Below are 71,416 nucleotides of genomic sequence, written 5' to 3' on the forward strand. Positions count from 1 at the left end.
ACTGTGTCTGTGATTCTGTGTTTATTTCTTCTGGGCATGTTCTTAACCTTGGCAAAATAAACTACTACATTGATTGAGACCTGGCTCGGATACTCTTTGGTTTTAGAATTGCTATGGTCTTAATGTATCCCTCAAAATGTATCCGTTAGAACTCTAATCCCTAAGACCGCACTGTTGGGAGCTGCAGCCTAATGGAGGTGTTTAGGTAAAAAAGCTACGTATTATTTGGAAAACTGATAAAGGAGAGAATAAATTATTTATCTATTCTGCATTTCCCATATGTGGATGGTATCTACTATCCTCTAGTAGGTGAGGGGGATGTTACTTTTTATATACATACAAAATAGTTACATCTTATATAAGTATAAAAAGAGCTTGAAGGATTCAGTTTCCTTTTTGTCACTCTTCTGTCATGTGAGCACATCACATCCATCCTCTCTCCCTTTCACCTGCCTCCATGTGAGGATGTAGTAGGAATGCCCTCTCCAGAGGCCTCTTGATTTTGGACTTCCCAGCCTGCAGAACTGTGAGAGAATAAATTTCTGTTCTTTATGAGTTACCTAGGTTCAGGAACTCAGTTATAGCAACAGAACACTCCCAACTGGAGTTCTTCAGCACACCCCAGTCCATCCCCTCACTAACCGCCCACCTGTCCAGTCTTATCTGCCTTTATATCAAAAGCCCACAGCTAACCCAGAGGGCTTCAGCCCTGCCCTGCCTGACTTCCTAGGAAGCCCCCCTCTCCACCCAGAACACTGTCTGATCAGAACACTGTCTGAAGGTTCTCTCTCACCATTTTAAAAAGAAATTTGTCTGACAGAGAGGTTCTGGTGAGGAGGCCAGCTCCCACATCAGAGGGAGATCGCAGTTTGGGCTGGACCAGGATAAAACCTTGCTGTCCCGGGGCTGGCCATCTGATAAGGGGCTCCAGAAAGTGCAGTGATGGACCCCTGGGAGGCTTTCTGCTCTCCTGTCTGCAGGTTCCTGGTGAAAGGACCTATTGGCCACTAGGGTGTCTGCATATGTGTTTGTATGTGTGTGTGTGTGTCTTTGTGTGTGTGTGTCAGAGTGATGTGTGTGTTCTTGGCTTGATTGCTTTCAGCATGAAGCCCACTTTTTTGCTGAATGTATCTCATTGTTTCCTGAAACTCAGTGCCGTCAGCTAGTTCAAGGGTCCTGGGGCCTCACCATGTCATATTTGCACAAGCCTAGTGTCTGTGCAGACTGTATGCTGGAGTTCAGTTGTAAGACCCTTTTGATCCCTTATCCTGATCCTGTAATAGAAAAGCCATTTCATTCAATGGAACAGAAACCCAGATCTAATGGAGAGATGGTCTAATCTGCCATACATTGGAGCACTATCCAGTGATTTGGACTTTGTGGCATTGATGGAAATTTCCAGGTTCTCTAGGTGGTGGGCAGAGACCTCACTTTTTTAAGAAACTCCCCCACACCACCCCTGCCAATGAGGGCACTGCTTGAGGACATTCCTGTTAATGTTAAGTAGAAGAGATGGTTTCTTTTCTTTTCTTTCTTTTTTTTTTTTTTTTTTGGAGAAGGAATTTTGTTTGGTCTTGTTACCTAGGCTAGAGAGCAATGGCCCGGTCTTGGCTCACTGCAACCTCTGCCTCCCAGTTTCAAGTGATTCTCCTGCCTCAGCCTCCCAAGTAGCTGGGATTACAGGGGCACACTCCCACGCCCAGCTACTTTTTTAATTTTTAGTAGAGACAAGGTTTCACCATGTTGGTCAGGCTGGTCTCGAATTCCTGACCTCAGGCAATCCACCTGCCTCAGCCTCCCAAAGTGCTGGGATTATAGGCATGAGCCACCATGCCTGGCCAAGAAATCGTTCCTTGATGTTGAATTTCAGGTAAGGAAGCCAGCTCCTGCATATCAGGGTGGCGGTGCTTGGGCTGAGACGGGTCTAGACAGCACTGTCTGAAAACGGGCTCAAGGAAGTACCTGTGGAAGGCCCCTGGGATGTTTTCTGCTCCCCTCTCTGCAAATGTCCTGGAGGGACATCCTGTCACTTTGGGGTGTGTGTGTGTGTGTGTGTGTGTGTGTGTGTGTGTGTGTGTGTTCATCACTTGGTTTTGTTTGTTTTTGCTTTTCTTCATGAAATCTGCAGAGTTGCCCAAAGTACCTTGTTGTTTTCTGAAAGCAGAGCCAATGACCACACTCCAGGGACTGAGTCCTCAAATCTGTGGTATTTGCTAAGGATGGGTGTATACCTGCAGACAGTGTGATGGGGTTCAGGGCTAAAGAACACTAGTTTCTGTGCCCTGTTTCTATGTTAAAAAGACATTTCATTCAACTGGATAACAGGGCAATCTGGTGGAGAAAAGGTCTACTCTGCCATAGGATGGGGCAGCAGCCTGCAGTTCAGAACGCTGGTGTGTGTCTGGAAATTTCCAGAGCCTCCAGTTGCTGGTAGAGGCCCAGAAGGTAGGGGGCATTTGTCTGCAGATCAAAGGTGAGGGTTCTGCTCACCCCATTATCTGGGCCATGTAAACTTGAGTTTACAAGGTTGGATGTCCTGACTGACTGTGCCATAGGAGGGTATGAGACTGAGGGTGACAAAGCTATAGGCTGTGGGGATGACGTACATAGGGAGCTTCCCTGCTGCCTGTGGCAAGACTAAAGAGTGAAATGCTTGGGGCTGGGAAGAGACAACAAAAGTCTACAGAATCTATTGTCCCCAGATCATCTCCCATCGTAGTCCAATCATGGCCTAACCTCCTTAGCTACCAATTGCAGAGGAGACTCTGTGCATTTGTGTTCATGTGGCCTTGGATGTTGGCAAATTCAGATTGGTGCCCCAGGCATCTGTGCCTGTAACTGCAGTTTCAACAGGCTCAGGACTAGGCTAAAGGGCCTCCAAGCTTCCTCCAGTTTCCTGGTGCCTGCATGTGCAATATACTCCCCTGGCCTGGGTCTTTTCTGCCTCTTCTTGCCAGTTGGGTCAGAGCTAGCTTATTAACCAGTGTTTTCTGAGATTTAATAGAACTGGCTCAGAGCAGTTGGAGACTTGAAAAGGGCTACGTGATAGTAATAGATTTTTAAAGATACATTATTATTTTAGAGTAGATTTGAGTGTACAGCAAAATGGAGTGCAGAGTCCAGAGTTCCCATATGCCCTCGATTCCTGTACACTCTTGGGTCACTCCACCAACAACCTCCTACACCAGAGTAGAATATTTATTATAGTCAGTGAACTTACATTGACACATCATCATCACCCAGAGCAATACTCTTGGTGGCACACATTCTAAGGGCTTGGAGAAATGTATAATGAGAATGAAATGTATAATGAATGTATCATTATAGCTGTTATGATATCCTGCAGTGTATTTTCATTGCTGTAATAATCTTGTGCTCTATTTATTTATCCTTTCTTTTCCTAACCATTGGAAACCACCAATCTTTTCACTCTCCATAGTTTTGCATTTTTCTGAATGTTATATACTTGGAATCATAGAGTAGATAACTTTCCAGATTGGCTTCTTTCAGTTAGTAATATGCATTTAGTGTGTAATACACAGTTAGTAATAGCTCATTTCTTTTCAGAGGTGATTAATATTTCATTTTCTAAATATATCACATTTGTATTTATCATTAAGCTACTTAAGGACATCTTGGTTCCTCCTAACTTTTGGCAGCTATTTTAATAGCTGCTATAAACATCTGTGTGCAGGTTTTCATGTGGACATAAGCTTTCTGGTCATTTGGATAAAGACGTAGGGAGTGCAACTGCTGGATCACATAGTAAGATTGTGTATAGTTTTGTAAGAAACTGCCCATATTAGGAGAGTCTTTATGATGGTAGAAGAGAACGTGTTCACATACTGAGAATCAGTCCCATGAAGGAGGTAGAACTTGAAAATCCAGAAACAATGACATAACCATGAGAGCTGTTAAAAGATACAATTAGGCTCTTTGGAACATTAGGAAGTATATTTGAGCATTCAGAAATGTATAAACCAGGCAGCCCGAGACTGCAAACATCCCAGAGCTCCAACAGAGAGGCTTAGGGAGGGTGGGGGAAGGCTTTTATATGGTGAATATGGAAGAAAAAGAAAATACTTGATTGGGTAAAGTGCAACAGTGGCCTCATTTGGAACATTACAGTGGAAAGTCTCTGGTTAGATGGTAGTTAGTGGTTTCTGATTGGGTAAGCTTAAGTTTCCTTTTATTATTTAATTGAGTCAAGTTTTGGTTTGTTGAAGGAGGAACTGAGCGTACTGGAACCACCTCAGCCTCATAGCCATCTGTTTATTTGATCATTTTTAACAGAGAAGATCCTTTTAAAAATATGTGTTGCCCCACCTGGAGTGCAGTGGTGTGATCACGGCTCACTACAGCCTCAACCTTCCAGGCTCAGGTGATCCTCCCACCTCAGTGCTCCCCACCCTGAGTGGCTGGGACTACAGGCATGTGCCACCGCACCACCACGCTCAGCTACTTATTTGTTTGTATTTGTTTTAGAGATGGGTTTCCCTAAGGTGCTTAGGCTTGTTTCAAAATCGTAGGCTGAAGTAGTCTGCCTGCATTGGTCTCCCCAGGTGCTGGAATTACAGGCCATGTAAATCTTTTATCTCAGATTTGCCTTGTGAGAAAAGGAGAGGTACTTTTTCTGACATGATGAGGCAGAGAAAGATGAGGTGGGTGCATCCTGTGCATATTATTTTCTTAGGTGATGGGAGGATGATCGGCTCTTGCCTAATGGGATATATTTTCTCCTTGAATGATATGGCAAGATATTCAGGTGAAAGAAGTAGAATAAAAGTTAGAGGAACATAGAAAAGATTGGTTATACATGTTGGGTTTCTGAAGAAATGATGTCATTGGAGAAACAAAAGTTTTATTGATTTTTGGAAATATTTAGGGCCGATTTGTTGTGTAAGTAATTTGAATTTATGATGACACTCTGACCACTTTTTGATATTTTTCTGGTTCAGCTGAGTGGTGTCATTGAGCCAACACAAAGTGGTGCTCATCCAGGGATGAGATTTTGCCAGAGAAAAGACAAGCATTGAGTCAGGGAGCTTAAAGTAATTATGACAAAGTGACTATCTAAAATTGCTTAGGTAGGAAAGAGATTGGATTTTTGTGTATTTGGTATTTGGGAGAAGAGGGATGTGGGTATGTACATGAGATGTGTTGTTTATTCTCTTAAGAGAGAAAATGAGGGGATTAATGGACTGTAGTTCTGGACAAGGTGGAAAACTCTTAAAGTGGAAGTATTGATGCAAGTGCTGTGACAGGCTGGAATGGTGCAGTCAGTCCCTTCATCCATAAATCAGTAGAATGTTAGCAGTTCAGACTCAAACCTTGTAAAAAATAGGTGGAGAAAAGGAAGTCCCTCGCAGTAACTGGCACCATAATCAAGACAGAATGTTTCTAGAATAAATGGAGTCATCTGCTTTCAGCCCCAGGTTGTAGCTATTGTCTGCCCTGATGACATGTGATAATAATTTGTGATCCCAATGTCTTAAAATGGGGTCACTCATCTCCAGTAGAATTCAGTCCACAATGAAGTTGTCCCCTCATCCCCAAAGAGATAAACATATATGATTGGACTGAGATGATAACAACTACTGCTCCCTGGGATCATGAGAGACCTAAAACGAACTGATAGGAAGTGAAAGGTGGTTGAGAAAATGAGAATGGACCCATCTGCAGAGGATCATGAAACCAGCAAAGACAAGGTCTTGTCCAAGATGCCTTCAGAAGCTTTGTCCATGAGAACTCTAAGGACTTCTCCATACCTGGTGGCTGCTGCTGTGATCTCTGCCCAAAAGGAGCCTCTGACCAGTATCTGAAGGGCTTCTGGACCCACTGGACTCTTCTGGAGCTACATTGGTCTCCCGAGTCATTGTTGTGGTTTTTTATTCCCTTTACTACTGCCTGTGTGTAGAATGATATTGCCTAATGGATTATGTGAATAACTCTTGATACATGGTACATCTGAGCATATGTAATTGGCTGCCATGTCATTGTGAAACCTCACAGCTTCAGTCAGTGTCAGCACAGCTAGGCAGCTTGCACCTAACACAAATATCAGTGGGCATAGTCCACAGGCACCTAATGACTCAGGAACTTTAACAGTCACTAAGAGTGTATCTGCAAGGAATAGTCCAACAACACATGGCTGGCCTGACCCAAGGTAACTATATGTCCAATCCAGGGTCATACTGAGTGGACATCTGCCAAACACAGGTCATTCCCCCTGCCTGCCATTGAGCGTTCAAAAGTGACTGGTGTAAGCAGACATGAGTGAGCTTATTCAACTCAGTATTTGCTTCTTCCGACGGGATCATACTCAGGATCTAGGTCATTGTGCCTTATTGGAGTCCTATACATTTCACTTGTAAATGATATTGGAAAATTAAATTACCATGTTGCTAGTCGTTCACAAAACATTTTTAAAAATTACATTCTAGAACCCGTATTAACATCCTGTGACCTGTAGAAAACAATAGAGAAATGTATTAGGCAAAAAGTTCTGGCAAAGACCAGCCTGATACTGGCCTGATTACTCAACCTCAGGCATTGGTCACATTAACTCACAGAGCTAACAAAAATAAAAAGTACTAGTCTTGTTACTCAAGACATTAGGAACTATCGATTTAGATAGATAAAAGATTTTACCTAACAAAATATTATAATGTCATCCTGAAGAATATGTCCATCTTCCAGAGAACCTAGGAGGTTATCATCACATCTGGAAAGCCTGACCAGGAATAACAGTGAAAGTTACATAGCTGCCTGAGTGCAGAAATATAATCTCTACTGAAAATAAGTTTTATACTAGGCACAAATTTCAAGACATCCATAGAATTTTTGCTCACAAAGTCAAATCACATGTACAAATTCCATATGGTTTAGAAGTTAATGGTGGTAAATTCATTATGCTTAAGGGAAGCGAAGTAGGACAAATGATTGGAACAGCAAATAACTCCAGGATTCATGATGAATTAATTGATAGAGCGCAAAATATCCAAGACCTTCATGACTTATGCTGTGGATGGGTAACAGAAGTTGGATGAGACAATACCCAAAAGTGATTCCCAGGTTTACCTAAACTAAACAATGGAAGACTGTAGAAGTTGCCATTAAGATATCTCATGAATATGGAAGATTATTATTCACTTCTGATGGGACAGGACGTTATAGGGCACCTGAAAAAATTCTCATAAAAAACGACTTTTACAAAATGTCAAGTTATGATATCCAAGATGAAACCAACGAGTCACAACATTCACATAATATACTGTACAACCCTGATCTCTTGACTGTCATAAAATCTTTCTTACCTCTAAACCAAAGTTTCATTTAATAATTTAATTTTTCTCATTTGTTCTGTCCTCTCAGCTTAAGAAAATATCATTACAACCTTTTTTTGTATGTTTTCATATATGCTTGCAAAGGATTGTAAAATTTTATTGTGATTATTCTTGCTTTAAGCCAAAACTTCCCTAATCTTTCTTTAGAGATTGTGGAATGGCATGCTAGTTTCCTTTCCATATCCAATAGTTTCTTCTGTATTCATTACCCTAGCTATACGGTCATGTCTTTTGAACCTCCCCTACAGCTAGGTATGGTCTTGTGACTAAGTTTTAAGCCAATAATTTGTAAGCACTGTGCTATAAGTACCTTCTAAAAAACCTTCCTTCTTCTTTACTCCCTCTACCCTGTTGTCTGGAATGAAGATCCAATAGCTGGAGATCAGTAGTCATCCTAGGTAAAGCAGGCAACATGGTCTGTTAACTCCCTTACTGGAAGATAAGTTTTACAAGAATAAGAACCTTGTTTATGTTGGTCCAAGCAATAGCCCCAGAACTTACATACAGTGTGCGGCATGTTTGCTAAGGGCTCAGGTACTAAATAGGTATTGAATGAATGGATGAATTAGTTTACTTTGGAGCCATAAAGAAACAAGGTCTCAGCTTATTTCACAGAATCAAGCTCCTGATTAATTCAAATCACAGCACTCTAACTTATTTCTCTTTGCTCTCTCAGACTTGCCAATGTCATGGTAGGATAGGATTTTTCTTAATGTACTTCAATATTATCTTCAACCAAAATGTTTTAAAATCTATTTTCATAACAATGCTTCCCAATATTTTCCTGTTTAGAGAGTTTAAAATTCTTCCATTTTTAAAGTCATGGATATCTGTGGGCTGGGTGCGGTGGCTCACGCCTGAAATCCCAGTACTTTGGGAGGTCGAGGCGGGCAGATCACGAGGTCAGGAGTTCAAGACCAGCCTGACCAACATGGTGAAACCCCGTCTCTACGAAAAATACAAAGATTAGCTGGACTTGGTGATGTGCACCTGTAATCCCAGCTACTCAGGAGGCTGAGGGCAGGAGAATCGCTTGAACCCAGGAGGCAGAGGTTGCAGTGAGCCGAGATTGTGCCACTGCACTCCAGCCTAGGGGACAGAGTGAGACTGTCTCAAAAAAATAAAAAGTAAAAGTAAAGTCATGCATACCTGTTTTTGAGTGTGTCTGTTGTTAAGTGCAGGCACTATTTTGTAACTTTGAATAGACATCATCTCAAGTCTACAAAAATTATCCAAAATGGTATCTAATGATATTTCTAGGTCTTCAGATGCTATTAATGCAGATTGTAGCCACTAGGTCCTGAGGGTTTTACTAGATATTGGTTACTGAAACTGAACTTTCTTGAATTCTTTTTTTTTCCCACTGTGTTTTCCCACATTTCAACATATCACCTATTTTTGTCCTCGAACTTAAATATTTTCAACAAAATTAAATTACATATGAATCATCCCTTCTTCCCTGATTTTTAAAATTACCCATTGCTTCCTATGATGATGATTCTTCTGGTCCTTTTTGTAGTGAACTTATGTTAGAGTTTGTAAATACTCACACATTTTGGAATTGCATATAATTTTCTTCTTCTTTTTTCCTCTTCCCCGAAAGTTGTCGTTACTATTTTTAACTCTTTGTGGGAAAAATTAAATCCATGTTTCACTTTTTTGATATACTTATTGGTAATTGAACTCCTTGGTTTACGCTCAAATTGCTTTTTCAGTTATCCACTTTTAGGGAAGACATTATTTGGGTTTTGTTTAGTATATCGAGCTTTTTTGTTGTTGTTGTTAGATGTATCAGGAACTGTAGACTTTTCTATACATAGTATCCTTTTTCCCACAGTAGTTTTTTGAAGTCTATTAAAATAAAGGTCATCAAAAGATCTCTTCCTAAACCTTTCCTCTACCAGAAATACCTCTGGAATGACGTGGTCCTTTCTCCTATCTTGCTTTTGTAGAAGTTCAAAGCTAATCTGCCCTGATCCGGATTGCATGCACTTGTGCCTTTTGGGGGCCCTTCTGCATTCGTTCTTCCTTCTCTTCTAAACTCAAAAATGTATTTTCTCGGTTGGCTCTTTCCGTTTAACATAGAAGTATACTCATCCTTTTTGTTGAATCTTGGAATAAAAGGCTTTCTTTACCATATTTACCCTTTAACTACTACCTACATCTCTCTTCTCAGCCAAATACTTGGAAAGAGAAGCCCTCAGTTTGTGTCATTGTTTTCTCACCTCCAGTTCAATACTTTACCCATTACCTGACATCCAGCTCACTCACACACACACAAGCCCAATAACTAAGTTACCATAGCCAATTTGTAGCTTTCCTGCCCTCCTGGCAACATTTGACTCTGTGCATTGAGATAATATATGTTGAGTACCATTGACCAGGCACTGTGTTAGGTGCTGCTGTTACAGAAATGAAAAGCAGACATCATCTCCTTTCTAATGACTTACAGAGGCAGCCATTCCTGATTTATATGCAAGTCTCTTGACTGCCAGTGCTCACTTTGCCAAGCTTCACTTAATGCCGTGGAAATCACCCTATTCTCCAGGGTTTTTTTTCCTCCCAATTCTTCTTACTGTACACAACTTCTCAAGGTAATCACTTCCATGCCCACGGCTTCAGTTGCATTCTCTATTCTCTGAGGACAATAGAATTTTAAATGTTTTGTTTCATGTAGTAGCTTTATTTTATACAAGGTGCCTCATTTGCTATAGCCATAGATTCAGAATTGCTCCATGAAAGTAATAAATGAAAAATGGTGATATTATTAGCGTGCAAATTTTAGAAAATTTCCCCAGTTATTCTTAATGGTTTGATTTAGTATGTGTGTTATTTTTGAAAACATATGTTGGGATGTCACAAATGGACTTAGCCTACAGAGATTTATATTCAACTTTTGACCATAGAATTCCATTTTATGTGACACTGAGAGTAAAAAACTATCTTTTCCTCCTTACCTATTTCACTTCCTACATTCTCTGCCAGGAGGAAGGCACTGCTACATACCCAGTCTTCCCCAGCAGAGCCTGAGCAGCTCTGTTTTCCCTCTACTTCCCCTCTTCTTTCACATCTCTTGACCACGCACTTCCTATTCCATCTCTGAAATGATCGGAAAACTTTTTCCTCCACTTTTGTCACTGCCACTGCCTTTATCATTATTCTTCTTTTAGAGAAAGTCTCTTAATTGGTCTTGTTACTTCCTTCAGTCTTTCCTTATTATACAGACCACTATACACACATCTGACAGAGACTCTTCACCTTTGTATGGTTCAATGACTCAAATTTTTGGAATAAAATTAAAGCCATCCCAGCATCAAATTTGGGGTCAAATAGAGGTGGGTCTGTATCCCAGGTTTATACCCTGTCCAGTAGTGTGGTCTCAGAAAACTGAACTCCTTAAGCCTTTATTTCTGTATCTGCCTATGAGCATTAAGGGTTAGGACTGTTTTGGCCTGCCATGGTGGCTCACGCCTGTAATCCCAGCACTTTGGGAGGCTGAGGCAGGCGGATCACGAGGTCAGGAGATCGAGACCCTCCTGGCTAACACGGTGAAACCCCATCTCTACTAAAAATAGAAAAAATAACCCGGTGTGGTGGCGGGCACCTGTAGTCCCGGCTACTCGGGAGGCTGAGAAAGGAGAATGGCGTGAACCTGGGAGGCGGAGCTTGCAGTGAGCCTAGATCGCGCCACTGCACTCCAGCCTGGGTGACAGAGCAAGACTCCGTCTAAAAAAAAAAATAAATAAAAGTGAAAGGACTGTTTCACACATACAGTTACTGGCATGTAGAAGGGACTTAATCAATGTTGAATGAAGCGGAGGCATTTTAAAATCCACATCAAAAAAATGTTTTTCTTTTAAAAATGTGCTAATCTACTATGTCACTTTCCCTCCAAGCTTGACTTCTACCTTTACTTTCTGATATTGTTTGGGCATGTCCCCACCCGAATCTCATCTTGAATTGTAATCCCATAATACCCACTTGTTGAGGGAGGGACCCAGTGGGAGATGACTGGATCATGGGGACAGTTTTCCCCACGCTGTTCTCATGATAGTGAGTGAGTTCTCATGAGATCTGATGGTTTTATACGTGTTTGACAGTTGCTCCTTCACACGCTCACGCTGTCTGGCCTGCCACCATGTAAGAAGTGCCTGCTTCCTTTTCCACTGTGATTGTAGGTTTCCTGAGGCCTCCCCAGCCATGTAGAACATGAGTAAATTAAGCCTCTTTCCTTTATAAATTACTCAACCTTAGGTATTTCTTTATAGCAGTGTGAAAATGGACCAATACACTTTCTGACAATCACGCTTGAGTAATTGGGGAATTCATACTACCTGGGATCAAATCGTGGCCCCAGCCTGCGCAGTCGTGTGACCTTGGGGAGATAACTTACCTCTCCATTTCAATGTCGTCTGTAAAACCTGTAAAATGAGATTGTTCTGAGGGTTAAATGAGCATAGCATAGTTAGAACACTGTCAGGCACATACCGATTGCCAGATGTTGAATATTCATCTTTACTGAATTAGGACTGTGGTACCCCACTTTACGGCTCCCTATTTTGTATGACAAAATCATGCTTAATGCTTTGTTAGTAAAAGAGAGAAAATCTGAAAGTCCTTGCCATGGAAGGAAGAAACAGAGGGGAGAAAAGGGAGTTGGTAAGTCTCAGCATTTCAGAACTTGGAGGGACAAGTTAGGTTTCTATTTTATGGAGAAGGAGGTGGAGGCAGGATGGGTCCTAAGGTGTGATTCAAGACACACAGCCATAACTCTTTATTGAGAGTAGAGCTAGGGCCCCAGGGACTGCTATGGTCAAGCTGCAGACAAAAACTCCACTCACTGGAAGACAGGAGAGGAGTATTTAGTTACAAAAGCAGTCAACAATTCAGGTGTATCTACATTGAGTCAGCAAATAAAAGTTGTTCAACTTGGTTGCTAATGGGACCCACTCTACTAACCGAGGGTTTGTATAGAACTCATAGAGGAAGATGGCTTCAAGTAAGGAAACACCTTATGCTTTTCTTAGGACTAAAAAGCTCAGGAAGCTGGTGATGAATGAAAATCTTAGTCCCACTGGCACTGCACGAGGGGCCAGGAGAGCAGCAGCAGCATAAGTCACAGGGTGGGGCAGGCCAGGCAGGGGCATTCTGAGCTGTAGGGGAGCGGTGGCAGCCAGAGTGGGGCATTGTGAGCTGTCAGGGAGGGCATTGTGAAGTGTAGGGCAGGGCATTGTGAGCCACAAGCCTGGGCTCCCACCTGGGCCAGTGGGCTTCAGTCTGTAGGTGACTACAGAAGGAGGAGGAGCTCCATCTGTTCTCTCTTCAGGCAGTTGTTGTGTCTCTCAGCGCTTGTTGGGTTCACAACCTATTAAATAAGCTCGCTGGTCTTCACCCTCCCAGACAAGTCAACTCAGGGGAGGCGGCAGGGCACGGGCCTTGGCCTGCAGCCCCAGCCGGGGCTGGGGCTGGGCTGTGAGGTGGGCAGGCGAGCAGCGGGCAAGACCATCTCTGCATGTGCAGCATAGCCTCGGCCTAGGGCAGCGGGAGTGTGTGGCCAAAGCTGTGAGCAGAGGCACAGGTGGTGACAGGAGTAGAGGCACCCCATGGGAAACATACTGACCTGTTGTGTGTGTCCCAAGGCCAGCCCCGAGTTGCACCAGCACGAGGGGTCGGTGTGTCACTGTGAGTCTGAGACCTATGAGGCAGCAGCTGGGGACCTGATAGCAGGAGTGCCTGTGGCTGCGGCTGTAGAGCCTGGTGAGGTGACTTTTGAAGCTGGTGAGGGCCTCCACATGTACCACATCTGTGAACGGGAGATGCCTGAAGGTAAGGAGGTGACAGGTGCCTTCTGCCCTCGGCACACTTCTGGCTGCTGCTATCCCCAGGGTCCTCTGGGAGGCATCCCCCACCTCAGGCTCCCTTCTGCCTGTAGCCAGCTATCCTAGGGCTCTCCAGGAACAAAACCTGGCTTGCCTTGCATTCCCACCCCTTAGTCTTTCCCCACAGAGTCCAGTTAGTTTATTGTTTCCTTCTCTCCAAAACTCCCAGTTCTTGCTCCCTCATCTCATTCTCCCCTTCTGTCATGGGACCATTTATTTATGGCTGTTCTTGTCTGTAGCTCTGTTTAGTATCCTTTGGGACTCTGTTGAGGCTTCTTTGGAATATTCTCTTCCTTTTCTCAATAAAAACTCAAATATCCCAACTTTCCAGTACCCATCCCATTCTCTTTATACCTATCCAGATGGCACCTAAGTGAAGGAACCAGGTAAGTGCCTAATTGTTTCCTTTGTTAAAGTAGCCATATCTCAGGACAATTCATACTGAAATATTTGGGGATTTCTTATTTAAAATCAGAATGCAGGTTGCCATAGGAGAGACTATATGGGTTGCTTTAAGTCACCTTGATAGAAGCTGCTTAGTTTCTTCTAACTAATTTGAACACAGAAGGAAAGAAAATGCAGGGTGCTTAAAATAATTGGGAAAGGTGTGAAATGTCATGGCCAGGGCTGCAGAAAAATGGGTGTGGGGGGGGTTGCCCCAAAGGAGTTTACCTATGAGGCTCTGATTACTTTAAAATTCTTACTTTAACACAAAATGTGTCTCCAGATTTATTCTGGCTTCTTAACAGACATTATTTACCTCTTCGTTCTAAAAGAGAGGTGGGGATGATTTGTGGTCAAAACTTTCGAAAGACATAAAACGTAAATGTAGACTTTGAATGTGTAATATAAAGATTGAAGGTTAAAATGTCAGACCTTGCCTGTGTAAGAGTGTTTGTTGCCATGGCTTCCCCTTTGTCATTCCCCCTCCTGACAGTAGCATCTTGTTCAAAGATAAGAAATTTAGGGTTTTTCAGTCTCTACACTACTGCGAGAGGCGGGGTATGGGAGGGGGTAGAAAAGAGAAAACAGTTGATTTGCCTCTAAAATTTTGCAAAGAGATGAATCTAAGTAAAAAGAATTCTGGGTAACAATATGGTTCTTGAATAAAAACTAAATTTTTCCAAATAGAAAACATTGTATCATAAAGATATGAAATCCACTGGCTCTTTGGTTTCATTTAAATGTCAGAGATTTATTACTGTAGAGGAAATGTCTTATAGCTCTTCTATTTAAACTTTGATTGGGCTTCGTATAGCCAAGACAATCCTAAGCAAAAAGAACAATGAGAACACATGGACACAGGGAAAAGAACATCACACACTGGGGCCCATCAGGGAGTGGGGGAAAAAGGGAGGGAGAGCATTAGGACAAATACCTCATGCATGTGAGGCTTAAAACCTCGATTTTGGGTTAATAGCTGCAGCAAACCACCATGGGACATGTATACTTATGTAACAAACCTGCATGTTCTGCACATGTATCCCAGAACTTAAAGTGAAAAAAAAAAAAAAAAAACACTTTGGTTGGGCTTTTATTTTTTTCAGAGGTAGAATAATTAAGACTCATGATGAGTGTGACTTTGTAACTTGGAGTATTATACTCACTTTCCAAGATATTTAAGAATTTAGAATAAACAAATATGTGAATTAATTCATTATACCTTTATACCCAAAGCATGTAAGTACTTGTGTAAACATACTCCGCTTGGTGGTGTAAGGAAAGCCTCTGAGTGATTTTACACACCAGTTAATAGATGGGTAGTGTTGGATGAGAGCTCAAAAAAGGCTCTTTATTGTCATTCTTTAGGATTACAGCACAGTTTATGTATGTCTCATTTGGTTCTTTGCAATACAAATAAGGCCTATATATGTTCTCCCTACATTTTGCTAATGAAGAAATGAAGACTTAGAGATCTCATGTGACTATGGAAGACAGCTACTCAACAGAACTAAGGTTCTGTGTCCTCAGAATGACATAGAAGAGACAGATATGCTGAATTTACTTTTTTAAAATTTTAAAAACTCCAGATTACATCTTATATTTTGCCTATAAAATAGACCTGTCTTTTAAAACATACTGCCATCTTGTTTTATTCTATGCAGTTGATTTTACACAACTTAAAGGCAAATTTACCTTTTTTTAAAAAAAAAAATAAAGGAGAGTCTCACCATGTTACTCATGCTGGCCTCAAATTCCTGACCGGGGCTCAAGTGATTTTCCCATCTCAGCCTCCTGAGTAGCTGGGACTACAGGCATGTACCATCTTGCCTGGCTCTATCTTCTGTCTATACATTCATTTCAATGGATAAGAATAAAAGTAGAGGTAGTGAAACAGCCTAAATGCAGCAGTCAAATAAATGACTTGATAAATTTTTATAAATGATCACATCTTTTTTTCTTCTCTCCCTCCATAGATATACCTTTGGAGCCCAACCCTTCTGACCATCCAAAGGCAAGCACAATATTCCTGAGAAAATCTCAAACAGATGGTGAGACAACATTGTTTTTTCTGCCAAGAAAAAGATTGAAAACTCTTGTTGTTTGATCAGATGTATTATAGAAAGTATTTACAAAAACTCATATTGGTTTAATCTTTTCAACTTTTCACATATTCACTTGTCTTATTTTAATACGTGATATACTTTTTTTAGTTGTTACTGTGTTAGTGAAATCATGTAAATTTTTTAGTTATACATTTTTCCATCTTTTTATCAACACAATTTGTCGTGTGATGGAGGAGTCATAGATTTATCTTTATTTATAATTCTTTGCCCCTTTTCCCTTGCTCCTAAGAGTACATTTTAAAGATAGAACTTAGGCTTCAGCTTGGTTTCCATTTAAACAAAAAAAAAACATAGTTGTTCATCAACAGAGATTGAATCTGTGATTTTGGCCTCCTCTTGCACAGTCCTCTGATCACATGCATTTATCACATCCAAGTTTATGCTTCTTGAAACTTTTAAGTTATTAACCTTTTCATCTGATGTAAATTTAAACATGCCCTACTTCTGCTTATTTTCCTTGTTTGTTTGCTAAAAAGCCATACACGGCCAAGTTTTCCAGTTGATTTAAGCAGCAAGAATACAAGTGAGGATCTATAATAATATGGGAAGTAATGCAGCACAGTAAAATATGAGAGTTTGTAACCTTTCTTTTTGTAGTTTTGAGTAGACTTTGCCTGTCTTGAGTAAGTTTGCCTGTCTTGAGTAAGTTAGAATTTGTGTTCATTTTTGCGTTACTGTAGAGAGGTACCTAAGGCTGGGTAATTTATAACAATAAGAGGTTTAATTGGCTCATAGATCTTCAGGCTGTACAAACATGGCTTCAACATCTGCTTCTGGTGAGAGCCTCAGCAAGCTTACAATCATGATGGAAGGCAAAGGGGAAGCAGGTGGTTCCACACAGTGAGAAGGGAGGGAGAGGGAGGTAGAGGGAAGGTGTCACACTCTTTTAAACTACCAGAATGAGAATTTGCTTCTTACCATGGGGATGGCACCAAGCTATTCATAAGGAATCCACCACCATTACCCAAACACCTCCCACTAGGCCCTGTCTCCAACATTAAGGGTCATATTTTAACATGAGATTTGGAGGGAGGAAAATATCCAAACCATGTCAGTGTTGTTTTTCCCAGTTCCTTCCAGAGCTATGGGCTTCTCACACATAGAGAGCATGGAAGAGGTAAAACAAAAGCTATTCCATGTCCCTCACTCTTCAGTGGTAGGAATGTTTGCCTGCAAGGTCCTTCCAGCATCAAAAGTGGAGGCGGTGTAGGAAACAAAGCATGGCCTAAGTCCTCTTGGAGCTTTTATTATGCTGGCCTTTTTTTTTTTTTTAAGAAAAAAATGATTTTTTGTGCTGCAGACACCATGTCCAAGCAGGTTTGTATAGTCATTTTAAAATTTAAATTGAAGATAAGTTACTTTCCAGTTGTTTTGTTTTTAGTGATGTATTAGTAGATGATCACTAAGTATGGTTCGAGAAGCTTACAGGGATTCTGGTGCATCCAGAGATAGGTGCCTGGCCAGAAAGTAGTTCTTAGAGCTGTTAACTCTTAGATTCTGGCAAATAAAGTAAGCTATGTGTAAATGCAGAATGAGAAAATACTCACAGCTCATATATGCAACAGTTAAAGTTTTTTATTAGCTAACTTTTTCATCTGTCCTCATTTTTTTTTTTTTGCCCTTTTGTGCACAAGGATTCTTTCATTCGTATGTAAAAGAAACAAAAAGTAAACTAGGTCAAAAAGTAAAACTAAGTTATTAGATTTTACTTTATGAGATTTACCATGCCAGATAATTTAAATATAAATTGTTGAAAGTAATTTTTTTAAATGGAATTTTTTCCCATTTAGGAGTAATTAGTAAGACATTAACTACTACTCTTATTTTATGGTATTTGTATCAGAAGTGACCATTTTCTTTTTCATTCTTAGTACAAGAAAAAAGAAAAAGCAACTATACAAAGCATGTACGTAAACAGTCAAAAAGTTAAGAAATTGATAGTTTGATATAAAAATATGTCTCTCTTGATTCCTTTAGATTATAACGGGGACCCAGTGGTGATAACATGGACCTCTTTTTGTATTTTCCTAAGTATAAAATTTATTCAGAGAAGTCTTCAGCTTAGAAATTTTAAGAATTTCTGACATTTAAGTTAAATTTCAATATTCTGGTTGTGGTATAAAGATCTGCCTTAAATATTTAATCATATTCTTAATCAAATAACAAAAACAAAATAGCTAAGAATTAACAAATAACAAAATAACAAATACAGAATAACAAATAACAAAAATAGAATAGCTATCAGCACTGTCTATTGACTTTGTCGTAGCAGGTGAAAGCATACCTTCCTCACTACACCATGACCTTATTTTTCTCCCTCTGTTTCTTCCAATTGTAGCACACTTTTAATTAAATCAGTAATATTTACATGATTATGACTATGCAAATTCTATTCACTGCTAAGTCATATGATGTTTTCACTGTACCTCTGCATTATATGTCCTTCATTCTTTCTCTGAAACAGTTCTGAAATCTGAGCATTTCTGCACTTTTTCTGGATCATCTCTTTTTCCCTAGCCTATGTTACTTTACCCAGCCAAATGCAATAAGTAGCCCCTGGCTGGTCTGTTTGCTTTCACATCCATTTTTTTTTTCAGCCTGAAGCTAATTTTCTGACTATATTCATTTGCCTGTTTTCTAACAGCTGTTTTCCCCTAAGTGCTGCAGCATTTATCACATGCCTTTCAAAGATACTTTCCATCTGCTAAAACACATATGTTCCTTTTTTTTTTTTTTTTGCCTGGGGTGGGGGTTAACTTTCTTTGGCATTTTGTCATCCTAGTTCAATACAGAGTGGCTTTCCCTAGATATGCTCGATGTCTGCTTTTCTGTGCTAGCTCCTTGAAGTCTTTTGGGATCTCACATAACTGCCATCTTGTGTGGGATCACCTGAGTCCTAGATTCTGTTTCCTTCTGTCCTGTTATCCTCACTAGTTGTACTTGAGCACATTTTCCTGGGCAGAGATGTTTAGGGATCTGGCCAGTCTTAAAATCCCTCCTTTTAGATACAGAGTAAACTTCTAGGTTGAATCTAAACTTTATGGTTCTAAAGATATTTCGCAATTGTGCTCTCATTACAGTGTTGTTCTTGACTCTATTGCCATTGTGAGATACATTATTTATAACCAGGTTTTATGTCTCTGTGGAAGCTTTTTAGAAGCTTCTCTCTCACTGAGATTCTGAAATTTCATAACAGCTTGGTGGGAATCTTTTCATTTTATTGAGGCTACTAAGTCTGAAGACTATCTCTTCTTGAGAATTTTTTTATTTTCTCTGTTCCTTTTTTTCTGATAGTCTTGTTATTCAGACACTCAGCTGCTTAGACCAGTATACCTGCATTGGTTTTTAATTTTTCCCCTTCGATTTTTCAGTTTCTGTGACTTTTTACTCTAATATTTCTATTGAATTTTATATCTTTTTCAGAGTGTTTTCAGATTTTTTTTTTAAGTTTTGCTCCTGATTTTGACTAGTCCCATGAATCCCTTTTTTCAATTGTTTTGATGTCTCTTGTTGGAGGCTTCCCTCCAATGTGTGGTGGTCCCTGGCTTTATTTGGAAGCAGGACTTCTGTTAACTGGTGGCACTCAGTGTGAGGTGTTGGAAGCCAAACTAGCTGTTCATTTGTGGGACTTCAGTATATTATCTGGGGATCCTTATTCGAGCCAGTTCAGTTTCTTCTGAGAAAGGATCTCCCAATTTTCTGCCTGGGAAGTAAAAGAATGGCTACTTGCTTTCCAAAAGCAGAATTAGGGAAGCAAGTTGGAGTTCTATTTTTGGTGTACAGTTTTCTTTATATCTCAGGTTTAAGCCGTGGTATTTCTGAACCTAGAAATTCTCAGGTTTGGTATATCCAGAGAACACACATCTAAGTTTCTTATCAGATGGGTGGACAGGTGGACTTGGGGCTCTAACCACAGATTTTCTGACCTTGCTGGCTTTTGTTTTACATTTTACCCTACTTTCCAAACTTCCATTTGCCTGTAAGTTCACAGCCTGCCTTTAGTTCTACAAGACAAACTGGCTTGCTTCTCTTCCAGTCACTCTCCGTAGGGACCAAAGTTGTGCTTCTGTGTTATTTACCACTCCTTTATCTACATTTTATGTCCCAGCATTTATTAAAAATCATCTCTGTCAACCTTCTCTCTTGATCCTGTGTGTAACCTGTATTTTATGTATGACTAATGAGACTTCCAGAGGCAGAGGAAATAAATTTGTGTTCTATCTATTATATTTAATCCAAATTTAGGACCTATATTTACATGTGAATCAAAGTTTAATTTCAATATAATTAGTGGTATTAACCTAGACAATTTTTTTAGTGATGTATCTATAATAAGCATATTATACTTTTCTAAGGCCTTGTTTAATATTTTTATTCAAACTTTCACTGCTGTGTTATCCTATTACCTCACAACATAGATGGAGCTGTTTTCATGAATGCCCAAAGTGTTAGAAATATTTAAGTTAATTAAAATTTGTTTATTTTTAGCCTGGTCAACATAGCAAGAGCTCATCTCTACAAAAACATGTACCCTAAAACTTAAAGTATAATATTAATAAAATTAAAAAAAAAAAACGTTAAGGAACAAATTAGCCAGGCTTGGTAGCATGTGCCTTTAGTTTTACCTACTCACAAGGCTGAGGCAGAGGATCGCTTGAGCTCAGGAGTTTGAGGCTGCAGTTAAGTATAATTGCACCACTGCACTCCAGCCTAGGCAACAAGGGGAGACCCTGTCTCAGAAAAAGAAAAAAGTTATTATTTAAAAACATTTCTAAAATTTGTCCTGCCGAAAAGGAGAGAGGAAAACGTAAACTTGGGTTTTCATTTTATTTTATATTTGCTGGGAAGAATGCCGTAGTTTATTTATTTATATATTTTTATTTCCATAGGTTTTGGGGGAAACAGGTGGTATTTGGTTACATGAGTAAATTCTTTAGTGGTGATTTGTGAGATTTTGGTGTACCTGTCACTTGAGCAGTGTCCAGTGAACCCAATTTGTAGTTTTTTATCCCTCACCCCCGTCCCACCCTTTTCCTTGTGTCCCCAAAGTCCATTGTATCATTCTATGCATTTGCATCCTTATAGCTTAGCTCCCCCATATGAATGAAAACATATGATCTTTAGTTTTTCATTCCTGAGTTACTTCACTTAGAATAGTAGTCTCCAATTCCATCTAGGTTGCTGGGAATGCCATTAATTTATTCCTTATTATGGCTGAATGGTATTTCTTAATCCATTTGTTGATTGATGGGCATTTGGGCTGATTCCATATTTTTATAATTGCAAATTGTGCTGCTGCAAACATACATGTGCAACTATCTTTTTTGTATAAATATTTCTTTTCCTCTGGGTAGATACCCAGTAGTGGGATTGCTGGATTGAATGGTGGGTCTACTTTTAGTTTTCTAAGGAATCTCCACACTGCTTTCCATAGTGGTTGTACTAGTTTCCATTTTTACCAGCATTGTAGAGAAGTGTTTTAACCACATCCACACCAACATCTATTATTTTTTGATTTTTTGATTATGGCCATTCTTGCAGGAGTAAGGTGGTATGGCATTGTGGTTTTGATTTTCATTTTCCTGATCATTAGTGATGTTGAGCATTTTTTCATATGTTTGTTGCCCAGTGATGTATCTTCTTTTGAGAATTTTGTATTTATCTCCTTAGCCCACTTTTTGATGGGATTGTTTGTTTTTTCTCTTGCCCATTTGTTTGAGTTCCTTGTAGATTCTGTATATTAGTCCTTTGTCAGATGTATAGATTTTGAAGATTTTCTCCCATTCTGTGGGTTGTCTGTTTACTCTGCTGATTGTTCCTTTTCCTGTGCAGAAGCTCTTTAGTTAAGTCTCAACTGTTTATCTTTGTTTTCATTGCATTTGCTTTTGGATTCTTGGTTATGAAGTCTTTGCCTAAGTCAATGTGTAGAAGGTTTTTCTGATATTATCTTCTACAGTTTTTTTGGTTTCAGGTTGTAGATTTATGTCCTTGATCCATCTTGAGTTGATTTTTGTATAAGGTGAGAGTTGAGGATCCAGTTTCATTCTCCTGCACATGGCTTTGCCAATTATCCTGGCACCATTTGTTGAATAGGGTTTACCTTCTTCACTTTATGTTTTAGTTGGCTTTGTTGAAGATAAGTTGGCTGTAGGTATTTGGGTTTATTTCTGGGTTTTCTATTCTGTTCCATTGGTGTATGTGCCTATTTTTATACCAGTACCATGCTGTTTTGGTGACAGTGCCTTATTGTATAGTTCGAAGTCAGATAATGTGATGGCTCCAGTTTTGTTGTTTTTGCTTAGTTTTGTTTTGGCTATGGGGGGTCTTGTTTGGTACCATATTTTAGAATTGCTTTTTCTAGTTCTGTGAAAACTGATGATGGTATTTTGATAGGAATTGCATTGAATTTGTAGATTGCTTTTGGCAGTATGATCATTTTCACAATATTGATTCTACCCATTCATGAGCATGGGATATCTTTCCATTTGTTTGTGTCATCCATACTTTCATTCAGCAATGTTTTGTAGTTCCCAATGGCATATCAAAAAGAGAATCTGCCGTGATCAAGTGGGTTTCATACCAGGGGCAGGGATTGTTTAACATAAGCAAGTCAATAAATGTGATACATCACAGAAACAGAATTCAAAACAAAAATCACATGATCATCTCAATAGATGCAGAAAAAGCATTTGACAAAATCCAGCATCCTTTTATGATTAAAACCCTCAGCAAAATTAGCATACAAGGGACATACCTCAATGTAATAAAAGCCATCCATTTCAAACCCACAGCCAACATAATATTGAATGGCAAAAGTTGAAAGCATTCCCCCTGAGAACTGGAACAAGACAAGGATGCCCACTCTCACCACTCCTATTCAGTATAGTACTGGAAGACCTAGCCAGCCAGAGCAATCACACAAGAGAAAGAAATAAAGGGCATCCAGATCAGTAAATAGGAAGTCAAACTGTCGCTGTTTGCTGATGATATGATCGTATACCTAGAAAACCCCAAAGACTCCTCCAAAAAACTCCTAGAACTGATAAATGAATACAGAAAAGTTTCAGGATATAAAATTAATGTACACAAATCAGTAGCTCTGTTATACCCCAACAGCGACAAAGCTGAGAATCAAACCAAGAACTCAACCCCTTTACAACAGCTGCAAAAAAAAAAAAAAAAAAAAGCTTAGGAATATAACTAAGCAAGGAGGTGAAAGACCTCTACAAGGAAAACAGCTTTAGTGTTTTTAATGGATTAAAATTAGAGGCAGCAGGTACAGTGGAAGAAGTCAGTGGTTGGGCATCGGCGTCCAACGGGTACTGGACCTTTGATGGTAAGGCTTTGGTTTTGACTTACTAAAATATGAGGTATGATTATTGTCTAGTTTTTGTCATTAAACCTTAAAACCACTAAGTAAACCCTTCCATTTCTTGTTAAAGATTGTAAAATTTCATACTCTGTGATTTATGCTGACTGAAGTTAGATTTGTTTCTATTTTGTGACTACCTTAAATAATACCTATAAACAGTAAACGGTTAGTAGTATTTTTGCTGTAATTAAATGTAGTAAGACTTACCTTCCAAATTATAACTGAATTAATTTGTCAAACACTTGAACTTTTTGATTTATTCAAAATTTTATGCTGAGCAGCTGGAGGTAGGAACAGTTAGGGCTCTCCCTTACTCTTATGGAGAGGCGTACTTTCTCATGAGGTGAATACTCTGCTAGAATTAGTATCTTGTAATCAGTTAGTGTACAAAAAATCATGTTTTGGTGAGGCTACTGGCAAAGAGATCCAAGAGGGTAGATGGAGTCAAGCTTGTTGAAACAAGGAAGGAGAAAAGCATTATTCCAGACAGAGAATGGGGTAGAGCAGGAAAATGCCTAGGTGCGGGTCAAATGATTTATAGAATAAAATTAATCAAGTTTTGAAATGAATGGAAAGTATTCTATGAGGGTCTCATTTGAGTCATGTCATGGCAATCTCATTTAAACATGAAGTGAAAGTTAAATTTTTTAAGTTGTCATCTGTTTTCAGGGTGTGAGAGAATATTTAGGTGATACTCTTTTTATCCTCCACATAAGAAAACAGGACTAGAGAAACCTATGTCTTCCTCACTTGTTGGTGGCCTAGCAGCCTTGGTACATGAGCCTCTGAATCTGAAACACTTGTTTTGTCACAATATCGCCTGAAATAATACATTTAGGATTAGTAACTTAGTAAATGCGTTAGTCTTAGTCTTGTATTCATTGCAGTAAAATGGTCTTATACCAATATTATTCAATACATTACATTTTACTGTAGTAAATAAATAACAGAAATAGAAATTCTCAGCTGTTTTATGTCACTATAAAAAATGAAATCTTATTTTAAACTTTTCTCATTATTTATAAAGGAAATTCATAAAATCCTTGTTAGTTTTGATGATAGGTACCACATTAAGGGCAGCCTTTTATAACCCGTATCTCAAACATCCTCTGTGGAAGTTAAGAGCCTCCAATGGGTTTTCTATAGAGTGCACATGATACCACACTCAGGTAGTTCATGGAGTGTAAGAAATATCCTAGTGCTTTGAAAAATTTGACATTTTAATCAATGAAAAAATATACTTTGATAAGTTTATCTTATACTTCACTTCCCTTTCAGGTATCTACTGAGCATTTTACTCAACAATACAGTTCATGTTCGACAATATTCCTTGATGACAGCACAGTCAGCCAGCCTCATCTTACAATGACACTAAAATCGTGAGTACAACTGTAATGCCAAGGGATAGACTCCCTTATTCAAAAATTATTTCAGCCATTTGGTTGTCCTCTTCAGCAATCATTTTAAGAAATTGGAGTCAAGTATATATTGATATCCAGATTCTAAATATTAAGTATCAATTTCTCTTTTAATCTTAGACGTCATGGTGGAAGGAAAAATCAGCACATAAGCAATCCCAGAAAAAGTGCAGCTATTTATTTGATGCCTTTATGCCTTAAGACAATGTTGAATGCAATGAGAAGGATAGGTTCCTTTTATTGAATGATTTTTGTGAAATATTAGTTTTTCAGTGCATTGCGGGCCTAAATCAATGTGTACTACTTTGGACATTAGTCTTGGAAGAAGAAAAAGCTTTTTCTCTTCTGGCACCACAGTGTATCTGCATTTGATTTTCTCCCATTGTGCATGAGAACCTCATGGGTCACAAAGATGCGCTTTGAGAGCACCCTGAGATGAAGTTTATTTTAAAAGGAAAAACAACCAACACCACCACAAGCTCCACTGGGTTTGTCCAGTGTACATCATTATCACCTCCTTGGATTATGAGTATTGATTTTTAGAACACAGTTTGGAAAGTGCTAATTTAGAATATTAATGTCTTCTGACAAAGGCCTAATAGCCAGAGTCTACAAGGAACTTAAACAAATTTACAAGAAAAAAACAAACCCATCAAAAAGTGGGTGAAGGATATGAGCAGACACTTCTCAAAAGAAGACATTTATGTGGCCAACAAACATATGAAAAAAAGCTCATTATCACTGGTCATTAGAGAAATGCAAATCAAAACCACAATGAGATACCATCTCATGCCAGTTAGAATGGCGAGCATTAAAAAGTCAGGAAACAACAGATGCTGGAGAGGATGTGGAGAAATAGAAATGCTTTTACACTGCTGGTGGGAATGTAAATTAGTTCAACCATTGTGGAGACAGTGTGGCGATTCCTCAAGGATCTAGAACCAGAAATACCATTTGACCCGGCAATCCCATTACTGGCTATATACCCAAAGGATTTTAAGTCATTCTGCTATAAAGGTGCATGCACATGTATGTTTTTTGTTGCACTATTTACAATAGCAAAGACTTGGAACCAACCCAAATGCCCATCAATGATAGACTGGATAAAGAAAATGTGCCACATATACACAATGGAATACTATGCAGCCATAAGAAAGAATGAGTTCATGTCCTTTACAGGGACATGGATGAAGCTGGAAACCATCACTCTCAGCAAACTAACACAGGAACAGAAAACCAAACACCGCATGTTCTCGCTCATATGTGGGTGTTGAACAATGAGAGCACATGGACACAGGAAGGGGAATATCAAACCCCAGGGCCTGTCGGGGAGTGGGAGGCAAGGGGAGGGATAGCATTAGGAGAAATACCGGGTTGATGGGTGCAGCAAACCACCAGGGCACATGTATACATGTATAACAAACCTTCACGTTCTGCACATGTATCCCAGAACTTAAAGTATAATTTAAAAAAACATGGCAGCCAGGCATGGTGGCTCATGCCTGTAATCCCAGCACTTCGGGAGGCCAAGGCAGGCCAATCACCTGAGATCAGGAGTTCGAGACCAGCCTGGCTAACACGGCAAAACCCTGTCTCTACTAAAAATACAAAAATTAGCTGGGCGTGATGGCAGGCATCTGTAATTCCAGCTACTTGGGAGGCTGAGGCAGGAGAATGGCTTGAACCCAGGAGGCAGAGGTTGCAGTGAGCCAAGATTATGCCATTGCACTCCAGCCTGGGCAACGAGAGCAAAACTCCATTTCTAAAACCAATAACTACAACAACAAAGAGGCAAGTTTACACTTATAATAATGTCACTTCCTCTCTCCTTTATCACAGTAGTAGAGATGAAATTGTGTTTCAGTGAAAACTGGATTCAAACTCTGTCTCAAGTCCTGAGCTTTGGGACCTATTGAGTAATCACTAAATGTCTGTATTCAGCCAAGCCTCTAAATCCTTGAGGAAAAAAAAAAAAAAAAAAAAAAAATCACTCTGGTATGTATCCCTGGCTTCTTGAATTCAAAAGTTTTGATGTGTTAGCATACAATTTAAAAGTAGTTTTAAACATTAATCTTGCTCAAACAAATTTCACGCTTTTTTCCTCATTATTCTAATTTTTAGAAGTCTACTTTTGAAAGTAAAGTAAGTTTTAATTTCCCATCAACAAGTTTGAGAAATTATCATTTGGTATATTCACTATTAGTGAAATAAAGGTTTATTGAGCAAATTAATAGGGCAAATTGACTTCAAGAAAAGATTTTGAAAAATGTTTATTATGGGTTAATAGTGCACTGTTGTCAATGGAGTAGATGGAACTCATTGGGATCACTTTTGCAAGGTTTTTTTTTCAAAATACATGTCTGCAAACATTTGTATCTTCTCACCTCAACCTTCCCTCTGTCTCTAGGCACTGAGAAGCCCTTTAGGAAAATAGGAGTGGATGTGAGGCATCTTCTTGTGAAGAAAAGCATCCCAGAAGATTCTGATTTTCACCCCAACTCAATCACTCCAAACTTTGCTGCACTTTGAAGTCACCAGGGAAATTTTTAACAACAACCCTAATGCCTAAAGTCCTACCCAATGCTAATTAATTAAATTAAAAAGTCTCATGTTGAAAATGAGGCAGTTATTAAAGCTCCTCAGTTGATTTTAATGTACAGCAAAGTTTGAGAGCACTGCTTAATTTGAGTTTAGGACGAGAAACTGCTCCTATTTGGTGGGACCTTGGGCAAGTCAGTTTTAAGGTTTGTTTCCCTGATCTGTAAAATGAGTGTTGGATTAAATGTCATGTAAGGTCATTGGTCCTTTCCAGCATGTAACTTCAAATTCTGTGATTTTAAAATGATTTTAGAGATGAAAACTACTTGAAGCACTATAGACATATCCATCTTAAGTGCTAATGTTATAGGCTTTTTAAAAAGTGCTAATATTGTATAGACCTATTATTAAAATTCGGATTTTCCTTCCCTCAGTTATTTTGAGTCTCATTCTAGATGCTGAGGGCAAATGGAAGCACATAACTTATGTAAGAGAACCTCTTGTTTTGTGATACACAGCATCTGTGAGTAACTTAGGAATATAGTTACATGTATCTGAAGAGGTGTATCTGTTCATAAATATTTCAGTTAAACTAATTGAAGGTAACTGCCATTCATATTACACTGTGTCATGGTATACTGCCTTGTCAGCACTGCATATTTTAGGATCACTGCACCTATCATTGATTTCCTGTGTGGTTATGTTTACTAATATATTTTTTAATAATTATACAAAAGTGATTTCAAATAATTTTGTTATAAAGCACTTTCATTATGTATTTTTAGGGAAATAATTAAAAATGGGTGGTAGGAGATAGTGAACTAAACTAAAATGCATGGCCTAACATCTTAAAAAGAAAACACTACTGTATGGCTTAAACATATGGACACATAGATGGAAACTGCATGAAGCTGTGTGTGGTGGCTCATGCCTGTAATCCCAGCACTTTGGGAGTTCTGAGGCAGGGGGATCACTTGAGGCCAGGAGTTTGAGACCAACCTGGCCATCATGGTGAGACCCTGTCCCTGCTAAAAATAGAAAAATTAGCTGGACATAGTGGTGCAAACCTGTAGTTCCAGCTACTTGGGAGGCTGAGGCATGAGGATCCCTTGTACCTGGGAAGTGGAAGTTTTGGTGAGCCAAGATCGCACCACTGCACTCCAGTCTGGGCGACAGAGTGAGACTCTGGGTCAAAAAATAGATAAATGCATAAAATAAATTGCATGGCATGAAAGGTTTTGTGGGTAGAAGAGCATATAACAGGGAAATATGTTGTTATTTATATATTATAATCATCAACAGAAACATGTCTTCTAAAAGCATACTGCCTTGCATTTTGGTTCTCATATTTTTGCTAAAAGCCAAGAAATGAAAATAAGAAAGTGCCCTTATGGTACTGTTCTGAACTATAAGATTTGAATTTCAGAGCCGCTAGGAGAGTTTCCTCTGCCCCCCTCTTAAAAGATGTCTTCAAGCCTAACAAATGATAACATTTATTCTTATGAATATTTTTTCCTTCCACAGTGTGACCTTGGCGATATATTATCATATCAAGAAAAGGTGAGCTTTTTTAGTCTTGTTATTCTGGCTAATTACTTTGCATGATATTAAGCTCAGCGTTAGATCACAGCTCTAGACATCATAAGCTGTATTGTGCCTACTAAAATATTGAAGCAAATTATTTGTGTTTTCTTTGGTCCTTGAGACTTTTTAAATTCTTAAATGATTGAGTATCCCAATGAGTATGATTTTATATTGATTATATTGATATTTACTCTGATAGAAATATAAACGAGATTTTTTTCAAAATCTATTTTTAGTTTAGATTTCACAGTCTTAACACTATTGATATTATGAGCTAGATAATGCTTTGTTGTGAAGACTGTCCTGTGCATTACGGAAAATTTAGCAACATTCATGGCCTTTACCAACTAGATGTCGGTAGTAACCCATGACCCAGGTTGTGACAATAGAAAATATTCCTTGAGAACAATATTGTTAACATAAAATTTTAAATGAAAATATAACTTTTCTATGATAAAATGTTGAGTAAAAAGTGTGTCATGTATTTATATTATTGATAGTCTGTAGTGTTGAGCTTAATAGAAGACAACTGGATTCTCTAGCTCTTTCTTTGCAATTTGCTTTAAAGAAGCAATAAGATGACCTAGCCTCATGCAAATACGTAGTTGGTAAAAGGTGTATTTTTCAAGCTTTAAGACAGTTGTGGGTATTCTTTAATACTAAATCAAAACTTCACAAGTGCTAGTTTCTTAAATTAGTTACAGTGGCATTTTACATATTAGCAAATGTATTCTCAGTACTCACCGATCTTTCTTGAACAATAAGTGGTTCTTTCCCCACATACTTGCATTTATAATATTATGCATTAGTTATTTGGAAAATATTGGTTTATGTTTTATTGTATCAAAAATCCCTTTTTTAATTTAACCACCAGTCTTATTTTAAAACGTCCTTAAGTATTGAGAAGCGGTCAAGCTTACAGTGGAAGGAACAAGTTTTTCAAAGTCCTTGGGAAAGCTTCAATTCTATCATTGGAAACAAATACTTATTTTCCTTGTGACATGAGTGACACATTTCCTTGTGAATGAGTGACAGCTTCGTTTATTTTTGAGAATGATAGTTGTACCTTTTTTTTAGACCGAGTTTCACTCTGTCACTTGGCTAGAGTCCATTGGCATGATTTCAGCTCAAGCAATCCTCTCACCTCAGGCTCCTGAGTAGCTGGGACCACAGATGTGTGTCAGCATGCCTGGATAATTTTTTTGTATTTTTGGTAGAGACAGGGTTTTGTCATGTTGCCCAGGCTGGTCTCGAACTCCTAAAGGAGCTCAAGTGATCTGCCTGTTTTGGCCTCCCAAAGTGCTGGGATTTTACAGGTGTGAGCCACTGCACTGGCCCAGTTGTATTTTTAAATGAAACTGATGGTTCTCTTTAGTTCTCTGTAGTATATTCTCATGATGTATTTATTATTTTTAGTAGTTTAAATTAAAGGAAGCTAGAAAATCTGAATCACATTTACATTTATTAAAGTTCTAAAGAGAGTATTGCCCACCACTACTGCTTTGTAAAACGTTCTTGTGTTTTACTGTGTGGTTAGAGGAGTGAAAATGTGTTTGGTTTATTGCCATTGCCTGTTAGGGAGAGTCAATACTTACAGGCAGTTCTGACTGGTTATGGTATAAAAGACTTCACAGTACAGGACATGCTATGCTGAGGAAGAAGAGGTCAGGAAACCCTCCGCAAGTCAGTATCAAGGAGAATTTGTAAAAACTGTTTGTTTTGGTGAAGTAAACACCAAAGCACATAGGCACATAGGAGGCATTATTTTACTAAGCAGATATTATACTAAGATATTAACAGTTTTTGAAGTAATACACATTCTTATTTTATAGAGATGCAGATAGATCTTTGGGCATATTTGATGAACGGTTACACCCACTTACAGTAAGTGTCACTTTTTTTTTTTTTTTTTGAGATGCAGTTTCACTCTTGTTGCCCAGGCTGGAGTGCAATGGTGCCATCTTGGCTCACTGGAAACTCTGCTTCCGAAGTTGAAGCGATTCTCCTGCCTCAGCCTCCCAGGTAGCTGGGATTACAGGTGCCCACCACCACGCCCGGCTGATTTTGTATTTTTAGTAGAGATGGGGTTTCACCATGTTAGCCACACTGGTTTTGAATTCCTGACCTCGGCCTCCCAAAGTGCTGGGATTACAGGCGTGAGCCACCACACCCAGCCCAGTAAGTGTCACTTTTATTGAGTTTGTATTTTCTTTCTTTTTTTTTTTTTTGAGACGGAGTCTCACTCTGTTGCCCAGGCTGGAGTGCAGTGGCGTGATCTCGGCTCACTGCAAGCTCTGCCTCTTGGGTTCATGCCATTCTCCTGCCTCAGCCTCCTGAGTTACTGGGACTACAGGTGCCTGCCACAACGCCCAGCTAATTTTTTGTATTTTTAGTAGAGACAGGGTTTCACCATGTTAGCCAGGATGGTCTCAATCTCCTGACTTCATGATCCGCCCACCTTGGCCTCCCAAAATGCTGAGATTACAGGGGTGAGCCACCACGCCCAGCCTGAGTCTGTATTTTCATCATAGATTTGTATCTGTTTCATGCCCGCAGTCAAAGGCATCTTTCTTTAAGTCTTGTTCCCCATTTCATGTGGCATCTAGTCATCTTATTTTAAAAGTGTTGTAAAAAGAACATGCTGGAATAAGAACTGATCTGCAGGTATGTTTAATTAGTGAGCTAATGTGAGTAAATATACTATCCAAATAACAGAAAACGTATCTTTTTAAAAGATAATTGTTAATAGTATCAAGCAATATAAGTATATGTAAATACTTTTAACAAAGAAGCATGATTTTTATGAAGAGGGTTAAAAATAATTTAAGTTCGCTGGTTGTGGTGGCTCACAACTTTGTAATCACAGCACTTTGGGAGGCTGAGGTGGGCGGATCACCGGAGGTCAGGAGTTTGAGACCAGCCTGACCAATATGATGAAACCCTGTCTCTACTAAAAATATAAAAATTAGCTGGGTATGGTGGCATGTGCCTGTAATCCCAGCTACTCGGGAGGCTGAGATAGAAGAATCGCCTGAACCCAGGAGGCGGAAGTTGCAGTGCGGCAAGATCACATCATTGCATTCCAGCCTGGGCAACAAGAGTGAAAATCTGTCTCAAAAAATCAAACAAACAAACAAAAAAAAAGAATTTAAGTTTATATCAACTTACATGGTGTAAAAATTTAAAAATGTACTTCCTTAGGTACATAATAGCCACATGTGGCTAGTGACTATTGTATTTATCAGCACAAGCTTAGAGCCTCATGGTTACAGGAAACTATATTTTTTCAAAGTTTATTGCAGAGAAGAATGACATACAGTCAGTAAGACATTAAAGCCTACTAGTAGCTTACATTTGGATGGAATTATGTGAGGGAAAGGGTAAAAAAGAATATAAACATTTTCTGAGCTTAAGCTCATATAATTTTTAAGTGAATGTGGATGAGTATTAAATCATTATGGTATTTCAGGATCCTACTGTTCATATTGTAAAAAACTAAAAGACATCTCACCAATCAAAATTATCGTAAGTGACACATGGGCACAAATGTGAACACTGCTGTCTTAAGAGCACCTCAGGTTTTTTCTTCAATGGATACTTACATTGCATCCTTTCTTCTTTCAGCGAAAAGAGGTTTTGGAGGAATATTTTAAGTATGATCCTGAACACAAATTGATTTTCAGATTTGTTCATACTCTGTTTAAAGCCATGAGGCTAACAGCTGAATTTGCAATCGTAAGTTTGGTAAGATATTTTCTATTTATAAAGCAGCTTTAGAAATTCTTCTTGTAAACAGGGTGGTATTGTCCTGTTTTTTAATACAGTAGGTTTCTGAAGTTATCTCAGAATTTTAAGAGAAACTTTTGAAAGCAAATACATTTTAGTTGAATCATCATTATGGCTTAAAATGTCACAATTGCTTTTCTCATCACAGAACAATTGCTATTAAAGGCAGCAGGAGGGATTTCTGATTTCTCCCCCAACACATCAGTAAACACATGCACACACAGTGCACACACATCCAGGGCATGTGGAGGGCTTGGAATGGGGAGCAGTAACAGAACCATCTGGCTGATGGGCAGGAAAGGATGCCAGTGTAGGTCTAAGCTGAGTCCCAGGGTATATCCCCAGGCAATTCTGATGCATGTTGTCATTGACAGCTGCTGCCCTCAATTCTTTGTTCCTTCGATGATGTGTGTTTATCTATCCCTGCTGATCACCTGTGCCTGCTCATGAAGTTGCCCAGGAATGTGGTTCCAGTTGGTCTACCAAACCATAGCTGTGTCATTACATTTACATTATTCCTACAAATTCCTTTTGTAAACCTATCATTTTAAATAATAAATTCTGTTCAAATTGTTGAAAATAATCTTACTCCTCCCCACAACAAACCTATAGAGGAAAGTCAACTGCATGGCCAGGAATGAAAAAATACTTAGGTCAATACTTCTTTAGCAACCAGTTAGAGTCTAGGGGAGAAGGCTCCTGCTGTGCACTTGAATCAAAGCCCTCAAAGGGCACTGGACCAGATACAGGCCTTCTCGAGGAGCTGCAAGTCATTTGGAACTCTTAAGCTCATGCTAGAGGGAAGCAGGAGTGGTGCTTCCAGATGTAGAGACAGGTGATGCAGGAGGGAAAGCTGGATTGGAAAAGGGAGAGTTTTGTACATAGGCTAAGCTTGGTGTGCCTTTGAGAGAGCAGAGTAGCAGAGTCTAGTCGTCATTTGGATATACAGGACTAGAGCATGAATCTGATGTAGAGCTACAGAATGAAGAGAAACAGCAGCTGTTTAAATACCAAGAAAGTGTGTAGAATGAAATTGGACAAGCCAGGCATGGTGGTTTCATGCCTTTAGTCGTAGGTACTTGGGAGGCTGAGGTGGGGGAATTACTTGAGCCCAGCAGTTTAAGTCCAGCCTGGGCCAGATGATGAGACCCTGTATTTTTTTTTTTTTTTTTTGAGAGGGACCCTCGCTCTGTCACCCAGGCTGGAGTGTGCAGTGGCGCAATCTCGGCTCACTGCAAGCTCCACCTCCCAGATTTACGCCATTCTCCTGCCTCAGCCTCCCAAGTAGCTGGGACTAGAGGCACCCGCCACAACACCTGGCTAATTTTTTGTATTTTTAGTAGAGACAGGGTTTCATCATGTTAGCCAGGATGGTCTCGATCTCCTAACCTCGTGATCCACCCACCTCAGCCTCCCAAAGTGCTGGGATTACAGGTGTAAGCCACCGCACCCAGCCGAGACCCTGCATCTTAAGAAAACAAAAAGTAAGGCCAGGTACGGTTTCTCATGCCTGTAATGCCAGCACTTTGGGAGGCCAAGTTGAGAGGATTGCTCAAGTGTAGGAGTTCAAGACCAGACTGGTCAATAAAGTGAGACCCATTTCTACTAAAAAAAAAAAAAAATAAGAAATTAGCTGGACATGATGGCACATGCCTGTGGCACCAGGCACACGGCAGGCTGAGGCAGGAAGATCACTTGAGCCCAGGAGGTGGAGGCTGCACTCTAGCCTGAGCAACTGAGTGAGACCCTGTCTCAAAAACAGATAAAATGGACAGAAAATAGGTCGATAAAGACTATTATCATTTAAGGGACAAGCCCCCAGAGGAGTGGCTACTAGAGTGGGAAGAGGAAAAGCAGAAGAGGATAATAAAAGAAGAAAGAGTTCAAGATAAGAGAAGCTGTAGTCACAGTGCTGAATGCTGCCAAGCAGTGACTGATTTGTGAACACTCACTGGATGCTGACCCTGTGCCGCTCTTCTAAGTGCTGGGGTAGAGGAGAGGACAGGTGGAACACAGTTCTTGGTTTTATGAGCTTATTATATTCTAGGAAGATGGAACTTAAGTGTATGAAACAGCAGGAAGAGGAAGCAGGATAAAGGGATACAGAGTGATTGGGGGCTATTTTAGGTAGACAGATGAGGAAGAGCCTCTCTAGAGAGCTGACATTAGAACAGTGACCTGACTGAAGGAGTGACGGGAAAGAGTGCTGACATTACAGGCAGCAGGATGATTGCCAGGACAGACAGAAATGTGTTTCACGTGTGTTTGAGGAACAAACAGCAAGGTGACGAGCATAGTCAGAGTGAAGAATGAGGGGAACGGTGGAGATGAGGCCCCTCAGGCAGTACCATAGCTCACAGGGCCTTTTGGCTTGTAGGCCGTAGGAAGAAGTTGAGGTTTTACTCCAGTTTGATGGGAAGCTCGTGGGGAGATCTTGAGCAGAGGAGTGCCATGTTCTAAATGAAGAGGTTATGCTGGCTGCTTTGCGGACAGTAATCCATAGTTGGGAGGCAGAGTGGAGGCAGCGAAGAGGGTTAAGAAGCAACTAGGGTAATGCAGGTGAGCAGTGATAGACTGTGGGTCACCATCAAACCATGCAGACCACCAGTGAAGGTAGATGTAAGAGGCATTGCACACAGATTGGAGCAGGGGAACTGAAATGTAGCTATTTGGCCCCAACACCTAGGCAAATGGCAAATGGCAGAGCTTTAGTTTGTCAGCGTGAAGACACAAGAGACAAGTGCCTGTTGGCAAGAGGAGCCTCAACAGGGGCAGGCAGTGTAGCTGAAGGAGAGATGGAAGATGAGGAGCTGGTATGAGGGTATGGTGCGGTGAGCACCAGTGAGAGGACACAGTTGGAGAGGAGTGGGGAGTGGGATGGGGACAAAGGAAACACAATTTGGAGGAAATTTCTGGTAGAGAGGAAGAAAATCTTCAGAAAGAGGTGATTGTGGGAACAGTGTGCTGCAAAAGTGAGATGGGATCAACTGCACTGAGGGAAGAGTTGGCATCGGTGGGAATAAAGAATTCTCAAAGTCACCCAGAAGGGCACGTGGCATGGATGAGTGTCAGCAGGTCAGCAGCTTAGCAGGAAAGGGGACAGGAAGTAGAGGGCTTGCCATGTTGTTTCAAAGGTCTCTGATTCCTACGCAGTTGAACCCTGGGAGGGAGTTTCACTCTTGAAATACTTGAGAGTGCAGAGTTTGGGAGAAAGGGAGTGGAATCTGTAAAATGTCATGTTCAATAGCCATTTGTTTTTGAAAACATACTTGAGTTTGGCAGTGTTCAGATCAGTATCAGATCTGGCAGTGTTCTGCAATCTGATACCCTCCAGACAAGAAATAAACTTGCTTATTTATATAAAGTTTTTTCCTTTTGTTTCGATGTAAACAGTTCAAGTAGCTCACAGACATACTGTTCTGCAGAGCACCCTCTGAAGTCACAACACCTCACAGCTCACCTTTAATCTTTACTCAGCTATTCACTTTGCCCAATTCTTTGTAGGACAGATGTTTGATAGATGTAAAGTAATTCATAGGATTGTCTCACCAACTGCCTGGCAGGTGTAGAGGAATCCCAGGGATACAGAGACTGGCAGCTGTTTCCACCTTAAAACCAACAGAATTGTCTAAGTTGCAGATGGTGTAAGACAGAATAAATTTTTATGAAGGGATCATGAAGACGTGCAAAATAGGGGCTGTGAGAAGGACCATCCTTTATACACATGTGTTTCTTACCAAGTGGGCAACTGAATATGGGGAATGTTTTACAACCCCACAGACCCGCTCCTGCCATGCTGCTCTACACAGCAGCTGCTGGGAGGCTCTCTTGACCAGCAGTTTTTAAAGCTAGTGCCACAGAAGGGTGAGTTTTTGTGAAAAGGAGGTTAACATTTGCTCACTATTACATGGGTTTTACATATTCAAGCTTGACGTACTTGTAAAATTCCCATCTACCTACCAGCTCTGTGTGAGACATTACATATGTAGGCACTTAAGGATTTATTGAATGACTTTAATCCACACTGGGCTTGTATGTCTGCTATCTTTTATGAGTGTGAAGGTGACAACACTGCCTGTCTTCGTGATGCCCTTGGCTGAGATATACGGTCATTCTTGTAACCAAAATTGGGCTGTGAACTTCTATGGGCAGAGTAGGTAGCAGAAGTATCTGACCTACAATTGTGATATGGCCCCTTGTTTGGCCTGATCAAGCAAATCTCTGTAGAACATAAACACTTACTTTCTGGTCAAAACCAGAAGAAATCTGTCATTCATAAGAATTCTTATCACAGCACTTAAACTGAGCTAAATCAAAGGCCAGTGCTCTGTTTTGCAGATTTATATAGAAAGACTTGTAAGTTATGCTAATATCGACATTTGTCCAACTAACTGGAAGAGGATTGTCTTGGGAGCCATTCTTCTTGCCTCCAAGGTTTGGAGTGACATGGCTGTGTGGAATGAGGACTACTGCAAGCTCTTTGAGAACACTACAGTTGAAGAAATGTGAGTTTGTATGGTTTTTGTGAACTTTCTAACCATTTTTTCAGTACTTTATGTGCTCCCATAAACTTAAACACTCTAAGAAATATTTTTAAAGGTTACGTTGTGCAGATAATGAAAATGGACATAAACACCACATACTTTTTCCATCCAGCTTTAGAACGATAGTTCATATTTTTCATTGTTTGCTGGTAGGTCTTGGTAAATTGATGTTTTAATAATCTGCTCATAAATTGAAAAGTATTTTTCTGGTGAATATTTTTGGCATTATCTTACCAGTGTACTACCAGAACATAATAGTACAGTAAATATCTTCATGGCTTTTTCAAAGCTGTGTGCAAGTTCAGTCTCTTTGTAAGGAGCACATATGTGGCCTTTGAAATAATTATTTGGCCAGTGACAGGTCTAAGGCCTCTGGACTGTGAAAACTGTGTAGTTTCACCCTGAGTTACACATTGTGAATTTGCCTTTGCTGGTGTTCCCCCTGCTTTTATCTGAAGTTCTGTTTTATAGAAACCTTGAGATACAGAATATCCACAGATCCCTGTGCCCCTGTCCCATCCCAGTGGAGTGTTACATATGTTTGGAAATTGGGCTGATGAGTTAGAAGTTCCAGTGTTCCCCTCAGGCAGTCTGAGAAACATTGCTGGAGCATCACCCAGTGCTCACCACACTCAAGAGGTTCCCTGGGCACTCATAAAACCACAGCAGCACTTTGGGGGCCCCGAGTTACCTGTGAGAGTGCAATAAATCTTGCTGAGTCATGGGGTTGCTCACAGATGGCACCAACATGATGCTGAAACAGAAGCTTCATGGGGTCTTTCTTCCAGTCTGGCCTCATGATTGTTGTAAAGGGAAGGGCCTTGGAGCTGGTAGGCAAAGTGAGCCAGGGAGACATTTCCAGCAGAGGCTGTCACAGTGTCCACTAGACAGCGAAAATGGCTTTGTGGGTGACATTTAGGGAAATCTGAAGGAATACCTCTTGATGACATTGAGCACCATATGAAGATCAAGATCATGACAGGCAGTGGCAAGAGGTTTTGGGTTTTTGTTTTTCTTTTTTTTTTTTTTTTTTTACATTTGCCTGTTATTCCAGTTAAGACTGTCTTTCAGAATGTATGCCGTCACAGAGGTGGAGCCTGATGGCTGAATAGCAGTCTCTGCCAATTGTGCTCCCCACAGGAATAACAAATTTAGGAACTATCTAAATAAAAAAAGCACCTGCATAGGAACTAAAAATCAGGTAAGCATTCATAGTACCTGGTTTTAACTTCATATCACTGAAGGAAGCACTGAATAGTGTAGAAAAGACAGTCTTGAATTGCTGATGCCATTCCTCCCCCATGTCCCAGCAGTGGACCTGTGGTGAGAAGAGGGGCTACATGCTTGGGGGAGGGAGAGCACAGCAACTGTGGGACTTTGCGCTAAATTCAGCACTGCCTTGTCATAGCAGAAAGCAAAACAAGGCTGCACTCATCCAATGCCCACCCATGGAGGAAACATTTAGACTAGCCCTAGCCAGGGAGGAATTGTTCATGCCAGTGTTTGGAACTTGAGTTATGAAAGGCTACTGGCTACTGTGGGATAAAATACTCTGGGGTCCTTAATAAACCTGAAAGTCTGTCTAGGCCACAAGGACTGCTGTGCTGCCCTTGAAGCCAGTGTATTTAGGGGCATGTGACCTACAGAGACAGCAGCTGGGGCAGCTAGGGAGTGCTTGCCCACCCCGCCTCCAGCCCTAGACAGTGCAGCTCACAGGTCTGACAGAGACCTCTTTCTTCTGCTTGAGGGGAGGAAAGAGGACTTTGTCTTGCAACTTGGATACTAGCTCAGCCACAGTAGGAGAGGGCACTGGTCAGAGTCATGAGACCCCCATTTCAGGTCCCAGCTTCAGGATAACATCTCTAGACAAACCTTGGGCCAGAAGGGAACTTGCTGCCTTAAAGGGACTCAGTAATGGCAGGATTCATCACTTTCTGATGAAAGAGCCCTTGGGCCCTGAAGAATCATCAGTGGTGACCAGATAGTATATACCATGGGCCTCGAGTGAGACTCAGAGATGTGCTGGCTGCAGGTGTGACCCAGCACATTCCCAGCTGTGGTGGCTGTGAGGAGAGACTCTCTCTGCTTGAGAAAAGCTGAGGGAAGAGTTAAGAGGATTTTTCTTGAGCTTAGATACCAGCTCAGCTACAGTGGAGAAGAGCACCAAGTGGACTGTTGGAGTCCCCGATTCAGGCCTTGGCTCTTGGATGGCATCTCTGGACACACCCTGGGCCAGAGGGGAGCCCACTTCCCTGAAGAGTGAGTTTCAGGCCAGGCAGCATTCACCACAAGTTGACTGAGAGCACTTGGGCATTGAGTGAGAATCAGTGGTGACCTGACAGTAATCCCCATGGGACTGTGTTGACGATATACGTGGGGACAGACTACTCTGCCTGGGGAAAGGGGAGGGAACAGTGGGAATGGATTTGCCTGGTGGATTCAGTGCCAGCTCAGCCATGGTAGAGCAGAACACCAGGTAGATGTCTAAGGTTTATGACTCCAGCCCTGGCTCCCAGACAGCACCTCTGAACCCATCCAGGGACCAGGAGAACTTACTGCACTTAAGGGAAGGACAGAAGCCTGGCTGGCTTCACTACCTGCTAATTGTAGAGCCCCAGGGCCTTGAGTGAAATAGGTGGCAGCAGGTAGGTGTTACAGTGGGCCTTGGCCTGCCACAGTGCTGTGCCAGCTTCAGACCTACTGCTGTCCCAGTGGTGGTGGCCACAGGGGTACTTGCATTGCTCCTCTCTGAGCCCCAGGCAGCCTAGCACAGAGAGAGAGAGACTTCATTTGTGGGAAAGTAAGAGAAGAAGTGAGTCCCTGTCTGCTAACCCAGAGAATTCCTTCAGGTCTGATCTCAGACCACCAATGTGGTACCTCCACAAGTCTGCAAAAAAAAAAAAAAAAAAAAAAAAAAAAATGACATTCTTTACGGAAATAGAAATAAAAAATGAATTCTAAAATTTATATGTAACTACAAAAGACTCAGAGTATCCGAAGCTACCCTGAGCAAAAAACAAACAAAACTGGAGGAATCACATTATCTGATTTCAAATTATACTCTATAGCTATAGTAACCAAAACAGCATGACACTGGCATAAAAACAGACACATCAACCAATGGAACAGAATAGAAAACCCAGAAACCAGTTTATACATCTACAGTGAACTCATTGTCAACGAAGGTACCAAGCACATACAATGGGGAAATGACAGTCTCGTCAATAAGTGGTGCTGGGAAAACTGGATATTCATATGCAGAGGAATGAAACTAGACCTCTATTTCTCACCTTATACAAAAATCAAATCAAAATGGATTAAAGATTTAAATCTCAACTGGGTGCGGTGGCTTATGCCTGTAATCCCAGCACTTCGGAAGGCCGAGATAGAAGAATTGCTTGAGCCCAGTAGTTCAATACCAGCCTGGGCAAACCAGTGAGATTCTGTCTCTATTTTTTAAAACATTAAAAATTAAAAAAATTTAAATCTAAGACCTGAAATGTGAAACAAATAAAATATTGGGAAAACTCTCCGGGATGCTGGACTCAGCAAATATTTCTTGAATATTTCATAAGCACAGGCAGCCAAAGCAAAAATGGGCAAATTAGCTCACATCAAGTTAAAAAGCTTCTGCACAACAAAGGAAACAATCAACTAAGTGAAGAGACAACACACAGAATGGGGGAAGATATTTGAAAACTATCTGACAAGGGATTAATTACCAGAATATTTAAGAAGCTCAAAGAACTCCATAGAAAAAAATCTAATATGGTTTCTAAACTGGGCAAAATATCTGAATAGGCATTTCTCAAAAGAGGACACATTAGCCAGGCATGATGACACGTGCCTGTGGTTTCAGCTGTTGGGGAGGCTTAGGTGCAAAAGTTACCTGAGCCTGGGAGGTTGAGGCTGCAGTGAGCTGTGATTGTGCCACTGCACTCCAACCTGAGTGACAAAGTGAGACCCTGTTTCAAAACTAAGAAAGGCATACAAATAGCAGATAGGTATATGAAAAGATACTCAACATCAATATCATTGATCTTCAGAGAAATGCAAATCAAAATTACAATGAGAGATCATCTCACGCCACTTAAAATGGCTTTTATTCTAAAGATAGCCAATAACAAACGCTGGTGAGGATACAGAGAAAAGGTAACCCTCATACATGGTTAGTGGGAATGTAATTTAAGTACAGCCACTATGGAGAAACGTTTGGAGTTCCTCAAAACTAAAAATAGAGCTACCGTATGATCCAGCAATCCTACTGCTGGGTATATACCCAAAAGAAAGGAAATCAGTATATCAGAGAGATACCTGCACTCTCATGTATACTGCAGCACTATTCACAACAGCCAAGATTTGGAAGCATTCCGAGTGTCCATCAACAGAAGAGTGGCTAAAGAAAATGTGGTACATATACACAATGAAGTACTATTCAACCGTAAAAGAGAATGAGATCTTAGTATTTGCAAGAACATGGATGGAAATGTTGAATGAAATAAGCCAGGCATGGAAAAACAAACTTTACGTGTTCCCACTTATTTGTGGGAACTAAAAATTAAGACAGTTTTCTTTTGTTTGTTTTGTTTTTTGAGATGGAGTCTTGCTCTGTCACCCAGGCTGGAGTGCAGCGGTGCTATGTCGGCTCACTGCAACCTCCACCTCCTGGGGTCAAGCGATTCTTCTACCTCTGCCTCCCGAGTAGCTGGGATTACAGGCTCATGCCACCATGCCTGGATAATTTTTGTATTTTTAGTGGTGATGGGGTTTCACCATGCTGGCCAGGCTGATCTCAAACTCCTGACCTCGTGATCCACCCGCCTCAGCCTCCCAAAGTGATGGGATTACAGGCGTGAGCCACTGTGCCCGGCCTCAAACAATTTAACTCATGAAGATATAGAGTAGGAGAACTGTTAGCAGAGGCTGGTAAAAGTAGTATGGGGGATGAGGAGTAGGGGGTAATGGTTAATAGGTACACACATATAGTTAGAAAGAATAAACAAAATCTAGTATTTGATAGCACAACAGGGTGACAACACTCAAGAATTATTTAATTGTACATTTTACAGTAACTAAAAGAGTGTAATTTGAATTATTTGTACAACAAAGGTATGCTTGAGGAATGATGGATACTTCATTTACCCTGATGTGATTATTACACATTGTAGTCATCAAAATATTTTATATACCACATAAATATATACACCTATAATATACCCCAAAAACATTTTTAAAGACTTTCATTCAGAATTACTACACTGTATATTTACCAGTGAATTGAGGATTCTTGTGACTAAGAAGAGACTCACTAGTGATGGTCGGTTGGTTTTGAAATGGCTGCTAAATTACTGCTTTGCTAAATAGTAGAAACTGAGTTGTCACGGTGATATTGCTAGTAGCCATTTTAGCAAAGGATGTAACAGAAAATGAATTTGAAACAAATAGAAGTACTCTGAAAGTTGCAGAAGCTAAAGTGCTCTTAATCACTACTGTCATCAGTCTGTAAACTGGTTTCTTGAAGGGAGCAAAATTTGTAATTATGAACACTTGGCTCCACTATAATGGCAGCTAAATTGTTCTAAAACCTGCAGCTAATCCAGTGGGGCTCTAGTTCTAATTACAAGGTCAGAGAATACACAGAGAAATGTTCAGGTTTCCACAGATGTGAGCTCCAGAAGCAGTGGTGGCAGAAGCCAGCTGCAGTTCTACACAATGCTGTTTGTGAACGCAGAAGCACCCTGATCTGTGCTCTGAACAGGAGCTATGTTGCAGATTTTTAGAAAATGTAAAACATTGCAACAAAGTGTGTAATGTACATTTATCTTGTCCCTCTGCTGTTGATTGTAAAGATCTCTTTTGGACCGTAAATTGAACCATTTAAAAATTAGTGTTTATCAGATTTTTCTTAAAACTTTTCAACATCTGTTTGTCTTGTTAGAATATATTTTCCTTCAGAAACATCACTAATTATCAGGGAAATGCAAATGAAAACCACAGTGTGATACCACCTTACTCCTGCAAGAATGGCCATAATTTAAAAATTGAAAAATCGTACATGTTGGTATGGATTTGGTGAAAAGGGAACACTTACGCTGCTGATAGGAATGTAAACTAGTACAACCACTATGGAAAACAGTATTGCCATTCAATCCAGCAATCTCACACTAGGTATCTACCCAAAGCAAAAGAAGTCGTATGAAAAAGACACATGCACATGTGTGTTGATAGCAGCACAGTTTGCAATTGCAAAAATATGGAATGCCCATCAACGAATGGGCAGATGAAGAAAGTGTGGAATATATACACCATGGAATACTGCTGAGCCATAAAACAGAATGAAATGATGGCCTTTGCAGCAACCTGGATGGAGCTGGATGCCATTATTCTAAGTGAAGTAACTCAAGAATGGAAAACCAAATATCATATGTTCTCTCTTATAGGTGGGAGCTAAGCTATGAGGATTTTATATGTGTATATATATATATATGTACACACACACACACACATACATACATATATACATACATACATACATATAAGTTAAACTGTGCAGCTCCTATTCAGAAAATTTGCTGTGCCTGTAAAGGGTATGCTATTAGCCATTTAAAAAACAACAAAAAACTAAGAAGATACATATCCTGTAGGCATAATGGTTTTCCTCAATAACTAAGCCTTTATTAATAAACATGTTAATTATATAAAATACTATATTTTACACATTTAAAATATGTTTGTGGAAAAACATAAGAGATTATGAAGTGCATATATTCCTATAGTAAATTAACTCCTGATTAGCTGATTATTAAAGCATTATCTGATTTACATTCCTATAGTCTTATGGTTATATGAATAGGAAACTAATGTTAGAAGTAGTTTCAGTGGGGTTTTCAGTTAAACAAATGAGAAAACCACCTATCTGCTTATATCCTAACTGCTTTCCATACCAGAGAACATCAAGCATTTGTTGACTTAGCCAATGGATAAAATTTTAAAACCAAGAAACCAAATATGTTGTTGAGGTATTGTTTTTATACAGTTAAGTCTTTATGGGGATTACTATGAAAGTGGTAAGATTACTCTAGTTTTATATTTATTTAAACATTTGACAAAGTGCTGGACACAGTGGCTCATGTCTGTAATCCCAGCACTTTGGGAGGCCAAGGTGGGAGTATCACTTAATCACAGGAGTTTAACACCAGCCTGGGCAACAGGTGAGACCCTGTCTCTACAAAGAGAATTTTTAAAAAATAGCCCAGCTAGGTGGCATGAACCTGTAGTCCCAGCTACTTGAAAGGCTAGGATCATGCCACTGAACTGTAGCCTGAGTGACAGAGCAAGAACCTGTCTCAAAACAAACAAACAAACAAAAATCTTCTGCCGGGACAGCTGAATAATCACTTGGCAGAGGGCTGCTCCCAGCCTGTTCCCCTCTCACTGCATTCTACTCATCCCCACACTCTGTTCTGGCCAGGAGTGACAGGTGCTGAGCACCTTGGGGTTTCATTTCCAACTTAGGAGAAACACTGTGTAAGGCCAGCGCCCTACCAAAAGGCTTGTCATAAAATGGGTTTAGTCTAGCCAAGGTGTTTCTCTTTGATCCTTCTACCGCCTGAAGTGTAAAGAGTATTCCTGCCCCGTAATAGTGACAGCTAATAAATGGCATCCATCATTTCTGTCATCTGATCACTATTGCGGTGCCTTGGGAGTGAGCATGGAGTCTGAGTTGTGCAATGGAACCCTCAAGAATGAGACCTGAGTCAGCTGCATGAGTGCAGAGAAGGCTGTCCCCTTTCTCCTCATCCCAAACTTGGGGTGCTGGATCCAGAATGGACTGCAAGCAGCTGTGCCCTGTTTGGACATTAGTGTAGGAATCCACCTGCATAGCCTGTATTTGTTTCAAAAAAGAATTTGGAGCTATTCTAGTAGCTCAGTGTGATATTTTTAAATAAACAGAGAAAAATTTTATTAACTGACTTAACAGAAAAACACTGCCTATTAAATTCATTTAATATTGTTTAAGGAGTATCTACAAAATTTTGACCTCAGTGTTCTCTTGCAAAAGAAGTGGAAGTAAGGACAGAGACCCTTTCAAATGAAGAATCACTGAGAAACAAAATATTTATAAGTAGTATAACATTTACTTATGCACATTTTTGAAGATTATGCCATAATCAGTTTGCATCAGGCTCTCCAATTTCGGAACACTGAGAGGATTTTCCTGTAGGGGAAATTTTCATATAAATGTTGAAGAAATTGTTAAAACTGAAAACTTTTCTGAATTTGGTAATCTACTAGGGTTCAAATCTAGTGTGCTTTCTTATATTTGTAAGGTCTGTCTACAGTGTATGTTATCATGGGTCTTGGAGTAAATATCACGTAAATGAAGGCATTTCCACATTCTATACATTCACAGGTTTTATTTCAGAAATGAGTTCTGTTGTTCATGTGGAACTGGAACAACCGAAGGCCTTACCATGGATGTTTGTATTTACAAGGGTTTTCTCCATTGAATCCTTTCATGTTTTCAAAGAAATGAAAAAGCTGAAGGCTTTACTTGTTTCTTAAGATTATGTCGTTTTTCTCCATATTAAATTCAAATATGTCTTTGAAAGCACGTGAGAAAATCAAGTTATTAACCCAGTTTTTACATTCATGTTGTTTTTGTTTTTCTAAGTTTTCAAAGAGAACTGGGAAAGTTGCATGCTTTCTTGTATTTCTTAGATCAATAGGGTTCTGTACAGTGTGAGTTCTTGCATGTGTTCTAATAAACTAGAGCACATGATGCCTTTACCACATTTCTTACACAAGAATAATGTTTTTGAACTAACATTGTCCTGTGTTGGTTTTGTTGTGTTTCTCCTTCCCCAGGAATGAGTTGGAAAGGAAATTCTTGAAGCTAATTAATTATAATGTCAACGTTACTAGCAGTGTTTATAGCAGATTCTACTTCGATCTTCGCACCTTGGCACACAACAACGGCCTGTATTCACCAGTTTATCTTCTTGACAGAGAAAGAGCATGGAAGCTGGAGGTAAGGCTACGAAGTTACTAAGGTGGGTTTTCAGTCAAACACCAATGCCAACATCTGTGACTAGGTCATATTAAGTAGTGATTAGAAAAATGGAAAGCTTCAAAATTAACTAACATACTGAAGAGCTTATTACCTTTATGGCATTCTACTTCCTGCATCTTTTATGGTTTTTACAAGGATCCACATCATTTGAAAATTATAGATATTATCTTCTCTTTTGTGAGCATAATTCAGAATATTTTAATCAAATTTAATTCATTTGTAATCTTTCCCTTTTGAACCTTTACCCTTTCAAATAATCATATATAAATGATTTCTTGTTATTGTATTCTGAGCAATGCCTACATATATAATGCACTTACCACTCTTGACGATTTTTTATTACTTAGTTTGCAAATTTATGTCATTTTCTACTGTATATACCACAGTGCAGTCAGTCCCATGGGTTTGTTAGACACAGCATTAGTGCCTAAGCCAAGAGACCTGCACTTAGACTGTATAAGGTGTGCTTGTCTCAAATACTGGATGCGGGAAGTACATGGGATTTTACTGGAAATGATAACTTTTATGAGACAAAGTAATATTTATGGTTTGTGACTTTTGGTAAGTACACAGCAGACTTACAGCTGACAAGGATGAACATTTAAAATAGGCACATTCTGTGGTACCTTGGAAGTATTTTAAAATAATACATTTTCTATCATAATTAATGTACAAGTGAAGTAGTGCCTTTTGATGCTTGAGTCATTAGACTTCTTTGATGTTCCGATACAATCCAGCACATGCCTGCATCGTTAAAATTTGCTTTGAGTGTATAATAACTACTGTAGATTGGGTAGAGTTTGAATAGATTAATAAACTAACTTTTTGCAAAAGTGTACATTCATTATGTTTAAGGAACAAGTGCACAGGTAACATGATACTGCTCTTAGAAGCCTGTCACAATACTGTGACATCTTTGGGAGCCCAATTTTTAAGTAACAATAAAACAAGTTCCCCTTTGCTCCAGCAATCTAGCCCTGAGATTACCTTAATGAGTTGACAGAACTTGGCAGTGTAAACCTCAGCCAAAGTAGCTATAACTGGGCCGGGCGCGGTGGCTCATGCCTGTAATTCCAGCACTTTGGGAGGCCGAGGTGGATGGATCACGAGGTCAGGAGTTCAAGATCAGCCTGGCCAAAATGGTGAAACTCCGTCACTACTAAAAATGTGAAAATTAGCTGGGCATGTTAGCAGGCGCCTGTAATCCCAGCTACTCGGGAGGCTGACGTAGAGAATTGCTTGAACCTGGGAGGCGGAGGTTGCAGTGAGCTGAGATTGTGCCATTGCACTCCAGCCTGGGACTCCTCAAAAAAAAAAAAAAAAAGAAAAAACAAAAAGTAGCTGTAACTGAACTATCTAAAGGAGTTTGCATGTGTGGCTTATCATCAGTGGTGATTGTTAAAAGGTCGGAAACCTCTTTAAAATTGTACCTTTCTTCTATTTGACATTCTTAGGCTTTTTCAAGGATGGAACAAGACAGAGTTTTCTATAGTGCTGCCAAGAATGGGTCTTTGAGTGCTGATGATTTAATTCATCTTCAGCGTGCTAAGGCTATCCTCTCCTGAAGGAAGAAATGAGGAGTAATGTAACATCTGAACTCCTCATCAAAAAAGACAGGAAAATACGAACTCTCCTGCTAAAGAACTAGAAAAGTTGGTATTTTCAAAAGAAGAAACACCTCAATTCAAGTTAACTCAAGGACAACTAAGATTGTACTTCGTAGTAAAGAATGGGACCTTGTCAGGGCAACAACACACTCTTACACTCTTCTGTCCTGTTTAATGTAAACAGAGTTATAAAAACCACTCCAAAGTGAAGACTCCTGCCCACACACACATATTTGCTTAGTGTGTGGGCTGATAGCTGTAAACTATATAAGGCTTTTAAAACAATAGTTTAACTTTTTAGATTTTAAAGATAACTTTTCTGTTTCTTTTATGTTTTTTTCTTTTTCCCAATATTCCTGCATATGCATTTGGAATCAGTGCAGTATCACTGTTAAAACATGGGAGTCTAACAACTCCTAAAGCCACTAGGAGCAGTCCCAGCATTGTCAGGTATGGAAGGGCTCTTCCTTCCTACTTTTACCATGGAAGCTACAGTTACTGGCAATCATCAAGCAAAAGCTGCCAAATAACATTTGCCATTCATATCCTTTGTAAGCCCTTCTTATTAGCAGTTTAGCATGTTTGGGGGTCATAAAAAGAGAAAGTATTGGTTATTGATTATCTACTTTTATGAAGCTCTATGGTGTATTTCTTATGAACTATAATGGTTCTCATTTGCTGGTAAATTTTCTTATAGTTAAGTAAATGTATTCAAAGATGTTTTCATAGTGCCAAGCAACATGGTGATCCAGTGGTTATATAAAAATAATAAAATACAAGGTGTCCTGAAAGTTTCAGGGCAGTTTTTAGCTTTAATATAGTGTGCCTGGGTCCCCCAGAGGACTGCAGCATATGTATACATGCTGTAAATCTTTACAAAATATCATTTGAAAGTATAATTGTATTTCTTCTTTTTATTTTTAATAGATGATTCCCACTATATTGCCCAAGCTACAGTGCAATGTTGCTTGCAGGCAACCTCGCCTCTGAACTCAATGCCCAGAGGAGCCCATTAGCTGGGCTCAGCAGGTCGATAGGCACCTCGGGAAGGCCTGGGGGTGCTGGCGCAGGCTGAGGCTGCACTGCCACCCTGAAGTCTTTGTGGGAATGTAGCTCAGAGGCACAGCCTTGTCTGAGACCACCTTGGCTATCCGTTCTGGGAAGTAAGCACAGCTGTGTCCTGGCCGGGCACACCTGGGGCCTCACAGCCCCCACCCTGTCCGGGCCCGCATCCCTTCTGGTGCCTCCCGCTAGTGTGGGTCTGGTTGCCCCAATCACCCGCTGAGCCTCACCTCTGCCTGAGTGAGGTCCGATAACACGCCCAGGACCCTCCTGGGGGTGGCTGACATGCTGACACTTGGGACTGATCTCACCTGGGCAGGAGGAGAGTTGCATAGGTGTGTCAGCCTGCAGCCTTTGTCTCATCCAGAACCAGTCAGGTGGGTCTCTGTGGCCCCCAAGAGCAGCACAAGCTCTCATGCTCCCTGACTGGCCACATTTCTCGGGGGTGTAATTGCCTTTTTCCTGGACCTGTTTGGATGAAAGGATAGGTGCAGGCTTATTGGGTGGTGCCATGGACAGTTCTCAGGTCCCTGTCCATCTCTTGTCCCCCAGGCCTGCCCTCTTTCAGCTCCCTGGAGCAGCCTCAAGGTGGTGTCCCCAGGAGCACACCCCATACAGGCTGGTGAGACATCCGCAGGGCTGCAGAGCAGACCCATAGTGGGGACACCTCACCTTCTGCTTGTAGATGCTCCACCATGCACCATGTCTGGGCTGGCTACGGTAAGGGGTGATGGGCTGGAGCCTGGTAGACAGTATGACCAGGAATGGGGTCTCCTTCTTCCTCTTGGACTTGTGACTGCAACTCAGGTCCTACTGAGACTGCAGTTTTGGGGTTCATCTATCAAGCAGGGGTCTCTGGGCTGCTAGTGCAGAGGAAGTGAGGTTGGCCTCTGAATCCTATGGGGCTGGCCCTGGGGCACAGAGCACACAACGGTGTGAGCTGGAGATGCAGGGAGAAAGCCTGCAGCTCAGCAGGGCCACTCTGGTGCTGCAGGTGGTGAGATGCAGCTCCTCCAAGGGCTGAGTGGCACCCATGGCCTCTACCCCACAGCTCTGCGTAGCTGCTCCCCATCACCTTGCATATCCCCTGACTTCTCCACCTCTTGGCTTGGTCTGAGCCTCAGTGCAGGGTGCAGCCCACCCCTCTGCCCCGGGCCCGAGCCTTCTGTCAGGCCAGTGCAGGGGCCTGTGGGCCTCCTGCCCCAGACTGCCTGGAATCAGGAGACCCAGAGGCAGCCTCTGCCCTGCCTTACCCCTCCCTCCCAGCAACACGAAATGAGTGCACATCCGCGGACATAACCATGCAGGCTTTTCTCGGAGCTCTGTGAAAGCAGATACCAGCCCTGGTCTGGCCATCACTTTCCCCAGGCTCCAGATAGGATCATCGCCAATAAAAGTGTTGCCATATTTCACTAAAATGAATTATGGAGGCCATCTGGCTGGAGGCTGCAAAGTGAGACATGAACCTCCCCCACGAGGCCTCCGGCCCTGAGGGTAGAGCCTGGCCTGGTGGGGAGGGAGACCCCGGGGACAAAGGACGAGGGCTCCACTGGGCAGATGCAGCAGGGTGGGATCAGGCCGGGAGGTTGACCTCTCTGGAAGGGCTTGCTCAAGCTGGCGGCGGGGGCTGGGCCAGGCTGAGGACCCGAGTCAGGCCAGCCGTCTCTTTGCTGCCTGGCCTGGGATCCACACCTGGTCAGGGGTGCACCTTCATCGGGGATGAGTGTGTGTGTGTCACAGGGCTGTGAGTGCCTGCAAGCAGGCAGGGAAGCTCTCCAGCTCCCTGGGCCTACAGGCAGTTGGGGGTGGGGTGTGGCTGGCCCTTTGGGGCTGGGCTGAGCACCCCAGCCCTGCACAGGCCACGAGAAGATCAGGTTCTAGTCTGGAAACTGCCATTAGCTGGTTCTTTGAGGGGCAATGACAGTGCTCTGGCCTCAGAAAAGCACTGTGGGCCCTTCCCCACTGACACGGGCTGGAGACCACACAGACAATATCTGTGACCGCCCTGTGGCTCGGTACTAGCACACGGGTGCCGTCACCAGGAGCCGTGTGCAGGGAGCACTCAGCACAGAGTGGCAGTCAAGTCAGGGCTGGTGGGGCTCAGAGAGGACCTCACTCTTCCTCAGTATGCCCCATGTCCCCCCATGCAGGAGGGCTCTAAGACTGGTGTCTGGAGGGCTGCAGGAGGGCAGGCCTATCGCTGAATCTTCCCTAGACCTCCCAACCCGTCTCCTTCCTCTGGGCTCAGATCTGAGGCTCCCATCTTCCCCTGGATGCCTCCCCTCCCAGCCCCAGTGCTAATGGGGAGAGCGTGCATTAAGGCTGGTGACAGGAACCACCGAGGAGACACCTTTTGATCTCAGGGTGGCAGGAAGCAGAGGGGTCAGGAAAGGGGTGACCTCTTCTGACACCAGCACTGACGGGCTCTGAGTCTCCCAGCCTGGGGGTGGCAGGTGGGATCAGGCCCCTGGAACTGCATGGGCTATCTGCAGAGGAGGGGACCTCAAGCGTGCTCAGTAGGCCCCAATATTCCTTGGCCAGTCACAAGGAGGGCAGGTGCCACTCATTTTCCAGAGTTCACCCTGGAATTCTCGCTGCCCCTGCAACAGATACGTCTTCGGGAGACCGCCCTAGTGAACAGGCTGCCTCCAGCCCATGCCTAGTGAACGTGGCACCTCCAGAGGCACCCTCTGAGTTAGAGGCCATGACCTTGAGCTGCCCTGCCTGTGGGACCCCCGCCAGTTCCTCAGAGGCCCCCTCCTCAGCTTCTTTCTAGTGAAAGCCGAGGCCCCGCCCCTTGTCTGAGGCCTGCATGCCCTCCTGAGGCAGTGCATGTTGGTGGAGGCCCTCAAGGTGGCCTGGAGGAGCTTGGGGACCTAGACTCCAGGCTATAGGGCCCCGAGGCATGGACGGCATGGACCCCAAGATCCTGGGGTGCTCCTGTTCTCAGGGGTGCAATGCCACATGCAAGCGTGCCTCCCTGTTCTCTCACCAAGGCTTTGTGTGAGTGTGAGGACAGCACCTCTCCCAGCTGGTCGGCAGCTGGATGGAGGAGGTGGCAGCCTGCAGCCCTCTGATGGTCCCCATCACCCCTCACCTGACCTGACCTGACCTGTCCTGGCCATCGGCAGCCAGGAGTGGGTTGGAGCAAGGTGGGGAAGGGATGCTGTGAGGTGGGGTACCCTTGGAGTCCTCTGGTGTCCCTAAAATCATGGCCAGCACAGAGGTCTCCTCCTCCCCACTGCCGGCCCCAAGATGTGGCTCATGGTAGGGCAACCAGCAAGACCTGCAGGGCCAGGAGGGACTGCTGTGCACCTGCTCTGAGAAGAGCTTGCCCCCACAGCCTCCATCCCCCTGGAGGAGTGAGTGTTCTCAAGGGGAGCCTTCCCCAAGTTGCCAGCAGGGCCCAGCACCTGGACCTCCTCTTGAGACCTGGGCATGAGCCTCACCCACCCTGATCCAGGGAATGCTGGACATGAGTGGTCGTAGGGGTGGCCAGACAGACAACCAGAACATCAGGATTAACAGAGAAAGATCATAAAGACACAAAGAGAAAGGGAAAACAGAGGCCGGCAGAGAAGAAAATAGAAACAAAGAAACTGACAGAGAAGGAGGCAAAGACAAGAAGAATGAGACAGAGAGGAGGAGGTACAAGGCAGGAGCCACGGCAAAGAGAGGCATGTGGAGTGAGCTTGCATCCAGTGCAGAGGTGTGGGAGGGTGCAGGGTAGACGACATGGATCGGTGGGGGTGGACGCCACCACAGCCACTTCCCAGTGTGTCGGAGGCCCTTTTCCTGTTAGGCACTGAGCATTTCTGAGGGGCTGGCATGTGACGTGGGGTCTGTGGTTTGGACTCTCTGACCCTGTTCTGCTGCTATGCATAAAGTCAGGGCTGTAGGGGCCTTAGAGGCCAAGGCCAGAGCTCATTTCACAAAGGCAGCCATGGTGGCCAGAGAGGAAGGGGGTTCTGGACCCCCTAGATGCTAGCCCTGACGAGGCTCAACCCAGAGACCCCAACTCCTGCCACTGCACTCACTGCCTCAGTTGTCAGCATCCCCCACCCCATCCGCAGAGCCACCCCATCTCATCCACCAGCCCATCCCTGCCCCATCTGCAAGTGGCCCCACCAAGGTCACAGGGTTCAGGCCTCTGCTCCTAGAGCTGGGCAGCCGAGGAGAACCCTGAGCAGCTGGCAGTGAGCTCAGAGTCCTGCTTCAAGATAGGACTGACTCTCCCATGGGACCCTGCCACTACCCAGCAGACAGGACAGGGTCCCAGGCCAGATGCATAGCCACAGGCTCACAGTAACTGGCGGGCTGGGCCCAGGGTGGACAGGAAGGCTCCAAGGGCAAAGCCATCTTGCTGGATGCCAGGGCTGGTGGGTGCTCCGGCAGAGCCTGCTGACTCCCTGGCCTCCTCGGGTACCTGAACAAGACCCTGTTAGGGAGAGCCCACGGCATCAGTGGCAGTGGGTCCAGCTTGCTACCTGGTGGGTGATGCCAGCCCCAACTCACATATCCGAGAAGGAAAGCGCTCAGCCATCGGCTGGAAGGCTGGCCCCAGTCCCCAGCATCTGGGTGACCCTGCAAGGTGGAGCAAGAATGCCCATTTGGGAGGGTGAACAAGAGGGTGCACACCGAGTGCCCCAGCTCCTGCTCTATGAAAAGCAGGGTGACCAACGGTCCCTAGGGCGGGCCTGAGCCTGGTGTGTTAGGCCCAGGGTGGCTGCAGAGCCCCAACCAAGAGCACCTCCGCAGTACTCTCTCGAGTCGATACCCTAGACTCCAGGAAAAGGGAGGATCAGCAAAACTGGGCAGCTTGGCCCCTGTGGAGAGGCAGCAGAAACATCCCAGGAGGAAGCGCCCAGCCATAAATGGAGAGAGGAGATTCGGTAAGACCAAGTAATGGTCCTTCAGTGGGAGAGGCAGTCAGCTGGAATTCACAGGCCGGCTTCCAGATCAATACTTCTGTGCTGATTTGCTGAAGAGGCTTTTATGAAGTTTAAGCAGAGTTCATTGTTAAATACTCTTATGTACAAAGGATGTGGGCAGCCGTATTAATTCCTTTTCTTTTACAGATCAATAATTACATTGCCGATTTGCTTAAAAGGCTCAGGTCGAGGCAGGGGCGAGGGCAGCCCACCTCACTGCTCCAGGGAGCTGAAGGCTGACATGACAGAGGCTGCAGTGACAGGGGACGATGGTTGGCATGTGGCAGGCGTGTGGCTGGTCCTCTGCGGCAGCCAGGTAGGGTCACCTCCAGCCCCAGGGCTTCCCTTTGAACTCAGTCCTCCCTGTCTCTGAAGCTCTTCTCTCTGAGCTGAGCAGACAGTAACGTGATCTCAGGGAGCTCCCCCAGCCTCCTCTGCTCTTCTCTACACACCCAGCCTGCAGCCCAGCTCAGAGGAGCTGGGAAAGGAGACCTCGTAGGAGCTCTGAGCAAGAGGCCTGCTAGGGGAGAAGGGAGTGGAGAGGCCCAGGTGGCCTGAGGCCGGTGCCAATACTGCTCTCAAGACAGGAACAACAGGGAGTCTGGGACTCTGTACCCTGAGAAGGTGTCACCGTCAGGCCAGTGACCAGACCCCTCGCAGGGACCAAGGTGGTGGTTGTGCACAGCACTTTTCAGCTGTGGCCGTCAGCCTTGATGCTTCCTCTTTGATACTGTGACAGGATGGAGCATGACTGGTGTGTGGGTGTGTGGTGGATCGGGCAGGGCCCCAGGTCTTCCCATGATCGCCTGTGTGCTGCTGCCTGCTAGCAATCCCTGCCTTTGTCCAGCAAGGTGCTTTCATGCCTAGGAGCTCAGGAGGCTGACACAATAGACCTCCTGTGAGGTGGGAGCTTGGCAGGTTTGGGGTGCTCATTCCTGACTCTGGAGTAGGATCATGGGCTATGCCCACTGAAGCAGCCTGGAGGAGGCTCAGAGGAGGGATCCTGGTCACCTCATATTACCCCTGCTCAGAGGCCACCGTACACATAAAAAAAAGAAGAAAAAACAGTGTGGCGAGCAGCATCAATTAATGTCTCTCATCTAGATGGTCAGGAGGTTTCCTTGCCCTGGCCAGGACATGTATCATGTGTGACGGCTGTGGAGGGAGCTACATCTGAGCTCAGTGGTGAAGAGTGCCTGTAATTGATTAATAATGTCTACCACGGACAGGGCAAGGGCAGTGCTGACTCGTGAGTCATATATTTTCAGCCTCACACAGACCAGAGAGTATGTTTGGCACTAAAAGCCCCATATGGATTGAGATTTGCAGAATCTCTTGGAAAAAAAGATACATCCTGGCTGAGCAGATCCTAGGGTCTCTTGTCTGACCCTGCACATGTACACAAGTGCACAGATGCTGCCAGGAGGCCATTATGAATTCTATTTTATCTAATAGCCTGGTCAGGAAATGGAAGGGTATATTACAGATCATTAAGTGGGTGAACGAATTTGACAACCTTTGATCCGACTCAGTAAAATAGATGGCATGAATTAATTCCCTGGCTTGTGGAGAGAAGAAAAGTCATCCTTCAACAGTGGTGACAGGCAGGGAGTTCACCCCCTGTGGGACAGATTCTAGAGAAGGCGTGCAGCAGCTTCCCTGGGAGTGAAGGGCTGGGATGCGTGGGGTGGGGGGCAGGAACCTGAGGGCCCCAGGCTGCCCCTCCAAGCCCCTGCTCCAGTCAAGGTATCATGAGAGGCACTAATGTGTCCCTCATTTCCCCTTGGCCAGGGGACAGCTCTCAGGGAATGTTCTCCAAGACCAGGGGACAGCCCTTGAGGGCAACATGGGCACCAGGTACCCCTAAGGGCCAGGCCTGGGTCCCTAGGACTGACCCCTGTGCTCGTGCTTCACTGACTCTGCAAGGGGGACGGGGATGGGGGCTCAGGGCAGGAACCTCAGGTCAGGCTCACAATGTCCAGTTACAAACAAGTCCACCTGGACATCCAGTAGGTATTCAAAAGGCACTTGTCCCCATTTCCTTCCCCATAGGCCTGCCCTCGCCCCACTCCAGCTGATGACAGCTCTGCACTCCCAGTTTCTCAGGCCACAGGTCCTGGCATCTCCCTGAGTGCTGGCTTCTCTCATTTCCTGCACCCCATGCACCAGCAGGTCCCGTGGTCCCAGAATCTGACCCCTCACCTCCTGCCCACCTGCTGCATCTCTGCAGTGGCCCATTTTGCACTTTCATGTCCACAAGCACTGCAGCCTGTCCTCCTGTTCTCTGCCCGAGACAACAGGATTCTCCTGAGATGTAAGTCAGAACCCACTGTACCACTGCTCCGGCCATGTGCTGCTCTCTTGGACACCTCACTGATCCACCAGGGACCCCTAGCCAGGGCCTCGATACTGGCGCCCCCCATGCCTGGCATGATCTCCCCCAGGTGTCCACATGGCTCAGCATCACCTCGGCAAGTTCTGTCCTCAGTGGATATGTGGGCCCTTGGGGACATGGGTTTTGTCTTTTCGTCACTGCTGTGTCCCAGTGCCCACTCTAGGCTGATTATCTGTGACCCCCATTCATATGTGAAAACCCAAACCCCAGCGTGATGGCAGTGGGTGTGAGGGCTGTGGGAGGGAATTAGGTCATGGGTGTGGAGACTCCCTGAATGGGATTAGTGTACCTATAAGGAGGGACCCGAGGGGCATGATCTCACTCCACCATGGGAAGATGTCATGAGAGGACAGCCGGCCGCAAACCAGGAAAAGAGGCCTCACCGCCACTGACCCTGCTGGAACCAAGTCCAGAGGCCGGCCTCCAGAACTGTTAGAAATGACCGTTTGCTCAAGCCGGTGTAACCTATCTTGTTATAGTAGCCCACAACAGGGCCTGACAGGCAGTGGGACCTCAACTGGTATGTGCTGAATGAATGAAGGAGAAAGCTGGGCAGGCCAGGCCGTGTGGCCCCACAGGCTGCCGGAGGCTGCGCTCTCTCCAGCGTTGGAGAAACCTCTCCCCTCCGCTCAGATGAGGATCAGACCCAGGAGCAGGACCTTGCGTGGACGTGGCGGGTTCTGTGGCAGGCCCAGGCTCGGGGAGTGACATTGACGGGGAAGAGGTGCTCAGGCAGAATCCTCCTGAATGGGCGAGTGGCTGTCACCTGGATAGGACATGACGGGTGGGGGGAGCCTTTCCCTCACGAGGGTGGCACTTGCCAAGTCTAAGTGTGAAGTCCCCAGGCCAGAACAGGACGCTGCAGGGGGTGCAGTATGGCTGGGCCAGGGCTGCCTGCCAGGTATGATTGGCCAGGAGATGGGTCCAAGGTAGAGGGGGCTTGTCTTGGTGGCGCGTGCACATGCATTGGCATCCCAGAGCTCCAGCGTCTTCTGAAGGCCTTGGAAACATGGTGAAGAGTTTTGTGGGAAGGTGTGGCATCATCATTTTTGCATTTAGAGTTATGTTGGCAGTGGGTGCAGCACCATGAGCAGGCAGAAAGTGGCAAACCGAGTCAGCAGAGGGTGAGCAGAAGTGGGGGAGCATGCAAGCAATGTTATGGAGGGTTTCCAGCTCCCCCTCACCAGCTGTGTGGATACGGACATCCTCCTTTTTTCTCTTATTCTCAGTGTCTTCACCTATAAGATGGACTGATAATGGGAATGGCACCAGGGCAGGCTGATGTTAGACCAGGTGGGTGTACAGAGCACCTGCCGGAGCCCGAGTTCCCCAGGCAGACCCTCTGCCCTGTCTGCCAGTGCCCAAAGGAGCCCAGTGCACAGAGCACCTCTGAGTCTGCACCTCCCCTCAAGCTCATGTCCTCAGCCTGGCTGCTAACAGCTCAGTGAGGGCAGAGCCTTAATGGGGAACAAGACCTTTCTCGAAAAACACCCTGTGCTTGGCTGAAATGTGTCCTTAGTATGCAAGGATGCTGGGTCCATTAACATCGAGTGCACCGTCATACCGCAGGAGCGATTGTTTCTCAAATAGAATTACTTCTTCTGATTATCCTCTAAAGAGACAGGCCAGGGGATATGGGCGTGAGGTGCTGGGAGGCCAGAGCCAAATCCAATCAGGGACCTGGCTCTTGGGAGATGGGTCTGCACTGGGGTCCGTGTGGCGTGTAAGTGGGGACCCTTGGGACCCTCAACAAGGCCTCTTCTGTTGCTCCCCCAGCCCCCACTCCACAGAGAGCCCGAGCCCCAGCCAAGAAAGGCGTGGGCCAGGCAGAGCACAGAGACCATGCGTGAGGGAAGATGGCAGGCGGGCTATTTGGGGGGCCTCTGTCTCAGTGCCCTGGAGAGATTTGAAGCAGAGCTGGGTGTCTGTGGCCTTATGGCCCTGTGTCATCTGCCCTCCCTGACGGCATTATCCCAAGCAGGTTACACAGCTCACCACGAAGGGAGTGAAGAGCCATCACACCCAGCATGTCCTAAAGACCTGGGTGCATCCCTCACTGAGCCCTGGGAGTGGGCACAATGATCCCCCATCTTACAGATGAGCAGGCTGAGGTACAGAGAGCCATCCAGCTGGTGTGGCTGGGGCACTGGGTGCCTCAGAGGCCCTGCTGTGGGTGTGGTGTGTGTAATAGTGGATGAGACCGAGTGGAGCAGCTGGTGTGGGGCAAGGGGCATGTACACAAGCACGAGAATTGGCTCAGGGTAAGCGTGTTACAGAGAGGAGCTCTAGGCAGGAGTTGCTGCAGCTGGGCCAGAGGGAGGGCCCCAGGGACAAGGTCTGTATGGAGGAAGGAAGGTGACCAAAAGGAATGCAGGATAAATGCTGCCAAACAGAAGGCACAGTGCGTGCAGAGGCCCGGAGATAGGGTGAATGTAAGGAACCTGGTGAGGCAGCAAGAGCTGCATGAGGGGAGCATGTGACAGGTGAGAGAGGAGATGAGATTGTAGGGTAAGCAGGGGCTGGCCAGGGGTGTTTAGAGGAGGGAGGAAGGTGGGTTTGGCCTGGCTGCCGTGGTGGATGCCAGCAAGACCAAGCTGGCAAGCAGCGGGACCCAGTGCACACTCCAGAAACTTCTGCTGCTGCAGGAAGGGGCAGGGCAGGGCTAGGAGACTCGGGGGAAGTTGTCTCCAGAGAGCTGTGGAGGATGACAGCTGAGGGAATGGTGCCAGGGAGAGAGCTGGGTGAGAATGTGTCCAGGTGAGGAAGGGTCAGGTGGGGGTGCATGCAGTTGAGGAAGGAATGCAGGTGAGGGTTGCCTGCATTCTGAAGATGGGCGATCGGGCATCCTTGGGTTAGGTGGGGGATGAGGGAACGATAGTGGGGGGGTCTCAAAGGGTTTTATTTATTTATTTATTTATTTAGAGACAAGGTCTTGCTCTGTTGCCCAGGCTGGAGTGCAGTGGCACGACCTTGGCTCACTGCAGCCTTGACCTCCTGGGCTCAGGCAATCTTCCTGCCCCAGTCTCCCAGATAGCTAGGACTACCAGTGCATGCCACTATGCCTGTCTAAATTTTTTAGTTTTTATGGAGATGAGGTCTCACTTTGTTGCCCAGGCTGGCCTCAAACTCCTGAGCTCGAGTGATCCTCCCACCTCAGCCTCCTGAATAGCTGGGATTACAGGCATGAGCCACCATATCTGGCTCATTTTTTAGTTTTTTTTTTTTTTTTTTTTTTTTTTTGATAGAGATGACGTCTTGCCATGTTCTCCAGAGCAGTCTCCAATTCTTGGGCTCAAGCGATCTGCCCACTTCGGTCTTCCAAAGTGCTGGGATTACAGGTGTGTGCCACCATGCCCAGCTCTCAGAGGGTTTTAGACCCAAGTAGCAGGAATAAGCCAGTTTAAACAGGGCGGAGATCAGGGCTGGGTCTTGGAACAGTTCTGGCCCCCAGGGTACCAGATGCCACAGGCCTCAAGCAGGCTTGGAGTGTGTGGTTGGCTCGTGGGTGGAGGGTGTCGCAGTCACCGGCCCATGGTGGCACTGGCCATGCAGGGGCTGGATGACAGCACATAATTGGCACGGGACAGAGCCGGGATACCCTGACTTTCCTGGTGAGGGAGAGGGGAGGCATCTGCAGAGGAGCGGGTGGGAAGGCTCCAGGCAGGGGCCATCTGCAGCAAGCGCTGGTCAGGGTCTTGCTCCCCATGGCTCAGCCGGGCCTGGGGTTTCCTCCAGGCAGCTGCACATACCCCCCTTCCCATAACCCCCTGCCCTTCCCTGCCCAGGGGATTCAAGGACATACATCCCCTTAGCCTTCTGACCCCATCAGGGCGAGGCCCTGTGCCTGCTGTCAGACCAGAACATGCTGGCCTCTGTTTCCTTCGTCTCTGGGCTCCCCAGCACTTAGCAAATCAAGGTCGCTGGGAGCGATGGTTGCATTAAATTGAATCACCCAGGGCATGTTCTTATCTCGTTCCTGCTCAGGCTTGGCTCCTCTCGCGTCTGAACCCATAAGTCAGCGTGCTGTGTTCTGTGGGACTGAGAGGCCCAGCTCACCCGATTAGAATCACGGTCAATATCTGCTTTATTGTCCTTCCACACCAGCATGGGCCACGTGATCGATCGCCCTCCCCGCGGCTGATAAGGAGGCTTTCTGAGGTCAGACGGGCCCTTGGGCTCCCGGGCAGGAGCACCCGGCCTCCCAGCTCCAGAAGCTGCACCTCCTCCAGCTTGCCCATCCCCACGCTGCCCAGTGACTCTCAGGAGGAGAGGAGCTGATGTTCCTGAACCCATGGTGGGTATGGCTGGTGGAGACACTGATCTGGGGGCCTGTATGGGAATGAGGTGGCCCTGGTCACAGCACAGAATACCAGAGCATGACACTGTCTACCACCCCCGGGGGGCTTCCCAAGCAGAGCTGAGTGAATGGCACCTGGTGCCACTTGCTCTCATGTGTCACTTGTCACCTTTGGGCTCACACGTCAGCACACCCCCCAGAATGGCCCAGCCTCCACTCACAGGTCATCCTTCCTGAGCATTGTGGGGTCAAAACCTGGATGTCCTGGGGTGCCCCCAAAGGTGTGTCCTGCCTTGGCAGGGTGAGGAAAGATGGGTGCGCTCATGGTGGAGGGGACAGCGGGGTGAGCCATCACGTCCCTGCTGCACGTGGCGCTGTGGCTCAGACGACCCGGCCCCAGCACTGGCAGTTGCAGGGCCCCGCCAGCCCACAAGTGCTGTAGTGTGAAGATGTACTAGTGCTGTAGTGCGAGGACGCACAACTGTTCCACATTTTCTATTTCACTCGAGTTTGGTTTTCTGCTTCACCCCACACCCCAACCTGCTCCTGGCTGGTCAGACCTGCCCTCCCCCAGGAGCGGGGAGCCAAGCCCTCTGGCTGTTTGTCCTGCTCTTTCAGAGCCCACCCTTGCCCTTTGGCCCTGGGTGCAGACAGCAACTGACTGGCGAGGGCCCCTGCCCCCCATGGCTCCTCAAGGCACACCCACACCACTAGCAGAGCCGCAGAGGACGTTGGACCCACCATGCGGTTTCTGTCAGTCCTCAGAGTGACTCTGAGAGAAGGATGCTTTCGTTCCCATTTCACAGATGCGGAAATCAAGACACGGAATGTCCTGGTCCCTTTCCACAAGGCCTCGCCTTATCCGCTCCCACAAAGGGCTTACCTCTTCAGGAGGACCTGGCCCCATGGTCAAAGAAGTGAGTGAATATCAGCTGTGGGGCACCCAGAGCAGTTGCCATCTTCTGCTCTGTCTAGCCTGGGAGCCCCGGAAGGAGCCTGCAGCCTGAGTGCCTCCTGAGCCAGCTCCTCTCCAGGCCAGCACCTTGGCCCCTGGGTGTCCCAACAGATATTCAGCACACAAAGGCAGGTGACATGCGAGCGTCCCTTTACCTGGCCCCTGTGTGGGAGGGGAGGTGAGGGGCATTTATTTGATGTTTACCCGAGGCCTGCCTTGGCCCCCCACACAGCTGCCCTGCTCAGAGGCGGGGCCCCAGTACACTCCAGGGTGAGTGGCTGCTGAGTCTTGCCCTCTGCTCTGTACTGGACCATTGAGCCCAGATGGCACTGGCCACGACAGCCTTGGCCCAGGCACTTAGAGACACGACTCTTCCAGCCACAGGGATGGCAACAAAGAGGCAAAACCTCCCTGGAGCTCACGGAGAGGCCTGGGCTTTCCACCTCACAGCTCTGTCCTCCTGCAGAGGCCCCTCTTCCCACTCCTGTCCCCTCCTCATGCTGCTTCTCGCACTGGAACAATCTTGTCCATTAGTTGTCATAGCAACTGAGGCAGGGCGAAGTCATCCTCTAGAAGGGGCCCTGTGCAAATTATGGCATTACACCAACTTATTGCCAATCTTTTTAATTAAAACATTTTGCTTTCAACTCGGCTAATGGCAGAGATCAGTAAACAGGGGGAGATTGAATTACCGATATTGAAGCTCCCCCAGCTCTTAAAAGGCTTAATTACTGGTGGGACCACAGAGAGGCAAGGAGGGGCTGCCAGCGAGCAGGTGGGCCTGACCCACCAGGGCCGCGTGAAGGTGATCAAATGGAGCTCCGGCATTAAAAAATTTTAAACTCTTGAAGGACAGAATGAGCTACTAGAATTGTGGCTACAGTTCTGTTTCCAGGAACTATGACGTCATGTTGCTGGCTGCTGAATTTCTGTTTAATTAAATTCCCTATTTGACACCTGGAGGCAGAACTGGGTGTTCATGGTGTGGCTGACTGATAAGCCAGGACCCCACTTGCCCCAGAGACCCAGCCTCTTACCCAGGAGGGGAGAAGAGGAGGGAATGCTGCCCCCACCCAAGCAGTTCACATCCTCCTGACAGGAGCCCAGGGATCCCTTCCCCTCAGGGTGTCTGGTAGCTTCACAGCAGGAGGTGCCCTCAGGTAAGCCCCATTTAGGGAGGAAAACAAAGGCTCCCAAGAGATGAGTCTCGCCAAGCCAGGGTCACAAAGGGACTAGAATCCAGCCCTTGCCAAGGCTTCTTTTCGAATCATGAATTTCGCTAATTACAGTCCTCTCCTTCCTCTCTTCCAGGTTACCTGATGCCCAGGTAGGAACTGCAGCTATTTTTAAACTGAGATTTCCTACAAATTAAAATTGCTTTGAGTATGTGTGAATACATGGATGTGAGTGTATGTGTAGTTGAGTGTGTTGTGTGTATAAGTGTGTATGTGTGAGTGTATATGTGTGAATGTATGTTGTATGTATAAGTGTGCATGTGTGTGATGTATGTCGTGTGTGTATGTGTTCATATGTGTGTATACTGTATGTGTATATGCATGAGTGTATGTGTGTATGTGTGCATGAGTGTGCAAGTGTATATGTATGAATGTATGTTGTGTGCATAAATATGTATGTGTGTGAGTGTGTGAGTGCCTGTCATGTGTATATGTGTTTTTGTGTGTGTTGTGGTATAAGTGTATATGTGTGAGTGTATATGTGTTTGTGGGTGTGTATGCGTGAGTATGAATGTATGTCATGTGTACATGTGTGAGCATGTAAGTGTATATGTGAGTGTGTATATGTGTGAGTGTAAGAATTGTGTGAGGTGTGTGTGGGCATATGTGTATATTACATGGACATGAGCATAGATACTTCTAGGCTCTTTGTTCCTAAGGGTTGGGGACCAGCTAGGGTCCCTGTAACAGAGCAGAATTTGATTCCTCATGAATGAAATTGACATTACAGAAGCACCTAAACCAAATTATAGCAAAAGGCAAAGGGATAAAAGACATACCCAGAAAATACGAGACCAAAACATTAGAAAAGCTGACATGGGATTACTAACAACGGACACAACAGAATGAAGGCAGGAAGCACTCATGAGGATGAAAAGGGACACTACAATGCATTTACCAGTAGGACTCACTAACCATGAACTTGTGTGCACTTAATAACATAATCTTGCTGCAAAGAGAAACTGACAAATTTGCCACCTCAGTGTAAGCTTTAAAACATTTTCTTATCAGAAATGGATAGCTCAGGGCTGGGCATGGTAGCTCACGCCTGTAATCCCAGCACTTTGGGAGGCCGAGGCAGGTGGATCACTTGAAGTCAGGAGTTCGAGACCAGCCTGACCACACGGTGAAACCCCGCCTCTACTAAAAATACAAAATTAGCTGGGAGTGGTGGCACACGCCTGTAATCCCAGCTACTCGGGAAGCTGAGGCAGGAGAATTGCTTGAACCCGGAAGACAGAGGTTGCAGTGAGCCAAGATCGCACCCATTGCACTCCAGCCTGGGCAACCAGAGCGAAATGCCATCTCAGGAAAAAAAAAAAAAAAGTAATGGATGGTTCAATGAGATAAAAAATTAGGAAAATTAGGAAGTAAAAGGAAAGGAAGTCTCATGAAATTTTAAAAAATGATATCATATAGTACACACTCTCTGACCGTGTAATCAATTGAAAATCAACAATTAAGAAATACTTACATAAAAATATGCTTGGAAATTTACAAATATTCTCCTAAATGACTGAAATCAAGATGGAAATTTCAAATCATTCAGCATTGTAGGATAGGAAATTACAGCAAAACCTGTGGAATGTGGCTAAAGCAGTATTTACAGGAAAACGTATCACCTTTCAATGTATACATTAATTAAACAGCAAGAAAGACTTAAGTGTATTTAAATTGAAAAGCAAAAAGCAGGTAAAGAAGTACTAAAGAGTAGATGTTAATAAAACAATTTTAAAAAACCAGGAGCATAAATAAGGCCCAAGCCTATTTCTCTTTTTTTAATGCTAACAAAATAGGTTAAGTGAAGAAAGGATTCTGCTCTGAGAATGAGAGCATCCCCGTCTCCCTTCCTCTACTAGACCTAGTCTCTGACCATGAGGCCAGGTACTCTCCTCTGGTGCTCATGGCACCTGGATGCTCTCTGAGGCCCTTGCAGTTGGGCAGCCTGTGCTCTGTACAACGGCGACAGCAATCCTGCCTGCCTGTGCCCAGCATTCCTCAGCTATACGGGACAAGCAAGGACAGTGAAGGATGACAAGTGCTTGGTCAACCACAAAGCTCTGCAAGATGTACAAGATTCAATACACAGTGGCATGTGAGAAGTTCAGTGAAGCTCAGTGCCAGTGAGTATTTGCCCAGCTCTCTATTCACTTAGCATGAATGAGCACCTACCATATGCTGTGCCAGAAAATGGAAGAGGGAGGTGGAACCTGGGTTTTGCAGTCCTGCCCTCTGAAATGTGAAGAAGAGTCCTCATGGTGGGGGAGCGTTCTGCCCCACAAGATAAAGAGCTCTGTGAGTGCAGAGGCATTTTCGACACATGGCTCAAGTGTCCCACTGTGGCCCCCAATCATATCACTTCCTTTCCTGACCCCAGAATCCACTTGGGCACTCCAACTCTGGAGATCTGCTCAGCCACCTGCCCTCTGGGGTCTTCTGAGGAGCAGAACCCAACACACACAGCCACAGTACTCCTTCCCTCAGGCCACCTAATCACAAGCACACCATCTCTGTGCCACACGTGCAAGCTCCTCACCACGCTGTTCTCAGGCACATGGGTTTCCTCCTCACACACAATCACCCCTGTCTCATGGATGACAGAGTGAAGACTCAGAGAGGATAAATAACATGGATGGAGTCAGGGTTTTACCTGGGCATTCCAATGCCAGCATCCACCCCAGGCGCCACCCCTGCCTTCCCTGGGGGCAGCCTGGCTGTCTCCCGACCCAGATAGAAAGGCAGCCCCTGTCCCTTGGTGGGGACAGGCAGTCACCCACATGCCCTCTCAAACCTCTCCACCAGCTCTGTTTCTTGGGGCACATCCCTGCTGCTTCAATCTTACCTGCCAGCAGGAGCGGGGCTGGCAGTGATTTACAAAACAACCTCTCCCAGAGGAGCTGGGGCTGAGGAGGGCTGCATTACCCCGCATCTGTTTCTGCCTGGAGTTCTCCTGTGCTTTAGGGCCTGAGGAGGGTGGTCACAGGGACAGTCACAACCTCCATCAACAGCCCTTCAGCGGTGGCTGTCGGCAGGGAGGCTGGCCAGGCAGTCGGTGTGAGGAATCCATCTTCCTCCCCTTGATATACAGGCAATGGAGACCCTGATCATCAAGCTGTCGGGAATTTCTCATCTGCCCGCGATGCGTCCCCAAAGGGAATGTTAATCCATAGATCCAATCCTCCACCCCATCCTTACAGGCAGCCTGGTAAAAATGGCCTCACTGCACTCCCAGGGAGGGTTGTATTCACGCAGCTGCTGTTTAAGATGGGATGGTCCTTCTTGAAAGCAGGGGTCATCAGGCTGTGGTCCACTCTGAACGGGAATTGCTACCTCTAACAGGTGAACAGGCGTCCTCGGCCAGCAGGTCGCTTGCCAGCTCCCACCCACTTGGAGTCGCTGCTGTGCTCACATTGAGCCCTGTGGGTGCTGATGTGGCTTGACAGTAACTCTGCATGTGGCCCCAGGGGTGGGTGAGCCATGTGGCATCTTCCGTCCTGCCCTGCAGGTGCACCCTGGCTCAAATCTTGCTCAGCGTCCTCAGCAATGCTCCAACTTATTTCTGCACCAGGAAAATGATGTAGAGCACCCCCTCACCCTAGGTGTGAATCTGTCCTGCTCCTGACCCTGTAGTCTCTTCTCTGGACCTCAGAAGGACCTAGGGGCCAGCCAGTCTGTCACATGCCAGCCCTGGTGTTTCCAGCCCCCTCCTAGGGTAACTGTGATGGAGCGGTAGGTTGTGTGGCTGCAGCGTGGGGCCTGGGAGGCCTGGAGAAGACTGCACCTCAATCCAGGCTGGGCCAGCACAGGCATGGTGTGGTGGCTCTCAGAGGTGCAGGGCCTCAGGGAGGAAGTGGCTCTGGGGTGCAGGGCTCCCAGGGTGATGCCGCCTGCAGGGGAGGCTGGAGGGGGCGGGCTCTCAGGGTTGGGTGACTGATGGCCCATTTGGTGGCTGAGGGCTGTGCTCAGTTCAGCTCTGGGCCTGCACTGTCAGGAAATCCCAGGGGGCTTTTCAAATTGCCTGGGGCCAGCTAGAGCAGCCTGGAGGGAGGCTGGAGCCCTGGCTGGAGAGGACACCCTCCCCTGCCACTGGGCACAGGCCTGGCCTCCTGTGGGAGGGTCCAGAGCCCTGGCGGGCAGCCCCAGCGGGGGTGCAGCATCAGCCCCTCACCCAGGCATGCAGAGCTCAGCAAGGAGGGGCTGGCACTGTGTGCAGGGTGTTCTCCCCTCTCCCACTGCACCTGAGGCTCTTCTGTAACCTGGATGAGAACAGGGGTGCCTCTGGGTGAACAATCCTGACACCCTGGCCCCTTCACGAGCTCTGAGCCTCTCCCAGGTCATTCTTGGAGCCCCAGTGGACTGGCCCCAAGCTGGAGCCCCTCTGCTCCTCTTGCTCACCTCAGGCCCTCCATCTCAGCCGCAGGCTACCAGGAGCTGCTTTGGACAGCTCAGGGGTCCAGGCCTGGGGTGGGGTGAGGGCCTCCCCAACTCCACATCACTTGTGGACTCCAAAGTCGCTCTGCCGGACCCAATGTCTTTCCAGGTCCCTCTGAACAGCCCAGTCTCCTTGCTGCTGCCTCCAGCCCCTTCCCTAGGGACCCAGGAGGACCTTAGCCCTCTCACTGCTGCCCTGCCTGGCCTTACCCCCTCCCTGCTGAGAAGCCCCTGCCTTTGCCAGTGACAAAGTCTCCATGAACATAGACGTGTGGTGTGTCTGTGCCAACAGAGCCCCACAGACACCTAGAGTTCAGGCCACAGGGCCAGGGACTGGCCTCTTGTTAGTCAGCACCAACTCCCACGTCCTCAGCCAGCCTCCCCACCTTATCTTCAGGGCTGTAACAGGGGAATATGCCACTAGGTTTTTGGGGGAGCTGCTTCAGAGGGCCCACACACTGCCTGCCAGAGTCTGCTGGTCATCCGCACCCTCATGGGCCCAGGGGTCTCCAACTGCCACCCAACTCTTGTCCCCAGGATCCAAGTGGACAGTAGGATGTTCCTCAGCACATCCCCTGCCAGGAGTACCCCCAGCTCCTTCCCCAAACTGAGGCCATTCTAGCATCCCTGCTCCTGGGGATGAAGAATGAGCCAGCACCCACCACGGTCACGGGCCCCTTCATCAGCAGAGAAACCACTGGGCTCCCAAGCCTGGATGGCACCGGGCTGGAGTCTGACAACACCAGACAGGCACAGACCCCCAGCAGCCCTCCTGGGGGACAGAGCCAGACAGGAGAGTGACTGTTGCCTTCCAACAAAGAGATGGGCACTCCTACCACAGAGGAAGAAAAGCGGAGTGGTAGTGGGGCATGAGAGAAAAGCAGAAATGAGTAAGGAGAAAGAACCACAGAGGCAAAGGAATGGAAAAGATGCATCAGGGCCTGATTTGCAAACTGCTGGACAGAAAATTTGGATACTTAGGTAAAAATGATGATTTTCTAGAGCTATGTAAATGACTAAAATTAACCCCTGAAGAATAAAAAACATAAAGTTTAACAAATGTTGCAAAGGTGTTTGGCAGTTCAGTAGCCATTAACCCTGATGAGACAGAGAAGAGGGAGGTGCGTACAAGCGGACATCAGCCCAAAGGCTGCAGCCCCCACGGCCAGGGAGCATGGCAGGACTCTGATCGTGAGCTGCTGATGTCTTGGAGACAGGGACACAGGAGAAGAGAGGAAGGGAAGATGGGGTCACACGTAGGTACAGCGCTGGCCAATGAAACCCAAAGACTTGGCTGAAAATAAGAACATTCTGCAGAGTTGCTACTAACAAAAATAACATGCAAAGATCGAGGGCTTTCCCATGCATAAACCATGACTAAATAAAGAGGTAATGGAATAAAAGATTACATTCACAAAAGCAGTACATAAAATAAAGATATATAGAAGTAATCTTAACAAGTGTGTGGAACCTACGTGAAGAAAACTCGGAACTGCTACAGGAGGACATTAAAAGGCTGGCACAGCGATAGTGAAATGGACTCTGTTATACAACCTCAGTTAAGATGGTTTGATATTGCCTAAGAAATTTGCAAGGCAGAGTCCAAACATAGACGTCACAATGGAAATTTCACAGGCAATGGGATGGCCTTAGACTAATGGGGACAATGAGGGACCATTTGATAAATAATGATGTGACTTGAGACCCCCCCCACAAGGAAAAAATAAGGCTACTTTTGATAAAGTTATTTGATGCTAAATCAATTCCAGACATAAAGTATGAAGCCATAAAATTACTGGAAGTAAGCATGATTTTTTTAAAAAATAAAGACCTTTCTGAGCAACCCAAACCAAATGAATTTTAAAATGGTCAATATGTTTGTTTACACACTGTGAGACTTTAGTATGATAAAATAATCAAACAAATAAATTGGGGGGAAATATTTGCAGCACATATGACAGCTAAGGGCCCTATTTCCTAAACGGACTAAGTGCTCTCAGGCACCAATAAGAAAAGGTACCCTAATGGAGAAATGGACAAAAATGTAAAAAAGAGTACTTGACTTCACTCATAACTAAATAAACACAAAATAGAATGACATTCTTTTTTCATTGGAAAGTGGTGATAACATCATACCCTGTTGAAAGATGTGGAAATCTTTTTGAAAACAATTTGGCAAGATCCGTTTAAAAATTTCCTTGCACAGATGTTTTGGCCCAGATTGTTTTTAGCTCATTGTTTTGGGTTGTACTACCAGAAATTTATCCTAAGAACACACTTGCAGAATTTTCCAAGTAAAATTTGAACAAGTAAAATTTCCTGGAGCGTTGTCTGCAGGGGCCAACAGCAGGGCACTGGTCAGCCATGGCCCACACACACATCCACACGTGGGCATCCATCCCATTACACCTAAAAAAAGGCATCACAGACGTAGCATGCCTCAGAAGCGTGGACAGCATCACACTGCGCACATGCTGAATTTGCATAAGTGTTTTTCTGAGAGTATGCACAAGAAACGGTCAAGAGCAGTCATCTGGGAAAGAGGAAATATTGGGAGTGGGCTTTTACATTTCATTGTGCACATTTCACGTAATTTAATACTGTTTGAGATGTATGGTGTGCAGGTATTACTTTTAATAAAAACCAAATCAACAACAGCAACAAAACAACTCGCAGGCAAAGCAAAAATAAATAAACAACCCAACTCACTGCTTTAACAGAAGGTGCCAAAGGTATGGACCTATTTATCCTGAGATGTCTGTACATATTACATCATTTCGAGAGTGATGGAGTGAGTGAGCTAAGAGCAGTGAGACCGTGGCCCAGTGGTGTCCTAGTGTGCTGGGGCAGATCCCTACCAGTGATGCCACGCCTTCTCTCCAGAATGTGCCTCGAAAATTCAGTGGGACTGAGTGAGTTACAGGGAAAATACCCTGACTCAAATGATTTATAAAATGAGTATTGGCCAGGCGTGGTGTCTCATGTCTATAATCCCAGCACCTTGTGAGGCTGAGACAGAAGGATCGCTTGAGGCTAGGAGTTCGAGACTAGCTTCAGCAACATAGTGAGACCCTGTCTCTACAAAAAATAAAAAAATTAGCCAGGCATGGTGGTGCACGCCTGTGGTCCCAGCTACTGGGGAGACTGATGTGGGAGGATCACTTGAGCCCAGGAGACAGAGGCTGCAGTAAGCCTTGATCATGTGTATCAAGCAGTTAAAAAAAATTACAATGCCTTATCCTTAATAATTCATAATTGGCTCATGTCTCTGTGCCTCCCGCCGCAGCTGGACTTAAGCCCCTTGGCAGGGCCTCACATCCCAGCATTGGGTGGGTAGGTTTGGGCTTGGCGGTCTCTGTTATCCCTTTGAGTGAACCTGGAGGTGCCAGTCCTCTACGGGTCTAAGACTTGAGCTCAGTTAAGGAACCCGTCCAGGCTGGGTGTTGAGGGACACACAGGATGTTTGGGACACAGCCGTGGGCTGGGACCCCATCAGGGAGGCCATATAGGTACTCTTTTCCATCCCTTCCCTCAACAGGCTCTGCTGAGGCCTGAGCCCAGGCATGCAGAGTCCCTCCTGCACTCTTGCCTGCAAAAGCCCCACGGCTGACTTCCATCTGCCCCTCCACCTGCCCTGGGGCATTGTTCAGAGCAAGAGCACCCTGGGGAAGGAACGAGCTTCTACAAGACCTGGAAAGCAGCCGTGGGCCTTCCTTTGGGATGACAGGCCTGGACAGGCTGTGGCACTTCCCCTACCCCTCAATGGCCACAAGTTTCCTTCCCTCTAGGGCAGAAGCCCTGAGGAAGGGCGCTTGCTCGGGGAGGCCTGGTGCCAGCAGCACGGCCCTGGGAGCTCCTGGTGGTGGGGGTGGCTGGGGCCTGACTCAGGTCTGTGCTGAGCGAGCAAAATGCCCGGGTGATGCTGGCAGCCGGGCTGCAGAGCGAGGCCTTCATTGGATTTGGGAGCGCCTCTGCCGGCCCAGGCCTGGGTGGCTGCTATTGAATTAGTCAACTAAGCAGAGCAGGAAGGAGCTGTTCCCCTAATTGGACTTGATGGATCTCTTAGTCCTATGCAGATGCCAGACGCAAGATAGCTGCCCGACCTCTGCTATGGGGTGGACCAGGAGCTGCCCCTCCCCAGGAAGCCTCTGCAGCTGCGGGGCTGGGATCCGGGGGCCGGACTGGGGTTGGGGCTGCAGAGGGCTGGAGGGCAGGCTCTGCCACAGCAGGATCGGGAGGAGCTGTGGAGGTGGGGCGTGGGCCGAGCTGTGTCCCCGACTAACAGGGGTGAAGCCTCCTTGTCTGCGCAGTTGTCCCTCATTTAATTTCGGTGACTGAGTGCACCTTCCAATGTGCCTTCAGACCCCGATGACATCTTCAGAAGGATGGCCTCCCT

General features: G+C 44.6%; 1 protein-coding gene and 2 long non-coding RNA genes across 5 annotated transcripts; 2 read left to right on the forward strand and 1 right to left on the reverse strand.

Annotated features, from left to right (window-relative positions):
• Positions 1 to 6,392: 6,392 nt before the first annotated feature.
• Positions 6,393 to 12,466, reverse strand: LOC129048439 (uncharacterized). Its single transcript, XR_008510779.2, has 5 exons — positions 12,306 to 12,466; positions 11,740 to 11,767; positions 7,657 to 7,740; positions 6,652 to 6,733; positions 6,393 to 6,466 (listed from the first exon to the last, which is right to left on the reverse strand). It is a non-coding gene; the product is annotated as an uncharacterized LOC129048439 (long non-coding RNA).
• A 150-nt stretch (positions 12,467 to 12,616) lies between these two features.
• On the forward strand, positions 12,617 to 48,505 carry LOC100453709 (cyclin-Y-like protein 2). Of its 3 annotated transcripts, XM_054523245.2 has the most exons (11): positions 12,617 to 12,823; positions 12,986 to 13,172; positions 15,643 to 15,717; positions 17,664 to 17,698; positions 24,443 to 24,543; positions 28,645 to 28,680; positions 30,537 to 30,588; positions 32,329 to 32,448; positions 36,829 to 36,995; positions 45,903 to 46,065; positions 47,562 to 48,505. In XM_054523245.2, the coding sequence occupies exons 2-11, from the start codon at positions 13,139 to 13,141 to the stop codon at positions 47,670 to 47,672; spliced, it is 894 nt and encodes a 297-aa protein (XP_054379220.1). In that variant the 5' UTR covers positions 12,617 to 12,823; positions 12,986 to 13,138; the 3' UTR covers positions 47,673 to 48,505. The 3 variants fall into 3 exon arrangements, with proteins under 3 accessions (XP_054379220.1, XP_054379218.1, XP_054379219.1); XM_054523243.2 differs by having other exon boundaries at positions 12,617 to 13,172; XM_054523244.2 differs by having other exon boundaries at positions 12,617 to 13,172; positions 32,329 to 32,439.
• A 4,823-nt stretch (positions 48,506 to 53,328) lies between these two features.
• Positions 53,329 to 65,017, forward strand: LOC129048440 (uncharacterized). Its single transcript, XR_008510780.2, has 4 exons — positions 53,329 to 54,023; positions 60,087 to 60,396; positions 61,206 to 61,486; positions 62,666 to 65,017. It is a non-coding gene; the product is annotated as an uncharacterized LOC129048440 (long non-coding RNA).
• The last annotated feature ends 6,399 nt before the right edge of the window (positions 65,018 to 71,416 follow it).

The sequence above is a fragment of the Pongo abelii genome, chromosome 8 (assembly GCF_028885655.2).
Source record: "Pongo abelii isolate AG06213 chromosome 8, NHGRI_mPonAbe1-v2.0_pri, whole genome shotgun sequence".
NCBI lineage: Eukaryota > Metazoa > Chordata > Mammalia > Primates > Hominidae > Pongo > Pongo abelii.

Coding starts and splice junctions, on each gene's coding strand:
- LOC100453709 (XM_054523243.2), top strand. CDS start 12,950: ATGGGAAACATACTGACCTGTTGTGTGTGTCCCAAGGCCAGCCCCGAG. Junction 32,449..36,828: donor AATTTGCAATCGTAAGTTTG/GTAAGATATTTT, acceptor TCTGTTTTGCAG/ATTTATATAGAAAGACTTGT. Junction 36,996..45,902: donor AACACTACAGTTGAAGAAAT/GTGAGTTTGTAT, acceptor CTCCTTCCCCAG/GAATGAGTTGGAAAGGAAAT.